We start from the raw sequence: 72,089 nt of genomic DNA on the forward strand, positions 1-72,089 counted from the left end.
AGAATAAAACCAGAAAATTAACCTTTTTAAAATTAACAAACTCAACTACAATATCAAATAGCTCTAACAACTTGAATTTCAATGATTTTAGATTTCTTCCTTTTTTTTTTTTTCAAAAAACAACAATGAAGTAAGATTTTTGATGCTACTAATAGGTATCAATTTGTTCTTCCACTTAAAATTTAAACAACTTTTTTGAAAATTACACAATTATAGTTTTTAGTGCAATTTTGGAACTTTGATGCTTGATGTAACTTTTTTTTTATGCAAGAAAGAATTGGGACAACCAACAAGAACAAAGCAAACAAGAATAACAATATAAATGATCAAAGAAAAAAAAAACTTAGAATGACAAGAAGAAAACAAACAATTTTTTTTTTCTATGGACGACAAGGATGAAAGGAAGAAAAATATGAAGCAATTCTTACCTAATGCAAAAATTACAGAACTAAATGATCAAACAAACAAAAACTATAAATGTAAGATAGATCAAACCTGTACTCAGAAAACCATGCTCTGATACCAAATTGATACGAATTTAGGTCAACTCTTTTCTAAACTCGTAACAAATAAATTATGAATCATTCTAAGACAAGTTTTGATGAAAACCTCAACTCTTCATCAGCTTATGACTAAGAACTTTGGTATAATGATGATGCCGTAATAAGGAATTGATGACCTATTGATAAGTTTAGGACTTGAATACCATAAGCAAAGCTTGATAAGTTTAATAGTTCTTAGAGAACCAAGAGAGTAATTCACAATTCTGCTGAAAATTCTTAAAACTATTTTATTTAACTAAGGTATGCATATTTATAGACAAAGTACAAATTCCAGTTTCCTAAAACAAAAAGTGACTTTAAACCTTTTTCCTAATCATAATTTGACTAATCAAACTTCCTTTAATTGAAATTAGGAAAGTGATTTAATTTAAACCTAATTTCCTAATCTTAATTTGACTAATTAACCTTCCTTTAATTGAAATTAGGAAATGTGATTTAATTACATGATTAAGGTAAATTAGGAAACTAATTTGACATTAGTCCAAATATCAAATAAACACAAAAATAATTAAGATTCCTAATTACAATTTGAAAACTAATTAATAACTTGGACACTAAGAAAAGTCAATTCAGCCTTAAAGCTTATCAATCAACATAAATGTCACATAGGATGCCATGTGACATTGTCACATCATCCTGTGGTTACCATGTCACTATGCCACTTCAGCAATATGCCACATCATCGTGCTAAGTCAGTAAAGGCTTTTCTTCATGAATTTGGCAATGTAATTCTAGATATTGGGCATTCCTTAATTCACCTTCTATAGCAAATTTTCCCTGAGAGCTAAACATCTCCTGAATTAAACCATTTAGTGTTTCTTTGGATCTTTTATCTTGAGTTTATGTTAGTGGTCCTATCTTCAATTGTATAGGATCTTAATTTCAGCTTGTTGTGCTTCTAGGTAGGTCTTCATTATACATGGTATACTAATCTTAGGTAGAAATCATTTTCACATGGTAAGAAATGGACAAAAGCTTCATGAGAAATTTATCTTATGGAGCATGAAGTTTCAATGCCTAATTTATCAAGGCTTTATCAAAAAGAAGGGGAGTCAATAGGTATTATTTCAATATTCTTGAACTAGAGTTTGTAAGATTGACATAAGATGGAGCTAAGGAAGAAGGCTAAACGAATTGAGCTTTGCGATTTATTTGAGCTAGCTAGCTTTTTAAGCCGTTCATTATGAAGACATAGTCAAGGAATAACATTAAAAGAAGATTTCATCCTATGGTAGTTATTATGGAGATCCTAATGTTGATATATAGGGTCGATGTTGACAATCAATATGGTGGAACAATTGAGATTTACTTGGCCCAAGTTATGGTTTCAGGACCATATACTTGCAGGGTCTTATTAAGATCGTTGAAAGCTCAAGTTCCTTAATTGACATATGATGCAAGGAATAATAGGTATGAACTAGAAAAGATTTACTCGTTTGACATTTCCAAGACTGATCAAATATTTAATCTTTTGTTTGAAGATAAAGTGGTTTGATTATCCAATGATCATGTTATTCCTACGAATGAGGAGATGAAGAATAAATTATATTACAAATGGTATAATATATGGACTCACTCTACATTAGTTGTTTTGTATTTCGATTCAAGGAATGATAGATAAAGGACCATTAAGGTACCTTGAAAATAAGTAGGATGACTAAGTAGAGCTAAATTTTATAGCCACTGAGCCTAGGCCATAAGGGGAGCAATGGTCTAAAGAAAAAAAAAAAAAACTCATTTAAGGTGGACGACCATATGAAATAGAGAAAATTGTTTTTGGCTAACCAAGCTATTTTCAATGGATTTGAGCTGAGCTTTATGATAATACATGTTTGGCCGGCGTAGGTGGTAATGTTGATCTTGGGTTGTGGGTTGACTATTTGTCATTTTGGATAGCCAACTTGCACAAGGTTAAAGTATGATCGAAGTTATGGTGCAATAATTTGTCTAGGGCTATTCATTTTAAAACAACTTAACGGCATTATTTATTTTTCTTAGATAAAATAATAAAATAAGGTGCATTATTTATACCATTATTTTCAGCCAAATGATGAAAATGAGTAATTTGGGTTCTAAGCCTAAAAGTGGATTATAGTGATAACGATTTTGGAAACGATATTCAAAGGGTGACAATTTTTGTTAAGCCAAAGAATGTTCAGCTAAGACTTTTATATTGATGGCCAAAGTTTATTTTATGGTCGAAATTCATTAATGGAGATATGGAGATCTGGACGAATAATTTTTATTAGGACACGAAAAATGTTGACATTAATATTTTTAACTTTGTAATGGTAGAATATTGAGCCTAAATGCAACATTTTTGGCTTTTTGAGATTAACATTATAGGATCAACCCTTAGAAATAAAAAATTTTGTGATCAATCTTTTGAGATCATCATATTTGATAACAACATTTTTGACTTATAGAATGTTGAGCCTAACAGTTTGTTTTTCTTGAGTTGAGATCAACATTTTGAGATAAAATGTTGATCCTAGATTTTAAAATATTTTTGGCCTAGAGTTTTGTTGAATGAACGGAAAACTTGTTTTATTTTTGTTTTAGGATAAATATCATAGATAAAAATATTACTTGTAAGAGCCTTATATGAAGTGGAAGTCTAATTATATTTGGTCTTTTATGGAAAGATATTATAGGTTCATAATTTTTGGATACAAGAATTCTAGTTCTATTGGGATTAAAGATCATCAAAGGCTATATAAAGGAATTAGATATTAGATTTCAACTACCTCTCTTGCTACACAAATACTCTCTTGATAGGAATTAATATTCAAGCATTCAGGTTTCATGAGTTTCCATATTTTCTAGATTTTCTTTTAGATTTCGATTTGTTTCTATTTTTTCATCATTACTTATTTGAATTTGGCTTGTAAAAGTCTTTTAATCTTAGTGCAATAAAAGCATATATTGGAAATTAGTTCTCTATTTTTTAGTACAATTGTTTGACTAGAAGTTATATTTGTATATTATTTTTACTTTTTTCCTTTAAACTTGTAATGTGAAGGTGACACACTCTTAAGCACTTAGGGACATTAACTAAATAATCAATATATCTTATTTCATAATTTATTCTTAACCTTTGAGTATTGTGGCTGGTGTTATAGCCTCGGGTGTAATGATTACTAGTATGATGGCCACTGGTGTTACGGCCATGATGGGCATGATTAATGCTATGGACATTATATATGTTGTAATGAGCATCGGTATTATGAGTGTGAATTGCCTATTGAGCATGAATGACCTTGTGATCGACATTAATAGTAAGCTATCAGATGGGCATGATTAGTGTGATAATGATAGTGAGCATGAATATGGTTGATACGTGACTTGATCCTAAACCCTTATTAAATTAGCCCAGATCAAAATTAAGTTCATATTCTAATGGCCACCTTGACCCCTAATCAACCTGTGAATAGAAATCTTGGTATATGTTGAAGATGCCACAATAGATTATGTATTGTCCTATTGATAAGTCAAACTAAAATGCTTGTTCTATATTCAGTGTTTTAGGTGTTCTAAGAGAACAAAAAGAAATCTTTCTCACAATAGTTTTTCTAGATGAATAATGTAGTGCCTTTTATTGAGAAAATAAGCCTTTAAATAGGCTAAAACAAAAATCAAAAACCCTAAAAACAATAAGTAAAATTGGCCAATATTGTTAAAATAATGATGTGGCCGAATTCCACAAGTCTTTCCTAATCTAATTTGTATTAATTAATTCCTTACTTTTGAAAGAGAAATTAATTAATTTACAATCAAAAAATATTAAAATTAAACCTTCCTAAATAAATTTTTCCAGCTAAAAAATAAAAAAACTATTTCCTAAAACAAAAGTCAAATTTCAGATTTGAAAAGTATTTAAATAGTTTTTCCAGTAAGCTGTCCTTGTCCTATCTCCATCTAATTTAGGCTCTAAATCTCATCCAATATGCCTAGTAGGATTAGAACTAGTTCTTACTCATTGTCATTGATTGGAGTAGTCAAAACTTGCTTGGAATGCAAATAAACTCCTTCCCAGCATGAAACAAGCAAAACCCGGCCAATATAGAAGCTTGGACGCTAATGACATGCTTGGGTGCTCTTGCTTCTACCTTGGTATGATTTTATGACCTTCTGTTAAGCTCAATCACATTTATAAACTCATAAACTTGCCCCTTGCTGCTTGGAGTCTTCAAATGCACCAAAATAGCTTTCCGGATCCATTTCTGCCTTTAAAACTTGAATGCTCAGCACGGGCTTAGAATCTTCTAGTATAATTTTGCCTTCTTGAGATTTAATTACTCTTTGTATGAAACCAACAAGATTTTCCTTCAATCTCTTAGCTTGAGCTCTAGTAATTGGCCTGATCTTCAGTTGTACAGGATCAACACCCTAGCAAGTAGTTGGTTGTACTAGTACAGGTGGGTTCTCATCATTCCCTTCCTTTTGAGAGTGATTTGTCCTCAAATCGGAATCCTCACCTGCAGAAAAATGAGACAAATTAGAAACATTAAAAGTAGCACTCACATTGTAGTCACCTGGTAAATCAAGCTTGTAGGTGTTCTCATTGACCCTCTCCAAAACTAGAAAAGGTCCATCTCTTTGAGGCATAAGCTTTAACTTGTGTTGTTCAGGAAACTTCTCTTTTCTTAAGTGCAACCAAACCTAGTCATTTGGTTCAAACACCATCTTAATTCAGCCTTGATTAGCATCTTTAGCATACTGCTCAGTCCTCCTTTCAATATTTGCTCTAGTTTTCTTATGAATGTGCTTGACAAACTTAGCTTTTTGTTTACCATCTAGATTAGGACGTTCACTTAAAGATAAATGTGTTAAATATAATGGAGTTAAAGGATTAAAACCATAAACAATTTTAAATGGTGAATATTTAGTAGCATAATATATGGTTTTATTATAAACAAACTCAACACGAGGCAAACATTCTTCCCAAGTTCTCGAATTTCTACTAATTAATACTCTTAACAATACAGACAAAGTTCTATTTACTACTTTAGTTTGACCATCAGTCTGTGGATGACAAATAGTGAAAAATAAAAGTTTTGTGCCTAGCTTAGCCCACAATGTCTTCCAAAAGTAACTTAAAAACTTAGCATCCTTATATGAAATAATGGTCCTAGGCATGCCATGTAGTCTGATCACTGTATATGATGCATCATCAGTTTTATTACATGCTATGAAGTATGCCATCTTAGAAAACCTATCAAAAAAAAAAAAAAAAAAAGAATCTTTGCCCATCCTTGACCTAGGTAATACCAATACAAAATCCATAGATAAATCTATCTAAGGATGAAAAGTAATAGGTACCAGCATATACAAACCATGTGGTTTCAACTTAGATTTTAATTTTCTACACATGAGACACTTCTCACACATCCTCTTTACATCCCTCCTCATATTTGGCCAATCGAAATGTTCTTATAATATGGAAAAAATTTTTGCTACACCAAAGTGTCCCATTAAACCCCCATCTTAACCTTCCCTAACAAGTAATTATCTAATGTCACAACAAGGCATGCAAAGTTGACTTTTCCGAAATAGGTATCCATCAAATATATAGAATTTATTATAACCATGTTTAGCACAATTTCTATATATCTTACCAAAGTCACTATCATGCTCATAAATTTCCTTTAATTGTTCAAAACCAAGCAATGTAGCATCTAAGGTTGAAAACAACATATACCTTTGGGATAAATCATCGATTACCATATTTTCTTTACCTTTCTTATAGTGGATGACATAGGAAAAAGGCTTAATGAATTCAATCCACTTCCCATGCCATTGATAAGCTTTCCTTGGCATTTGATATGCTTCAAAGATTCATGATCTGTATGGATCACAAATTCCTTCGGCATCAAGTAATGTTGCCATGTCTCCAAAGCTCGAACTAAAGCATACATCTATTTGTCATAGGTTGGATAATTCAATGCTGCCCTATTCAATTTCTCACTAAAGGATGCTATAGCTCTTCCTTCTTGCATCAACACAGCTCCAATACCTATACCTGAGGCATCACATTCAATTTCAAAAGTTTTAGAAAAATTTAGTAAAACCAATAAAGGAGCATTAGTTAATTTTTCTTTCAACAAGTAAAAAGACTTCTCTTGTGCTTCTTCCCATTGGACCCTCACACTCTTCTTGACTATTTCGGTCAATGGTGCTGTAATAATACTAAAACCTTTGACAAATTCTCTTGTAGAAGCTAGCCAAACCATGAAAACTTCTTAAGTACAATCTTTGTTTCCTAAGTGCCTCTAAAACTAATTTAAGATGTTCTACATATTCATCTAAAATCCTACAATATACAAGAATATTATCAAAATAAACAACCAAAAATTTCCCAATGAATGGATGCATGACATGGTTCATTAGTCTCAGGAAAGTGCTAGGTGCATTAGTTAATCCAAACGGCATTACTAACCACTCATACAAACCATATTCTGTCTTAAACACAGTCTTCCACTTATCTCCCTCTTTCATTCTTATTTGATGATACCCACTCTATCAATTTTTGAAAACATGCATGCACCATATAATTCATCAAGTATATCATCTAATTTAGGAATAGGATGTCTATACTTGATAGTGATGTTATTAATAGCCCTAAAACCTACGCACATTCTCCAAGATCCATCTTTCTTAGGTACTAACAACACATTTACAGCACATGGACTCATGCTTTCTCTAATGTAACCTTTGTCTAGCAATTCATTTACATGTCATTGAAGCTCCTTTGTCTCCTCGAGAATACTTATATATGCAAGTCTATTAGGAATTGCGGATCCAGGGATAAAATCTATTTGGTGTTTAATCCCTCGAATAGGTGGCAAACCACTAGGAATATCCTCCGAAAAAATATCATTAAACTCTTACAAAAGAGAAAAAATAGAGCTCGGCAATATAGGCTCTTCACGGTTAGCTAGATGATTTAAAAATGCATCTTTATACATCATGACCAGCATATGTTTTTTATTTAAAAATGCCTTTTTAACCTGACCTTAACTAAGATAAAAGTTGTTTTTTTTTTCTTCTCTTCCTTTTTCTTCTCACTCTCAGGTTTTGAAAGCTTACTTGAGTGATGCAGCTCAGTTTTTTTCTCTTGTTTGCTTGTTAAAGCTATTGGTGGCATGATGGTTTTCTCCCTTTGCCATTTAGCCTCCCTCCTTTGTCGCATTGGCATTTGATCTCTAAACAGCTCCCTTGGTGTCAACAGCTCAAGCTTAATTTTCTTACCTTTAAATCGAAACACAATGGAATTTTCTCAGTCATAGTGTATGGTATTCTTGTTAATTTGCCATGATCTTCCCAATAAAATATGTCATGCATGCATAGGTACAACACCACACAAAACCGCATCCACATAGTTATCAATACTAAACTTTATCTTGGTTTATTTATTTACCTTCATCTCTCCACTATCATTAAGCCATTGAAGTCTATATGGTTTTGGATGTTTGATTGTTGTTATACTTAATTTCTCCACCACAATAGTGCTAATAACATTGGTACAAATTCTACTATCTATAATCATATTACAAATATTACCTTAAATATCACATTGAGTATGGAAGATGTTTTCTCTTTGCGCCTGTTCTTCATCTTTATACACGGCCAAGACTCTATGTGCCACCAAACTTAACTGGCCTTTAAAGCCTTTTGAGTTATAGGTTTATCATGTTCTTCATCTTTGGATTCTCTTTCATCCTGCTCAATTTTGGCTTTAGATGCTTCACTATCATATTCCAACTCTCCATTATCCTTTAGCACCATAATTCTTCTATTTGGATATTGATTGGCAATATGTCCATGGCCCTGACATTTAAAATACACAATATCACGAGCTCTCAATGGTTTAGAATTAGATTTACCACTCGGTTTTGGTGCTTATGTAGATTTGGTCTAGGTATCTATTGCTTCAACTTTAGTCTTAGCTTGAATGCGGTATTACTTCTCCAACTAGTTGAATTTGACCTTCAGCTGCTTGAAGCTCTTTTAAGCTATGTGTCACCACCCCTCCTTTTAAGTTGGTTATCAATTTTGATGGCAAAATGCAACATCTCTTCCGATTCCACATACTACTATAATTCCACTTGGTTGGCAATCTCTCAGTTTAGTCCTTTAAGAAACCTAGCCATTGTTGCCTCACGGTCTTCATTGAAGCTCAGCCTCATCATGAGCATCTCTATCTTCTTGTAATAGTCCACTACCTATCTATTTCCTTGAGATAAAGATTGTAATCTCTAACGCAACATACAGTGATAATGGCTTGGTACAAACCTCTTCCTCATGGCTCTTTTCATTTGCCTCCAGATGATTATTGACTCATCACCAACTTTCCTTCGGGTAGTTTGTTCATTGTTCCACCATTTTAATGCATAGTTTCCAATTTCTAAGGCTACCAGCTTAACTTTTTTTGCCTCTGAATAATTATGACAATCAAAGATCATCTCCATATGTTCTTCCCATTCTAATTAAGCCTCTAGATCACTCTTTTCCAAAAATGGTGGTATACTAACCTTGATATTTCCTAAATGATCATCTTCTTCTTGGTGTTATCTACCATGGTTTTACCTTCCTTGAAGTGCAAACATGTCTTTGTACTCCTCAAAATTGTCTCCAAAGTCCCCTTCTCTAATTTCTTTCCAAATCTATCCATAGCCTCCTCTATCTCGACCATGTCCTCCTTGTCGTTCCATCCTAGGGTTTGATATTATTTTTTGGTTCTCAAACCTACTGATCCTTTGATCAAATTGATCAAATCGAGCATTCATCCTTTGTAATTGCTTCAACACCACCTGCATGTCAGTAAGTTCGACTGAACTCCCTGATGCTGTAGATTCTCCCTTGAATCCCACGGAATCCTATCCAAGTTCTCTTATAGAATCACCTCCTCTTCTTATTCTTGAATCTATCATGTTAGTGAAATAATGCAGGAAATCTCACCAAGTTCACTCCCTCATGTGTATCACTCAAACAAGGTCTCGTTCACTCGTATTTTCATACTAGTTTCAGCTTTGGACCTTCTTTTAGGTTCATAATCTCTTATGTTTTTTTACTCAGAGACTATCTCAAAGTTCTAATAAAACACACTTAAAACCAGCAGCTAGATTACAAGTATGTCCTAATTAAACGCATCAATAAAGCAGAAGCAAGAAGCAAGCAAATTCTGAGTGAATTATAAAATCTACTCTCGGTTTTACTATCCAAAAATGAAGAAAATAACAAAGGCAATTTTCAAATTTAGCAAGGTAATAAGCCAGAATATTAGAGACCAAAATTCAAGGATCAATTTAGAAAAGGATTCAATTAATTGACAAGAACACAATTTCGAACAAAATATGAGATAGTCGTTGGTTGTAGTTTTTGTAATTTAGGTCTTTATATCAAATCCTTCAACCAATTATAATCCAATCAATTTACCTAATCAAAATTAAAACCAGCAAGGAAAATAATAATAAACCAAATCAATAAGAACTAACATGAAAACCAACCAACAAACTAGAAAGCGAACATAAATTTGGCTAAGCAAAAGGAAACCCTAATTTGGCTATGAATTTTTTTTTTTTTTCATGCAGAAAATGTATGGGCAGAAAACAACCTTAACCTAATGCTAAAGTTGTAGAATAACACAAAAATAAAATAAAGCAAATAAGATAGATCAAACCTAAATAGAATTCGGCTCTGATACCAAATGATATGAACTTAGGTTGACTTGCTCCTAAATTCGTATTAAATTAGCCCGGATCAAAATTAAGTTCAGATTCTACTAGCCACCTTGACCTGTACTCAACTTGTGAATAGAAATCTTGATATATGTCAAAGACACCATAATAGGTTAGGGATTGTCCTATTGATAAGTCAAACTAAAATGCTCGTTCTCTATTCGGTATTTTAGGTGTTTCAAGAGAATAAAGAGAAATCTTTCTCACAATAATTTTTCTGGATGAATAAGGTAGTGTCATTTATTAAGAAAATAAGCCTTTAAATAGGCTAAAGTAACAAAAATCAAAAACTTTAAAAACAATAAGTAAAACCGGCCAATATAGCTAAAACCATGATGTGGTCGAATTTCATAAGTCTTTTCTAATCTAATTTATATTAATTAATTCCTTAATTTTGAAAGAGGAATTAATTAATTTACAATCAAAAAAATATTAACATTCAACCTTCCTAAATAAATTTGTTCAGCAAATAATTAAATAAAAAAATAAAAGACTACTTCCTAAAATAAAAGTCAAATTTTAGATTTGGAAAGTAGTTGACTAGATTTTCCAATAAGCTATCCTTGTCCAATCTTCAACTAATTTAGACTCCAAATCTGATCTAATATACGTTGTAAAATGCCTAGTATGATTAGAACTGGTTCCCACATGTTGCCATTGATAGTCTTGGATTGCAAGTAAGCTCCTTTCCAACGCCAAACAAGCAAAACTCGGCCAATGTAGAGGCCTGGATGCTAATGAAATGCTTGGGCGCCCTTACTTCTACCTTGGAATGATTTTATGACCTCTTGTTAAGCTCAATCATGTTCGTAAGCTCACAAACTCGTCCTTTACTACCCAGAGTCTTCAAATGCACTAAAACAACTTTCTAGGTCCATTTATGCCTTTAAAACCTGAATGTTTAGCACGGGCTTAGGATCTTCTAGTATAACTATGCCGTCTTGAGATTTAATTACTCCTTTTATGAAACTAACAAGATTTTCCTTAAACCTTTTAGTTTAAGCTCTAGTAATTGGTCTGGTCTTCAATTGTACAGGATCAGCACCCCAGCAAGTAGTTGGTTGTAGGGGTATAGGCGGGTTCTCATCAATGGGCGTCAAATGATAAGTAATAATTAGATGTCTTTAAAAAAAGGTAATAATTAGATGTATTTAATTTCATATTATAGGGATTTTTTTGACTTAAATATGAATATTGATATTTGGTGAAGCTACCTTTTGAAAGAAAATTTAAGTTTCTATCTTCATGCTCATTGAGTGTTTTTTTTTCTTTTTTTCTTTTTTGTTTTTCTTGAATTACCATTAAAAATATATATATTTTTTCTTTTAAAAGATTCTTCAAAAAATTAAAATATGTGGTTAAACACTCTTGCTCATTTATTCTAAAGATTTTTTCCTACTTTTGTATTAAATAAAACGAAAACTTAAACGGTTAACATAAAATGAAAACTTAATGATTGACAAGTTTTTTACTTTTTATGTTTTTAATAATTTTTGGATGAAGGCTGAAAAATAAATTGGGAATAGCTAAGTATGGGAGAAAAATGTGGTACTTAAGTAATTTATTTAATTTTTCCTATATTAGCTAGGTCAATTTTAATTTTATATTTTGAGAGAATATGGAAAAATATGTTTTTTTTTCTTTTTCCAGTGGGGGTATTCAATTAGGAGTTTAATGAATTTAAAAGAAATTAATATCTTTAATGGAATTTATGGATTTTCTTAGAATTTTATATACGCCACATGGACTTTATTAGAATCCTATATGAAATTTAATGGAGTTTATGGGACTTATATTATAGGCTTTAATAGATCTTGATAGAATTATGATGATTGTTTTCTTCATATAACTTATTTTAATATTTTGGTGAAAAATATAATTTATTTGAATAGAACAACTCTACAATAAGCATAGTTTTTTTAATTTTTATTTATTTATTTTTATCGTACCATAACCATTGTTGAACATTTATATTGTCATGCAAATTAACAAATATTAACAAATAGGCAAACAACATACACATGAATGTCAAATTTGAATAATATCATCCTTGAAATATTAAAAAAAAAAATTATAAATAGAAATAAAAAAAAAAAACACTAACAATATGAATTATAATATATTAAAATAAAATTAGATAAATATATTAAATAATCTTGTACCATCTCTATTATTTATTATTATACCCAAAATTTTATTAAAAAAATCATTGTTTATTACTTTGATTTCTTACGTTTTAGGCATCTATCTACATATTTGAGGCTATTGTATTTCTCCATTCATTAGTATTCTCTCATCGTTGCTCATGACTTTCAAACAACTCTTCAACATTATTCTCTTCGATTTCTTGTATTAATAATAATGATTGAGATTTTTCATTTGGCTCTATAGGAAACTCATCAGAAAGATATTCCTTGGAAAGAAAACTATGCAATCCCACACAAGCTAAAACTAGCTTTGATTGTGCCTTAAATGGAAATGGAGGTGTAGGCTTAAAAGCTATGAATATAGAATATACTAAATATCCTCTTAATTACATTTTTTAAAGGAGAATGATGGAGATTAAACAATTCAGATGCAGTTTTAGGGTGACAACTTGAATAAGAAAAATCTTACAAATGGTATCGAACCCTTCATAATGGAGCTAAAAATTGTAACAATTTGGAAATCCATAACCCATTAGAAAATATTTACCTAAATATATAAGGTATTAATAATTAATTCATAAATATTATTTTTGCAAAAGTTAGTATGAATTAAAACATATATAATAAAAAGATATACACTTTGCAGCACTTTAAGTCCATTCCTCCTTTATAAAGCATTATTTAACAATTTGGAATCATGAGCCAAACCTTCCCATCCACTAAGCACGTATATGAGCTCCAAATCAAAGTTAAAAGCGGTTATACATTTTGCCAAAAATTTCCATCGTGATTACGATAGCTACTTACAGCACGACCCTTTACTGTTGTTGGTATATGTGTGCCATCAATAGCTCCAATACAATCCTAAGATAAATAATAAATTTTCTAATTAACATAAAGCATAAGGTGTTAAAATGATAATTATAACACTAATAATAACAAAACTATAATTATAATAATTACTATTACTAAAAAAGTAAATATGTAAAATATCCATTACTTATCTTGAAGTAAAGGTAAAATCTTGTATGTTCTGTTATTTTACTTGACACTGTAGGTTTTGATTTAATCGTCATATTTGGTACTATTGTGTTCAAAGCCCTCAAAATTTTATTGAAGTTTTGCTTATTGTAAAATGTGATCAATTAAACTTTCCACGAGTCATATGATAGCTAGAATTTTAACGTATGATAAGTAAAAAGGTTATAAGAATTTCTTCAATGCAAATGAGTCTTGTATCTAGCAAATGTGTGTTTTCTCTAATAATTTTACATAACTTAAAAAACACTTTAGGATACGTATCGTTTAGTTGTCAAAAATGTTGAGGATCTTCTTTCAATTCTTTATGAATATAATTATATTCCTTAGTAGTGACTGATCATTGAACCAGTGGATGTTCAATATATTCATCACATATGCTAATCATTAGTGAATTTACTATCTCAAGCATTGCTTGATTTGTCAACAATAGTGATTTAATGGTTTCATAAAATTCTTCATATTCTTGTGTATCTCTTTCTCTCACTTCTTCTTGTTCCATTTTCTCTATTTATCTAAAACATAACATCAACTATTAGTGGAAAATATAAAATGCAATAAAAAAATAATAATACCATGAAGGAAAAAAAATAAAACTCTCTAATGAAAAATTCAATTCAGTACAAATTGAACAATTTAAACAATAAACAATCTGAGCAAAGGAAAAAATTGACTTAAACAAACTAGTGAGAAAAAATATACCAAAACTAATATCCTATTTCATAAAATAGTCAATCATGTCCAAATAGCCAAACATATATTTAACACTCATTCCATATTAATCCATTTTTTGAATCAATGCCACTGCTTTATAGCAACCATGATTATCTAAATTTGAAGTCTCTTTGACAGCATTTTAAATATCATTCTTCGTCTCTTTTTCACTAATTTTCATTTTCCTTTTCTACATTAGGCTATACATTCCCCAATTTCAATGGCAATTTTTCCAATTGAATCCAAACAATAAGAAAGTTTTTTCTAAAAGATCAACTCGAGTAGTGTTTTGATCAAATGAACAAGTATTCCCTTCATATTCGCTTCTAGTTTGTTTTCTTTGAATAGTATTTTCTCATGAGAACTTCTAAATTTGGATCGAGTTTTGACATTGATGATTCATTATGTCCAAGTGTTTAATATGATGGATCAAGTTGAGTTTACATATATGCCTTGTTATTCTTATCATAAACATAACAATCTATCCTAACATGTGTAATTTCTTCTTGCCCATAAATTCTTGCAACGGTATCATATCCTAATCCAATAGATTTTTTTTTTTCCAATGGCAGTTCCATTTCCAATAGCAATTTTTAAATCCTCAAATTCAATAAAAGTGTCTGTGCTAAGGTGTTTGTGGTTTGGATGAGACTAACAAATATAAAATAAAATAAAAAAACATATAATATTTTGTTAACATAAATAACTACAAAAAATATATAAGATATAATATAAAATAAATTCTTATGAAAATTTATAATCTCAACTTAAAGTAATTATTCTATATTTTATCTGTGGCAGTGAATCTTCGTATGGCTGCATCCCACTCAAAACCATAGTTGAAACACATGACTTGAGAAAGTGTTTGATAATGCGGTTCTAGACCATTTCATGAAACTCTAATACTGAGTATAATTTTTCTTACACCCAAGTCCTTCATTAAGTTTAGGAAGCACCTTGCCTTCCACAAGTTTGCTGAATACACTATTATTGTCACACAATCCATAATTACCAGTATAAACTATTAGTTCCAATAACATATTACTCTCTTGCAAGGTCCATGTATTATATACAGTTTTATTGTTTAGTTGTGAATTGTGATATCCCGTTACAAAGTACATTGAAATTTTTTTCACGTTAACCGAGGTTGACTGGTTTGACTGCCGTTAACCGAGAAGGGGTAAATTTTGACTTTTTGTTCCGAGTGGAATTTTGCATTTACCGTGGTACTGTAGCGAAGTACATGCCATCCCGAGTTTGTAAACTAGTAGCATGTCGAAATCGGAGCCACCATTTGAAAGTTATAAGTAAAATAAGTTGAGTTCCAGACTATCCGAGGGTGCCAAGTTTGACTTTTTATTTATGTAGAATTTTGATTTGACTCTTGTATGGTTCTAAAGGACTCATCGATACGAGTTCATGGATTAGCAGCACGCCTAATTTGGACATTTGATTGAAACGTTATGGACCTACAAAATTTCTCGAATATCGTAATATTTTATTAGTATTTTAAACGTGTGTAAACCATGTGCATAGTGTGTGCCATGTGTCACTCTCTCAGTAGTGAATAGTATCACCCACGGGTGGCTTTTATTTGGCCAAAATGCATGAGCCAAGAGAGAGAGGAGAGAGAGAAAGAGAGAGAGAGAGAGAAGAGAAACCATCACCTGCCACCGCCATTTCAACTCTTTTCCAGCCACCCCTTTCTATAGATGCTTGACCACCTTATAGCCCAACCCATTTCCCATTGAACCCTAGAAAGATCACGGCCAGCCGACCACCAACGAGCTCGGATCGAGGCTTTTTCCTGCGGCGGCACCAATTTCTTCAAACAAAGATTTCTCTCAAATCCGACCTTCGTTTACCTCACTGCCAATCCTAATACGTCACCCGTCCTCCGATCTATCACCCCATCAACAATCACGGCCAGTTGCCACTGGATGCGCCACCGGCGGTAATGGTTTCCGGTGACCATGGCAGCTCATCGGGAACCAATTTTCGGCAGGTTCCCAGTCACACCGCCCACCTTCTTCCACTAATTCCGACCCCCTGAACCCAAATCTGAGGTCGATTTCTTCCAACTCGCACTGGTTTGTGAGATCCAAGGATCCAAAACTTCAGACTTTTCCGGTGAGATTCCGGCCACCTTGGGTCCGATCTTCGGGAAGTGAGACCTAATATGTGATCCTCGTTCCTTAAGCTTCATTTTGGTATATTATTTGCAAATTTTAATTACCGTTGTGTTAGCTTCCCTGGGTACTGTGTGTTAATTATCCGAATAAAATATTAGTTTAACTGGTCTTTCATAATATTGATATTTTAGGAGCACATGAGGGTCGTGGGACTGATCCTGTGGAGGATCTCGATTGATGCGCGTGCTCAAGGTGAGTGACCTACCTTCAAAAATTATTTTGGGTTGATAAATTGTATATATCATTTGTGTTGATCATATATAATTGAAAATTTCATATTATGTGTTAAATATTTATCTAAATTCTATTTGGAATTTTTATGTTATAATGGGTGAAATAATTAGATGTGATTTGGAAATTATAATTTTTGATATTTAATTAATTACGGATTTAATTTATTTAAATTATTGTGGGAGTAAATTGTGGATTAATTATATTTGATAGAATTTTTATATGTGGAACTATGCATCGTGAGTTTTATTGTGATTTTAATTTAATTTTATTGAAATTGATTTCTTTGAGAAATTGAGGATATATATATTCTTGGAATTATTATACTTAAAAATATTTTATTTAAATACTTGATTATTGATGGAGTTTCAATCACTGGATTTAAGTGATTAATCTTTACGGATAATTAAAAGAGAAATGTGAAAATATTATGGGTTGAAAGGTGATGTGAAGCAACGAATTGAAAAGGGAAATTATGTGATTTCAATTTTTAAAAATATATTGATTTTATGATTTTTAGACGCACTCATACAGTACTAGTGTTCTTTACTGTATTTATATGGATATGATTAGTATGCATGATTAGGCCATTGGACTTGAGGGCTGGCAGGATATAATGCACAATGAGCACTAGCTGCCCCCTCCATGGCCAGATGACTGTTGATAGCATTGGCCCGGTGGGATACCACGGTGATCGGATACAGGTTCTCTCTTACCCTCCCCTTTAGATGGTGCTTTGGGACGCTGAACACCGTCGGACATCACTGGTATATAGTATGGTGCGTCAGGATATTTTGACATGATTTCTTAAACAAAAATATGTTTTAAAATCATATTTTTAAAATAGAATGGATTTAATTATGGGCTTATTATTTAATTAATTGGTGTCTCTCATTATTTTATTTATTGCATGTTAATTGCATTTTATTTATTAATTAGTGTTTCTTGATTATTTCATTGAGTTAATTCTTGGTTAATTAAATTGATTTGTGCTAGATGCTTCTAGTATGAATTTTTAGCATTTATTTATTTATTTATTGTGACCTTGTGTATCTCATGGTATTCTATCATAAATTCTATTAATTGTTATGCAATTATTCCCAAGGTAAAATTTAATTTCGCAATATTTCATTTATTTATTTATGGACTTCTCTTATTTTGGAATATACGAATTATAGGGTTTTGCGAAATGTTTTGAATGGGGAACATTTCATACTGAGTGGATTGTGAGTGTTTTGAGTACAAATATTATTTTCAAATATTGTTATTATTATTGTACATTAGAACTGGGTCACTTACTAAGATGGCTAACATCTCATATTGTTAAATTTCGTTCCCCTAGGCTCATGTTGTAGGCGTTGATTGATCAGGATAAGTTCGACGACGAGATCGTTCCCAAGAGGCCGTGAAGTCTTCATTCCTCATTTTGCTATCTTGTAATATTTCTTTCTATCTCGTATTGTAATAACTCTCATACTTAGAATTCTTTTAATGCTCTATATACTACATTGGACATATTATATAAATTAATTATGCATTAATTTCCTGCTATTTGTTTGAAATGCTGCAAACTGTGGATATAAATTGTAGTAAGGTGGAAGGAATAAGGAGGTGTGTTTAGGAGTATGTTTTTTGTGTAGAAAATTTTGTGGTAAATCCAACCCTTAGGGGAGATGCTGCTGGATTTTCCATTGGGGTTCTTGTAAGGTTTCCCTAGGATCAGGGCTTATCTAGGGCTCCAGTAAGGAATCTTGGTCAGGTCCTGATAGATTGGTATCAGAGCATAGGTTCTTGTATTCCTAAGGGACTGTACATTGCTGTGCACCCCATCCGTAAATTTGCTATGATGTGTAGGCGGGGCACACGTTTTACCCGAGAGGGCTCGGCTAAGAGTTCCGAAAGCAGATTGAGCTTTAGAAATCTCGTATCTCAGTTGACTCGAGCCTTAGGAAGCTCAAGTGGTAGTAACTATACCGTGGACCAAGCCCGAAGATTGGGAGCTGTGAGCTTTGATGGAACCCAAGGTCCAGCCGTAGCCATGAATTGGTTGTCCAACATGAAAAAGATCTTAGAAGAAGGGATGTAATGCTTTGACGAGGATATGGTTAAGATCTCTGACTTCATGTTCAAGGGTGGGCAAGGAAGTGGTGGAAGGTGGAGAAGACATGTAGAAGACATACATGGGACCAGTGTAAGAATGCTTTCACCATAGAGTACTAGCCTTTTGCTTATTGTGAGGCCCAGATATGAGAGTTTGAGGAGCTACGTCAGGGGAGTATAACTGTCTCAGAGTATGAGCGGAGGTTTTGGGAGTTGTTAGAATTTTGCATGCATTTAATCTCGGATGATAATGCAAAAAAGATAAGATTTATAGATGGATTGACTAAGAACATAGCCCTAACTCTTGCCAGATCAGTGCATCCCACTTACCAGTCTGCTCGAGATGCTGAGCTTGAGTTGAAGAGCAGGTCGAGATGCATAGGTCGAGATGTAGGTCTTTCGAGGGTTCCTATGTGGGGGCACCTAGTCAGGGAGCATAAAAAAAGGGTCATAGTTCAGGCTCCTCAGGTAGTGGAAAACAGAGCCCGCGAGGTACCTTTCCGCGGAGAGGTCACCGAGCACCCCAGCTCGCTTGTCACTCTATTAGCGGTGGTGTGAATTCTTATCAGCAGTCCGATCTTGGTCCAAAGCCACATTGTAAACTCTGCAGTAGACCACATTATGGACCTTGCCAGTGGAGTGGCACATGTTTTCAATGTGGCAAGGCGGGCCACATGAAGAGAGATTGCCCTTATGGCGATACTGGAGTGTTAAGGGTGAGCCCACTAGCACAACAGGCTAGGATCTACGGGTCAAAGTTCTCGAGGAAGTCAAGCGGTAGGAGGTTCCTCGAGGTCAGCCCAACAGCCTGCCGGGTTGAGCAGAGGTAGAGGCTAGAGGCCCCAACAAACAGGCCAGGGTCGAGTGTTTGCGATGATACAGCAAGAAGCCCTCGCTACCACAAAAGTGGTTACAGGTACGCTAAACATTTTTGATAATGATGCACTTGTACTTATAGACCTGGGAGCAACACATTCCTTCATCTCCAAAGAGTTCATCACTAGAAATTGCATAACTCCCATTCCTTTAAGTTGCTTACTAGGAATTGCCACTCCTGCAGGAGCTCGCCATTATGGCCTAGTCAAATAGTTAAGGGTTGCATTTTCTGTATCGAAGATCAAGTAATAGAAGCAGACCTAATCTTATTGGACCTAATCTTAGGCATGGATTGGTTGGCAAGGAACTATACCTCCGTGGATTGTTATAATAAGGAAGTGACGTTCAAAAGATTAGAACTGCCTGAGGTAGTGTTTCGTGGAGAAGTTGGGAGACCTTTACCAAGATTGATTTCGGCCCTCATCGTTAAAAAGCTACTAAATAAAGGTTATCAAGGTTACTTATCCCATGTGGTGGATACCTAGATGAGTGAGGTTAGCTTGGAAGATGTGGCTGTCGTGAGTGACTTTCCAGATGTGTTTCTCGATGAGTTACCAGGGTTGCTACCGGAGAGGGAAGTTGACTTCTATATTGAATTGGTTCCGAGCACTGCACCTATTTCATTACAATCGTATCGCATGCCTTCAGTGGAGTTAAGAGAATTAAAGATACAATTGCAAGATTTGGTGGATAAGGGATTTATTAGACCAAGTGTATCACCGTGGGGAGCCCCTGTGTTGTTTGTAAAGAAGAAGGATGGCAGCCTGAGGTTGTGTATCGACTACCGACAACTCAATAAGGTGATCATTCCTAATCGCTATCCACTGCCAAGTATAGATGACCTTTTCAATCAACTTCAAGCCTCCAAGGTATTTTCTAAGATTGACTTAAGGTTTGGCTATCACCAATTAAGGATCAGGAAATCAAATATTTCTAAGACTGCCTTCAGGACGAGATACGGGCACTATGAATTCTTAGTGATGTCATTCGAGCTTACCAATGCCCCAACAGCTTTCATGGATTTGATGAATCGGGTGTTTCGTTCGTACTTGGACCGTTTCATCATCGTGTTCATAGATGACATTTTGATCTATTCTAGGAGCCAAGAGGAGCATGTGAAGCATTTGAAGAGAGTGCTCCAAACTCTAAAACAGCATCGACTTTATGCTAAATTTGACAAGTGTGAGTTTTGGTTAAATCAAGTGGGTTTCTTGGACACATTGTGTCGGCCGAGGGTATTTATGTGGATCCTGAGAAGGTGAAGGCAGTGTTGAATTAGGAGCGCCCTACTACTGTGAGGGAAGTACAAAGTTTTCTTGGCTTACTGGGATACTACTGTCGTTTTATAGAATGGTTTTCGAGAATTGGCAAATCACTTCACAACTTCATTCAAAAGAATATTGAATTTAGATGGACAGATAGGAGTGAGCAGAGTTTTTAGGAATTGAAGTAAAGGTTAACATCTACACCTATCTTAACTTTACCTAATGGGAATGAGGGTTATGAAGTCTATTCGATGCATCCCATCAAGGTTTGGGTTGCCTTCTAATGCAGAATCAAAGGGTGGTAGTGTATGCCTCATGGCAATTGAAGCAGCACGAGCAAAACTACCCTACACATGACTTAGAGTTAGCGGTGGTAGTCTTTGCTCTAAAGAAGTGGAGGCATTACGTGTATGGGGCCACGTGCCAAATTTACACCGGCCACAAGAGCCTCAAGTATATTTTCACTCAGAAGGAATTAAATATGAGGCAAAGGAGATGGATGGAGTTGTTGAAGGATTATGAATATGTGATTGATTATCACCTGAGCAAGGCAAATGTAATAATGGATGCTTTGAGTAGGAAGGCTACCAGATCCCTTGCCTACATCCAAGCCATCCAACTACTTCTTATGGTGGAGTTGAAGAAAATGGGGGTGTTAATGCATATGCATCCTTCCAGAGTCCGTATGGCTAGTTTTCAAGTGCAACTAGTATTAGTGGATCGTATATTGGAGACTCAAATGGAAGACCCTAAGTTGAGAACAATTAAGAGCAAGGTATAAAAAGGTTTTGACCCGGAGTTTTCCATAAGGAGGGATGGAGCCCTCGTGTATAAAGGAAGACTTTGCATTCCTGATATTCCAGAACTCAAATGGGAGATCCTAGAGGAGGCCCACAATTTGATATATGCAATGCACCCTGGGAGTACCAAGATGGGTTGGACACTCATTAAGTACTATTGGTGGATTGGTATGAAAAGGAAAGTAGCATATTTCGTATCAAAATGCTTAATTTGTCAACAAGTGAAGGCAGAAAGACAGAAGCTTGTAGGGCTACTCCAACCCTTACCTATTTCCGTATGGAAGTGGGAAAAACTCAATATGGATTTTGTGTTCAAGCTTCCCCCTACACCTAGGAGATACGATGGCATTTGGGTGATCATTGATCGTCTTACCAAGTTGGCACACTTTTTATCAGTGCGAGAGCGTTTCTCACCCAAGAAATTGGCCCAGTTGTTTGTACAATGTATTGTGAGTCTTCATGGAGTATCGATTGCCATCGTATCTGATCCATGTTTTACTTCACGATTATGATGGAAGTTGGCAAATGCGTTAGGATAAGGCTTAATTACAGTACCACTTTCCATCCGCAAACGGATGGGCAAGCGGAGCGTACTATTCAGACCTTAGAAGATATGCTAAGATCTTGCGTTATGCAATTTTGTGGAAGTTGGGATGAACAACTACCGCTGATAGAATTTGTTTATAATAATAACCACCAAGTGAGGATCGAGATCTCCCCGTATGAGGCTTTATAAGGGAGGCAATGTCGGACACCATTGTGCTGGAGTGAAGTAGGAGAAGAAAGACTCCTTGCGGTGAATAATGCAATTGGGTCTGAATATTTACGGATGACCTTAGATAAGGTGAGGATCCTAGAATGGTTGAAGGCTACCCAAGATAGACAGAAAAGGTATGCCGATATGCATAGGAAGGATTTGGAATTTGAAGTTGGAGATTGGGTATTCTTAAAGTTGTGGCCATGGAAAGGAGTAGTACGCCTTGGTCGATGAGGTAGGTTAAGTCCTCGTTATGTTGGGCCTTATGAGATTACAGAGAGGATTGGCCCCTGTGGCATATAGATTAGTATTACCTGAAGAGTTAGCATGGGTGCACAACGTGTTTCATGTTTCAATGCTACGGATATACATCGCCAACCCATCGCATTTGTTCGAGATGCTAGACATTGAATTGAGGGAAGACCTATCCTACGTAGAGCAACCAGTTCAGATCCTAGATCGTGAAGAGCGAGTATTTCGCAATAAGACCATCCCCTTAGTAAAGGTCTTATGACGAAATCATCTAGTTGAGGAAGCGACATGGGAACTCGAGGCGCAGATGTGTGACCAGTACCCCTATCTGTGTCAGTGACATGTGAAATTTTGAGGATGAAATATTTTGTAAAGGGAAAATGATGTAATATCCCGTTCCAAAGTACACCGAAAGTTTTTTCACGTTAACCGAGGTTGGCCTAGTTTAACTGCCGTTGACCAAGAAGGGGTAAATTTTGACTTTTTGTTCTGGGTGGAATTTTGCATTTACTGTGGTACCATAGCGAAGTACATGTCATCTCGAGTTCGTAGACTAGTAGTACGTCAAAATTAGAGCCATTGTTTGAAAGTTATGAGTAAAATAAGTTGCGGTACGAACTGTCCGAGGGTGCTAAGTTTGACTTTTTATTTATATTGAATTTTGATTTGACTCTTGTATGGTTGTAAAGGACTTGTTGATACGAATTCATGATTAGCAGCATATCTAATTTGGACATTTGGTTGAAAAGTTATTGACCTGCAAAGTTTTCCCAATGCCTTAATATTTTATTAATATTTTAAACATGTGTAAAACGTGTGCATAGTGTGTGCCTCGTGTCACTCTCTCAGCCTGTCCCATGAGTGAACAGCATCACCCATGGGTCGCTTTTATTTGGCCAAAACCCATGAGCCAAGAGAGAGAGGAGAGAGAGAAACGGAGAGAGAAAGAGATGAGAGAAACCACCATCGCCCACTGCTGTTTCAACCCTTTTCCGGCCACCCCTTTCTACACGCACCTGAACACCTTGTAGCCCAATCCATTTCCAGTCGAGCCCTAGAAAGATCATGGCCAGCTGACTATCGACGCGTCCCGAATGAGGTTTTTCCTGTGGCGGTGCCGATTTCTTCAAACCGAGATTTCTCTCCAATCCGACCTCTGTTTACCTCACCGCTATCCCAATGGGTCACCCGTCCTCCGATCTATCAACCCATCAACAATCACGGCCAGTAGCCATCGGACGTACCACCAACGGTAACAGTTTCTGGTGACCATAGCGGCTCATCGAGGAACCAATTTCCGGTAGGTTCCCAGTCACAACGACCACCTTCTTCCACTAATTCCGACCCCTTGAGGTTGGTTTCTTCCAACTCACAGTGGAATGTGAGATCCGAGGATCCAAAGCCCGAGACCTTTCCGGTAAGATTTCGGTCACCTTGAGTCTGATCTCCGGGAGGTGAGACCTAATCCGTGATCCTCGTTCCCTAAGCTTTATTTTGGTATATTATTCACAAATTTTAGTTATCGTTGTGTTAGCTTCCCTGGGTACCGTAACGTATGTTAATTATCCGAATAAAATATTAGTTTAATTGGTCTTTCATAATATTGATATTTTAGGAGCACGTGTGGGTCGTGGGACTGATCCTGTGGAGGATCTCGATTGATGCGCGTGCTCAAGGTGAGTGACCCACCTTCAAAAATTATTTTGGGTTGATAAATTGTATATACCATTTGTGTTGATTATATATAATTGAAAATTTCATATTATGTGTTAAATATTTATCTAAATTCTATTTGGAATTTTTAGGTCATTATGGGTGAAATAATTAGATGTGATTTGGAAATTATAAGTTTTGATATTTAATTAATTACAGATTTAATTTATTTAAATTATTGTGGGAGTAAATTGTGGATTAATTATGTTTGATAGAATGTTTTTATGTGGAATTATGCATTGTGAGTTTTATTGTGATTTTAATTTAATTTTATTGAAATTGATTTCTTTGAGAAATTGAGGATATATATATTATTGGAATTATTGATGGAGTTTCAATTAGTAGGTTTAAGTGATTAATCTTTACGGATAATTAAAAGAGAAATGTGAGAATATTATGGGTCCAAAGGTGATGTGAACCAACGGATTGGAAAAGGAAATTATGATATTTCGATTTTTAAAAATATATTGATTTTATGATTTTTAGACGCACTCATACAGTACAGAACAGTACCGATGTTCTGTACTGTATTTATATGAATATGATTAGAGTGCATGATTAAGCCATTGGACTTGAGGGCTGGCAGAGTATAATGCACAGTGAGCATCAACGGCCCCCTCCATGGCCAAGTGATTGTTGATAGCATCAGTCCGGTGGGACACCACGATGACCGGATACAGGTTCTCTCTTACCCTCCCTGTCAGACTATGCTTTGAGACGCTGGGTACCGTTGGACATCACTGGTATATAGTATGGTGCGTTAGAATATTTTGACATGATTTCTTAAATGGAAATATGTTTTAAAATCATATTTTTAGAATTTAATGGATTTAATTGTGGTCTTATTATTTAATTAATTGGTGTCTCTCATTATTTTATTTATTGCATGTTAATTGCATTTTATTTATTAATTAGTATTTCTTGATTGTTTCATTAATTTAATTCTTGGTTAATTAAATTGATTTGTGCTAGATGCTTCTAATATGAATTTTTAGCATTTATTTATTTATTTATTGTGACCTTATGTATCTAATGGTATTCTATTATAAATTCTATTAATTGTTATGCAATTATTTCCAAGGTAAAATTTAATTTCTCAATATTTCATTTATTTATTTATGGACTTCTCTTATTTTAGGATATACGAATTATAGGGTTTTGCGAAATGTTTTGAATGGGGAACATTTCCTACTGAGTGGATTGTGAGTGTCTTGAGTATAAATATTATTTTCAAATATTGCTATTATTATTGTACATTAGAACTGGATCACTCACTGAGATGGCTAACATCTCATATTTCTAAATTTCGTTCTCCTACGCTTAGGTTGTATGCGTTGATCGATCAGGGCAAGTTCGACGGCGTGATTGTTCCCAAGAGTCCACAAAGTCTTCGTTTCCTCATTTTGCTATCTTGTAATATTTCTTTCTATCTCGTATTGTAATAACTCTCATTCTTAGAATTCTTTTAATGCTTTGTATACTACGTTGGATATATTGTATAAATTAATTATGCATTGATTTCCTGCTATTTGTTTGAAGTGCTGCGAATTGTAGATATAAATTGTAGTAAGGTAGAAGGAACAAGGGGATGTGTTTAGGAGTGTGTTTTGTGTGTAGGAAATTTTGTGGTAAGTCAAACCCTTAGGGAAGATGCTACCGGATTTTCCATAGGAGATCCAGTACGGTTTTCCTGGGATCAGGACTTGTCTATGGTTTCGATAAAGAATCTTGGTCGGATCCTGACATGAATCTTCCATTGTAACAATGAGTGTCTACTAATTAGTATCAACATAGTAGCATTTTATAAAATATTAAAGCATATGTTAATATGTAATTTCTTTTATATGTTGTACATGTATATATATAAATATATATAGATATAATTTAAAGTTACACATATATATTTTTATGTATGACTTAAGGTACACATATATATATTTTTATATATTGACAGTAAAGAGTAAAATATATATGTATAAAAGAAAAAGGGACTTGGTGACCTTGAGGCTTATGTGCACAAAGCTCAACCTTGCAAAAGCTATCTTTTTTATATATTTTTTTTTTATTTTTTAAATCTAGTCTGTATTAGTTATCTGCTACCTGCAAATTAAAAACAACCATTATGTGAAAGGAACATGAAAGATATATACAAAACAAATATCTCTAAAGATGGTGAAGCACAAACATTAGGCCACAAATGCATTTTCCAATATATACAATTCAAATTTTCAACCAATTTTTACAAAACGTATAACACTAGCTTAATAAATTGATGAACAAATTCTAAATACCCCTTTATGTTTTCTTCTATAAGCTCTACTATATATTTAAAATAAGAATTTCAAACTTTACTCTTCTATATGTTTCTAAACTCAAATTAAAATTTATTTTTCAGATAGTAGTTTTCCATGATATAAAAAATCAAAACTTTCATTTAACCTCTCTACTATGTATGTGGGTGTGTGTGTGTGTGTGCATATATGTGTATATATATACATATACAATCCGTCTATGGTGCGGACGGTCCTCATGCGAATCACAGTATTGGTGACTGTTTTTCATAGTATTAGTGACAATTTTCTAAAAAACCATCGTTCGTACTATGAAAAACCGTCATTAATACTGCGGTCTTCATGCGGACCGTCCTTACCATAGAATTTCCGTATACATATATATATATATATATATATATATATATGAGATCAAAAAGAGACTCTGAGATTGAAAAGCTAGGCCAAAATATTCACAAAAGGTGGAGAATCAAAATCCTCCTACCATTTCCCTTCTACATTTTAGAAACAAGAAAAATAATCATAACAAATTAGATATGCAGATTTAAGCATTAATTTATTTACTTTACTTGGAAGAGGAAAAAATATTTATTTGTCATCATTAATAAACATTCATTATCCATTGATTCTACATATTTTAAATAGATTATCACCATCTATTAAGGTTTCACACACACACACACACACACACACACACATATATAAATATATATATATATATATATTATAAATTAAGCCTATAATAAACAATTAATTAAAAAAAACACAAACACACACAAAAAATAGCATCGGAAAACACAACATAACTAACACTTTTCAATTTCCTGTGAAAAAAAAAAAAGAAAGAAAGAAAGTAGCATTTATCAATATTATACTGGATTATACACATACGCAATTCACAAAGCTCATGTTAATTTTTTTTTTTACTAAGTTAACAAACTAACAATAGTACTACTACACTAATTAGCAATCAATAGGTCCAATGGAAAAAGAAAAGGCACAAAGCTTATGTAATTGATAAAGTTGTTCACGTTGCATTTTAGCTCTAGTTTTACCCCATACATATGCCTTTTTGTTTTTTTTTTTTAAATCCCTTCATTCTCTTTGTCATTATTGTTTTTATTATCACTATAACTAGGCTTTTAAACAACTTTAGTATGGGAGATCTTGATGGGTTAAACAAGTATGAAATATATATTTAACATAATTATTTCTTCAATCGATGACCTTTTCTTGAAATATTGGAAGACTGTTCAAAAGGCAAACACAACAAGGGTTTTTTATATATAAAAAATTAGACACAAAACTTTTTTGTTTGTATATGAACTATGGTACATGGATGTTCTACAGAATATGAAGTATATGAGATAGATGGTATATTATTTTTAGCTTACTCCTAATCCTACAATGATTATAAACAGGAAGAAAAAATTGAGTAAAATCAGTTACTCAAATTATTTGGCAAAACAATTTGTTATAGAAACCGATATTTTGCTAGAAATACCATGATTTCATTTGTGTATATGTCCAAACATTGGAAAATAGAAAAAATACATACATGAGATTGACCTTTTTCTTTGGGATGGAATCTGATGAAATCTGTGGAGTGCAAGCTGGATTTGTGAAGGCTTTGAGTATTTATATCTAACATCCCAAAAATCCAATCAAATCCATAATTTTATAAAGTCTTTCTATGTTAATGACATTTTGAATATCAATAGACTTTTAAAAAGTCATAAATGAATACCATCAAATTTATATAGATTGCATAAAATTCTGAGTTGAATACTCCAATACTTTAATAAATTCCATAGAAATCTTAATTGAATATCTTTTGAATTTTAAAATCTTTTTAAATCCATCAAACTCATACTTCAATACACCCCCTAAATATCAAAGGATTTTACTTTGAGTGAATTTTTGGCATTAAATTTATTGTCATCGAAGATCTCTAAACTATATTCTTAAGAGAGGGAAGGTCAGTTTTAAACAGGAAAAGTAAGTACTTCGCTTAGCGGTTATGTATTTTGGTTGTTCAAATCGATAGGTTAGGATTTTGTTTTTGTGTTTGTGCAATAAAAAAAAAAAAAAAAAACTTTTAGTTATTCATTCATTACTAGTACCAACATATTACAAACGTACTATTAAGTCTAGAAAAGGTTAGAGAGGGGCTTGAATAGGCTTTTTAGATATTTTAGACTTCTTTTTTATAATTAAAAAATAAAGAACCTGTAAGAGCCTAGACCTAGTTCATATCATCTCCATATCCCCAAACTACAAATTCAGTTTTATAATTCAATAGTTGAGAACTTGATCCTCCTACAAAGAGGAAATATAAATGCAATAAAGTAATCAATGAGGATTGAGACAAGGATTCAATCCTTACACAATCAAAAAATAAAAATGTTGAAAATTACAGATGAGGACTCAATCATCTTTTGTTTTATTTTTCTTAAGACTTGTGGAAGGATCCTTGTAAAACTTCATGCCTAGATGATGAAGGAATCAACGCCAGCACCAATTTGAATAAGCAAATCTACGCAGACTTAGTGTTTTGCTATATTTGTTTGAAGTCTTAACAGAAGCATTCAATAGGCTATGTGCCATATCTTGAAGGTTCAGGAAGGTTAATGTGCTGAAGAACTGAAGTCCAAAAGTTCATGTCATAATTCATTTATTTACCCATTCAAAACCTAAACTTTAATTGGCGTCTAAAGCTCATCGGTATATTTCTTGGTAGCTAAAAAATTAGGATTTATCATATTTATTTGTATTTATTATTGATTATTATTAAGCATTCCTAATTTGTAGAAGTTGTAGATGTTATTAGGTATTATTTAATTTTTATTATAAAAGGATTGTATTTCAAGTCAAAGGTATCCATCCAGCCACCATCCATCTCTCGCCTCCTCCATCTATTTTTTCACGCCACCAAGCAACTACCATCACCATTCCATCATTGAAGTAGTTTGTTTGATGCTTGCGATTTTCAGAAAAAGAAGGATATTGAAGCAAGATAAGAAAGAGAGTGCAGCAGAGTCTTCATACATTTTTGTGTTTGTCTAATCTCTTCAAATTCTACCTCTTTGTATTCCTGATTCTACCTAGTATTTTGAATTTTGTTTACAAGCATAGCTTTTAAATGTTCAATTTAATTGGTATTCTTTTTATTTTATTTGATTGGTTTTTTAATGATATTTGTTTTTTTCATTTTGATTCTTGATATTTTAGTTGGATCTAAATAAAAAAGCGAACTAATTCAAACCAACTTCTCATGGGTTCGATACTTGGTTCCCCATCATAACCATTTTAAATTTACTTATCTACTTGAGAACGGAAATATTACATCAGTGCATATTATGGATTTCCACTTCTAATCATGTTTTGGCACCTACTTTATAGATATCAGATGGACTTGAATAGGATTTGCTTATTGGGAACTTCTACTTTTCCATATTTCTAATCCTTTGCCTTTTGTTGTGGCTAATAAAAGTTTTTTTTTTTTTTTTTTTTTTTTTTTGGGGTGAATCTGATAGAAGATTTGTTGGTTCTAGCGAAAGGCAAGTGAAATGACTGATATCAGAATCTGGTAAAATACCCTTATGTTGGTTTTTGCAGAATTGGATTTATTTATCTTTTTTTAATTTTACCAAACACCTAAACTACCTTTGATTGTTTGGTAAACAATTTGAAGGCCCCAAAAACAATTCCAAATAGGATTTCAATGGGTTTAAGAATTAACTTGAGGGTATTCTAGTCTCTAAAGTTACGATGGATATGAGATGGGTTTAAGAATTATGCTTGAGGATATTCTAGTCTCTAAAGTTATGATGGGTATAAGATTAAAAATAAAAATAAAAAATTATGGGAAAGAGTATATGTCAATTGGGGCCCCCTAATTTAGGCGATTTACCAAATTGCGCCTTTGAAATTATACGTTCTATGTTTATTGGGCATAAGAAAATGATAAAATATACCCAACAAGAGTTATCATCTGAAGAAGTTGTGGTAGTCATTTTTCTTATGTACATAGACCTTGGGCAATTATTCTATAAAAGAGAGCAAGTATATTGTCGTTTTAGTGCTTAAATTTCATCCTAGCATTAATCTCTTCAGGTAAAAATGGGGCAGGGTATGATGACCAAAAAGAAAGGAGGGCAAATTATAAGAACAAAAGCCTATTTAAAACCATCTTTTGAAAGAAAAGAACGATTGGTTCTTGAATGGTTTTTCTATCAAAGTTTTGTTTTAACTAGTCATTTTTGTCGTGAACTTATTTCTCTTTAAACCAAAACCACTAAGCTAGTGAGTTCATACTCCACAGCCAGCCTTCCAAATGATCACTTATTTTGGAAGCTTGCCAATGTCCCAACTCCAAAGTAATTTTTTTTTTCTTTTTTTATTTTTAGGCTAAAAACTTCAAAGTTAAAATAATAATAATAAATTGAATGCCATGTTTCTTATTTCTTGTACCCTAGGCAAGTGCAGTATATTGTCACAAACGACGAAACCTGTGGTTTGGCCTTATTCTCTTGTAAAGTCCAGGAAGGACCAAAAATATATGCACACACACACACACACACATATATATACATATATATATATATATATACATACTCCCTTATGAAGTTCAGGAGGGACTAAGGATATATGCATATTTATATGTACATAGAGCTTGCCTATGGTCCCAACGCATATTCTTTAAAAGATGTATCCAATGCATACCAATAAAGCAATCCTTAAAAGTAAGGATATATGTGGGGCATTCACTGAGTAGTGGGCGTCTTCGGTTACCATAATAAAATTGTATATATATATATATATATATATATATTTAAATTCAAAAATTGAGTATCTTAAAAATGTTTAGTCAGATAGTTCCTTGAGGACTACAACTCTAAATGGTTCAAGCAAAAGAACTCTCCCTCCGTTTCACTAGGTATAAAGAGATGTGTTATGTATTAAATAACCATCTATTCCAAAATCCATAAGTTATAGAAAACGGATCCAACATTGTATACTAAATTCATTTTCCAATGATATGCACAAGTGGGTGTAGAAACTAGGGTAGTAGAGTTTGTAACTTCACTAGTGAAGAAAAAGAAATGAAATTATGCCAATTTTGTAAGGTCCCATGTTTTGCATCCATTGCATCTTATTGGGGTTGGGAAAATGGAGAGCAGGTAGGATTGGCCTGTTGGAGAAATAAAATATTATGTATGAAGTTAGCTGTATGAAATACAAGTGGCTTGCTGCTTAGAGAAGCATCCACTTTAAATGGTTATGACTGGTTGGTTTCTATGTGAGAAAACTCCAAATTTGCTTTTGTGTTTTGATTTGTATAAATACATGCCTAGCTTGCCTTGAATCCTCAAAAAGAACCTTGTACAGAAACCCATAGATTCCTAAGTAAGTGAGAACTATGAAGGTAGGAATTGAGGCTGGTGAGGTTTCAAAGGCTTCAGTAACAAGAGAGAGGGTGATCAACAAAGGGGTATCTGTAATTGACTTCATTCTGAGAATAGTTGCATGCTTTGGGACTTTGGGAAGCGCCATAGCCATGGGAACAGCTCGTCAAACTTTCCCGTTTTCCACACGGTTCATCCGATTCAAAGCCGTGTATAGTGATCTTCCCATGTTTTCGTGAGTAACTAATTAATCAATCATTTTTCTGGAGTATTTTGAATTGGTATAAAAATAGATGCAACCTGTGTTGACATCAAAATATGTATCTATTGTGTCAAACAGGTTCTTTGTGATTGCCAATGCTGTTGTTTGTGGCTATTTGGCTCTTTCTCTCCCTTTCTCTATTCTCCACATCATCACGAGAGCAGCAGTAAAGAGTAGGATCGTCTTGGCCACGTTTGACACGGTATAAAATCTTTGAATTCATGGCTTATAAGTAACATTAAAACCCTGATAAAATAGGAAACATTGCGGATGCAAAAAATCAGCTTTTTTAATAGATCGATTTTTGTGTCCAAATCTGGAAGACAGCTCGAGTTTCAAAAGTCTCGCATTCAATTAATATTCATCTTGAGTTTAATAAGGTCAAGCACAATTATTGAATTCCAGGAAAAGCACTTAAACTTATTATATATATATATATATATATATATATATATGGCTAATTAATGACTCATTATTCAAATCTGTGAAGGCGATGATGGCCCTTCTAACTGCTGGAGCTTCAGCAGCAGCAGCCATAGCTTCTTTGGCACACAATGGAAACCCAAGCACTAACTGGTTTGCAATTTGCCGACAATACCGCAACTTCTGTGAGCGTGTTTCTGGGTCTCTGATTGGTTCATTTGTTGGTATTACCATATTTATGTTGCTAATCATCCTAGCACTAGTTGCAATTTCTCGACGCTAACATGTTACAAAACTAAATGCACCATACTATGTGTGCAAATTTGGAAAAACGTATGCATTTATATACAAAATATTTTCTGCTAGGTATCATTGCCCAGTTTATGTTGCGTGTCTGGTGCCTGATAGCATGTAGTTTGTGGCGTATATTACATTAATTAAATGTAATTAAACACCAGACACTCAGCATAAGCTGAGGGACGACCCGAGTAGATAAATATTACAATATATATATATATATATATATATATATATATTTGTGTGTGTGTGTGTTTGTATGTGGACATATTGTGCATGAGTTTACCAAGTCTGGTCTTGGAGATCAGGCTGTGATATGTAATTTGAGGCGTTGTAATTGTTCTTCCTCCTAATGTAAACTCTGTACTCTTCAAGAAGTAGATCCTTCCATGCTTTCAATTTTGCAAAATATCTATACTTTCTCCATCTCTCGATGGACTTAATTTACATGGCAAAAAATCTTAAATCATCTTCTATTGACTAAATTGGTTACCAATTGATCACCATAAGTCAAATAAATATATAAGAAAGTTGCAAATACATGCAAACAATATTTTAGTAGCTAATTAAGCCAGTAAAGCCACAAGATCGTCAATTGATTTCAATGTCTTCTCGTAGTATACATATGACTCGTATACTTTTGGCGTTCGAACGTAGTAATCAAACTACACAAACAAACATTGTCCATCTCGTTAGAAGCCAATTAATCTCATAAAAAACAAAAAGATCAAAATACCCTTTTTTTCTATTAAAAATAACAAAACAAAGAAAGTATTAACAAGAACGTTTGCATATTAAAATCGATTACAGAAGAGTACTCTAATACTACTAGAATGGTGTGTACTATACAAATTTATTATTACATCAAATAATACAAAATCATTTGATCATTAACTTTTTTTTTTTTAATATTTCATTTTTGTAATCTTAGTGAAATTATTTATTTAAATTTTAACTCTGTAAATTTAAATAAGAATAGCCTTAAAAATAGCAAATTTGGTAATTAATTGCTTTCTCACTCCAATCACTATAACTATATGTTTTATCAACTACCCATAATAAAGCACATATAAATCGTAAAAGAATCTTCGAATAATACCCATTACTCAAATTATTAAAGAACAATATTGAAACATACCTCAGCCATGTTATCCACCAACTCATTAGCTACTTTAGCATAATCCTGCCGGCGAGCTTCCGGCAACGTGGTCATTGCATTCTTCAAATCCTGAGAAAGATAGGCCGATTTCAGGCGAATGTAGAAGATGACATACCTCCAGGACATGCTCTCCAACATGTCCCTAATGCTGTGAAGCCCTTCAGCTGTTTGCTTGATCCTAGCCACCGCATCTTCGGGAGATAAACCCGGCTCGAAAAAACGTTCCCTTATGAACGACCTTGTTCCCCAGTTCTGTGCCAATGCATCTGGGGTCTTCGTGATTACCTGATATTGCAACCCAGTTAGCGCCACCGATGAAGCTACGAATGTCGTTACTATTTTCCGACGACTACATGTCGTATTCTCTTCATTTTGGAACGAGGCTCGGATGGATGGGAGTGCTCTGGCTCTGCAGCAGTGTTGAGGGCAGAGCAGAGTGGTGATTTGGGTGAGGAAGTTGGTCATTGCTTTGGGGTTGTTTGGAAAGTCAGAGAAAAATATGGGGTGGTTTAGGAATGGTTCGTTGGGGATTTTTGGGCAGGCTCTCCGAGCTGACCGTTCTGCCCGTTAATCCAAGAAGAGCCTCACCTTTTTGCAACATGGCATTCTTTTTTTTATCAAGTTAATGTATTGGGCTCTTACAGGGTAAAGCCCAGTAGAAGTAGTTGACTAAGTTGGCCCACACAGCCAGCGGTCTCCTACCCATTTCTATTACATGGGCTAAAACTTCTGCCAATGAAATCCCAACAACTATAACAGAATTAAAAATCAATGGAATAAACGCAATGGCTGGGCCCACATGCAATTTGCCTGGCTTGGAAGTTGTTCCGTTGCGTCGTCAACGTTGATGCTGGTGGCTGATACCTTACGCCAAAGTGGAAAACATGGACTCTTTCTTCGGCTTCGACCTCTGTCTATTAAACTTCTTTCAATTTCTTCGTCTCCTCCTGCTGGGTGTTGATTCTCATCCCCCTTTTCTTCTTATCCAATCACAAAAGTAAAACCCAGTTTTCTGCCGAGAAAATCTGTGCAAGTGTGATAATTTTTTCTTGGATTCTGGAAATGGGAAAGATCGGGTTGTTTGATCTGGAGAAGCACTTTGCTTTCTATGGAGCTTACCACAGCAATCCAATCAACATTGCCATACACATGTTGTTCGTTTGGCCAATCTTCTTCACCGCTCTTCTTCTCGCCTACTTCACCCCCTCTCTGTTTAATCTTCCTCACATCGACTTTTCCCTTTTCGGAAACCATTTTGATCTCATTTTGAATATTGGGTTCCTTGCTACAGTGATATATTCCGTGTTTTATATCTGTTTGGATGCGAAAGCTGGCTCGTTAGCTGCTCTGTTTTGCGTGATTTGTTGGGTTACCAGTAGCTTTCTTGCTCGGAAACTTGGATTTTCCATCGCTTGGAAGGTACGATTTTGGATTTCGATGAGCCTTCTTGGTAAATTTGTAATTAGTTTTGTCTGCTCATGGAAATAAATAGAATGGAGATTTTCTTTTCCCCAAAATTGTAGGCTGCTTGTTTACCCACTAATAAATTGCATCTTTGCTTTATTTCATTACTTCTTTTGCTTTTTTATGAAATTGGTCACCTTATGTTTCTATAGTTTTCTATAGTTCTGGTTTTTGGTGGTTGCTGTATTCGATGGATTTTTGTGACACTAATCTATATAGCAGTATAGCACTTTCCAAAGGGTAAAGAATGATTTGTTTTTTTTTTGTTTTGTTTTGTTTTTTTTTTTTTTTTTTTTTTTGTTTTTTGAGTTGTGTTTGGTAGGAGTGATTAATGAAATGATAGATATTGCAGGAAGGAAGATGAGGAGTAAATATGTTGTTTGGTAGTATAGTTGGAGGAAAGATAGAGAATACTTGAGGAATAAGTAATCATTATTGGTCCACCAAATTTGGAAAAATCTACATAAGAAATTAGATTATATTTTTATTACTTTATGTTTTTATTACTTCTTTTGTTTTAATTAAAATTAATGAGATGGGAATTTAAACTTTTTACTTGGTTCTTTCAATACCAAAGAAGATAGATGATGTTTCCTACTGATATACTAAATAACAAGAGGGATAATTTTTTTTGTTCTTCCACCTTTTCATTTATCTTATTCTTATCCTTATTTCCTATGTTTCTTTCATTTCTAAACATAGGGTAAATCTTGCTTAAATAAAATAATTTAGGACTTGATACTATTTTGATCTTATTCATTCCTTTAAACTTTTTTAACTTCTTTGGCTTGTTGATTGTCGTCAATTATATTTGAGTTTCAGTTCTTATCTCTTTTTAACCGCAACAAAGTACATTGTTTTTAGGTTGTTCTGGTGGCTCAGATAGTATGTTGGACTGGACAGTTTATTGGCCATGGGGTCTTTGAGGTAATTAATTATACTATATGTAACTTGATACATGGGTTCTTTGCATTTAAAGTACTAACATTCAATACATTCTCACAGAAAAGGGCGCCAGCTTTACTGGACAACCTTGTTCAGGCCTTTATAATGGCTCCATTCTTTGTGCTGTTGGAGGTAGTTTTTTAAGAATAAAGTTTAGATTGATGAAATTTTTAATGTTTTTTGTTGTGAATTTACTTTTACTTTTCTATTTTTGGCTGCTTCAGGCTCTGCAGGATTTCTTTGGTTATGAGCCACGCCCGGGATTTCATGCAGCAGTGCAAGCGAAGATTGATAGTGAAATTAATGAATGGAAGGAAAAGAAGCAGAAATTGATTTCTTAGTTTCTTATCGGGTCTAACATAATTTTCACCGTGGCGCTAGGTAAAAAAACAACAAAAACCAAGGTATTACATTTGGTATAAAGCTTTTTTTTTTTTTTTTTTCTCGGGTGATGAAATAGATATGAAGCTTCTGTGTAATATATAACTAGTGAATTTAGAAGCCTCAGCTTAGGTGTCCCTTGTGAATTAGGGAAAATTCCACGTATAGCCCATTAATGGAAAACGTTTTTCTAAGATTTTCCAATTCAAACAAATGCAACTTTTTGGATGATTGTGGAAATGGAAATGGTCTGGTGATAACATTTTTTTCTATACTAGTTCTGATATAAAAGTCAAATATGACAGTTTTTTCTTCCTTGGATTTTCAAAGGCATATATGTCAATTTAGATTATTGAAAAGAAGCTGATGGTCACATAGTCAATCTAGTTTGATGTTTTGATCGTAACACAGATCACTTACACTTTTTTAATACTTTTAATATAACACCAGTTGGCTAGAAGTATGTTTTTGCCCTAAAGAACAGAAGGCCCACAAACCAGTAGAAGAAAAAACTTTTGGACGGTAATGTTATGGTAGGCGTCCTAAGAACGTCTGGATATGGTAACCTTCAATCCATTCGCCATTGACAGAATCGTCATCATGCGGTATTCTACCACATGACCAGGCACCAAAGCAAATTTGTAAAATCTACACAAAAGGGCCATTGTCATTTTCATTTGAAGGTATGCAGAGTCTTTCCCCAGGCATATCCTAGGCCCAGCCTGCAAAAATCACAATTATGGTCAACAGTTGAGTAACTTATAGACTACAATAATGGTTTAAAACTTGTTGCAAAACTGATCCACTTGTACTCTTATTTTTAGTTGCATGATAAACAAACCTGAAATGCTGTGAACTTGAATGGCGATGCATTTTGGAAGAAACCATCTTTAAGCCATCTCTCAGGCTTAAATGAAGTTGCATCAGAGCCCCAGTTGTACTCCATTCTACCCATTGAGTACGGAACATAAGTCACCATTCCTCCTGCTTTAAGTTTTGTTCCGTCTGGTAAGACATCGTCCTCCAAGATGCCCTTCGGGTCCTACAGTATTATTTATTCATCAAAATGGATCCATAGTAAAAAAAAAAAAAAAAAAAAAAAAAAATTACCTGATTTCTGTGAATCTAGAGCTTAGATTAATGTATATCATACAACCTGTGAAACCACCCTTCTCAGCACTAGAAGCAGACCTTTCTCAAAAAGGTATGCATGATGAAAGTTATAAGGATTGTCTTTAACCTTTGAATTAATGCAATTGCATACCTGAGGGACCGCAGGGTACAAACGCAGTGTCTCTGTGATAACTGCATGCAAGTAATGAAGTCTTCCCAATGAATCATAACTCAAAAGCCGTGCAAATTGTCTTGCTCTTTGGTTGAATGATTCAGGATCCTCTGTGTCATACTGAAGTAATGAAACCTTCTCTTCTCTTGCTCGATCTTCTTCCAAAGCTTTTAGCTCTGAATATAGCTTCTCAGCTACCTGAGAATTGGACATTATCATGTAAATGGCCCATGAAAGAGTTGTCGCCGTGGTATCACGGCCGGCTATTACAAAGTTGAGGACATCTCTGAGACTTTTGTCTGTTAAATTGTTTTCTGGATCTTCACCTAACTCGATGAACCGTGACAGTATATCATGCTTCATCTGGCCAAGAATCATGTCATTTTCGGGTGATGATTTGTGCATTCACTTATGAAGTTATGCTACAAAGACGAAATTTTTTTATGTTACCTTATCATTCTCAGAACTCTCTCGTCCTTCTTTTATCTCCGATTTCCTTCTTCGAATAACAGAATAAGTAAAATCATCAAGTGTCTTAATGCTTTTGTCAAGCAAAGCTTCTGAACCCACATTTAGAAATCTCTTTATTTTCCAGAGGGGATCGATAAAACGAAATGTAACAATGATGTTTGCTGTGTCAAAAGCTCGAGCAAATTGATTGTCTGGTAGATTGGGTGCTAAGGTTCCAATTTCTACACCAAATCCGACCTTACATATGGAGTCCAAAGTCATCCTCATTAGAAGTTCCTGGAAAGTCATAAAAAATGTTATACTTCCATTACAGCAATTTGACGCTCAAAGTTATTTATGGTAAGCCAAATTAAAAGACTTTATACACCTGCATATCAACTTCCTGACCCTGGAAAGACGCTTGACTCAAAATAGCATGCAATTTCTGGCTATACTCTCTAAAAACAACTGTGCTGAAATCTCTCAAATTCTTGGATGCAAACTCAAAACTCGCCGTCTTCCTCTGTTTCCTCCAAATTTCCCCGTCCGCATTAAAAATCCCATCTCCGAGCAGAACTTCCATGTATGAATGATACACTTCACCCTTAAAAGCAAACATATAAAATCTCAAATTTAGGAGGAAAGTTATGAGTCCGGAAATGCTAGGCAGACAAATCGGATGAACGAGAAAAACGATACCCTAATGCAACATTTTGTTAGGCCTAGAAAAATATTTACCTTTGGGTAATTTGCAAAGTTGGTCTTGAGAACATGTTCTACATTAGCAGGATCAGCAGTGTAAGTATAAGTTGTAAATGGCATTGGGATGACAACAGTCTTCGACTCGGAAAGGTAATTCACAAGCCAATCATGCATTCGATCATAGTTTATAAACTGTTCGATTGCTGCTCCAACTAGTGGCCAAGTTTTTGGACCATTTTTGTTTCTTTGGTTCCATCTGTGGATGAGGATCCATGTCAGAACCATGCAAGTAACCATCAGAATTCCCATGCATCCATTTTCACATGAAAATGCCCATAAAAGATTATTATCTTCTTCATCTTCCATGTCTTATGATTTAAAAAAAATAAAAAAAGGAAGAAAATGGAATTTGCCTTTGAGAAAGTTAAACCTGGTTAGATTGTTTATATAATATGGTGAAATGTATTAGTGCTCAGATTGACATGTTAATTAGGAGTGAATTAGTTATACATCTTGTTAACGATCTTTACATGTCACAAACAAAAAGAGAATAAGAAAAGAAAGTAGTTCATGTCTTTTGTGCTCTAAACCTAATTAGCCCCTCACAAGTTTGTTGTAATTTTCAAATGGTAACCACTATGGAATTTCGCAAGTACACTGTACAGATAAGACAAAAACAAAAGGGACAAAAAAGAAAAAGTAAAAAAAATCCAGAGAGGACCAACCCCTAGACTTTATGTTGATATTATACATGTGCTCGCCGTGGTGTTTGGTGTTGACTCTAGTTTTAACTCATACCAACAAAAACATATATAATTTATAATATGTTTTTAAATAGAAGATTTCAATATAACCATAGTGAACAAAAGCATAATAGAAGATTTCAAAAATAATTTATAATAATTAATTATATTTAATATAACCAATAAAAAATTAAAAAAATTTATATTTTTAAATAGTTATTTTATTTGGTATTGATTAATATTTTAATAAAATTATAAATAAATAAATGAAATAATTTTTTATTATTAATGGTTTCGAAAGAAAATGAAGATGATATATGGCACTGACTATTCTACTTTTATATATTATATAGATTTATATATGAATGAAAATGGTATATACATACAACAACACTGATATATTACATATACACCATGAAAAATTTATATATAGAAAAATAATATGGTAAAATATTTATAAAGAAAAATTGTGCATGACAATATCCACCATTAGATCTACATGATTTGATATTATATACATATACATATAAATATATATATATATATATATACATATTTATATAATTTTGTTAGCTTGAATGCAATGTTATTTACATAGATAAAATTTACATATATATTTTATGAATTATATGTAATTAAACATAGATATATTACAATGTAGTTGTCCATGTCCACCGTAGCATAACTGTATTATATATACCATCATTTCTTTATTAGAATTTTAATAGTTCTATTATCTTTTTAAGATTAGCTTTTAAATTTATTATGAACTTTTATATTATTTCAAAAATTAAAAATATTAGATTTATACCAATCTAGTAAACTTTGATTGTAAGAACAAGAGAAATATTAATACACTTAAATTTAAGCTTTTGAAATAATTGAAAAACTGATAAAGAAAGATCTTATGGTAAAGCTTCATATTAATCTGACATAAACATTTTTTTTTTTTTTATATGATGGTTGATCTTATGAGTTCGATTAACACATGTGTATAGCGTACTTTTATCCTAATCCTGGACTTTAAGATAATGTCCAAGAATCAAACCCTAATAAAGATGCCAGTAAACGCTTATAAGCTGATTTTGGACTAATCAGGGATTAGACTCATTGGATAAACATTTGTTAAAGAATTTTTTTGTCCAAGGGTAAAATTATTATTATTATTTTTTGTCTGACTAGCTGGGATGACGATAAATTATTTTAGAGTATGAATTTTATACATATATTATATCAGAAAGGATAACATTATTTTTAATATCCATAAAAACAAAAAAAAAAATCAATAAATAAATAAATACTCCTTACAACTCATCCGATCAAGAAGGTGCTAAAAACTTTGTAGTACTCCATGTCATGATGATGCTAAACAGACATAAATAAATATCCAATAGGGATCTTCTGATATGTCATCATCATCCCAACGATTTCAGCAACCCATGCATACTTTTTTCTTTGTTTTTTTTTTCAGTTTTAAACACGTCATCCCCAACTTAGCTTTCCACAAGGGTTTTTTGACCATCTTCCTCTCAAATCCCCCGCAGTCATCTTTTCGGATAAGCAAGGACAACTGGCCAAACACCATATAGGAATATTCTGGTGGTGCCAACCAGCTATTTTTGAGAATTTCTAAAAATTAAAAGACAAAAAAAAACAAAAAACAGAAACAGAAACAAAATGAAATCTTTTATTGTTGTTCATCCTTTTTTTCTTTGAAAGTCAAAGGACCGGCTTCTCTGAATAATTACAACATAACCATAATTAAAGAATTCTTATCTGAAAAATCCTATTCGGAAAATTGCAATGGGAAGCAGCTCCAAAGATAATTTGGTCTTCAATTTCATCTCAACCAGAAAATTAAAGCAGTTTCTTATATGGTAAATAAAAATTGGTATATGGGGTTTTCTGATTGAGAAATAACTGATCAAATCCATTTCATAATCTGTCTAAGATTTAAATCTTTCTTACAAACAATTTTACAATTTCTGAGTAGATTGAAATTCCTTCTATTTATCATGTCCAAACCAAAGCCTAAAGTTTTTGACCTTTTTTTTTTTTTTTTTTTAACGGTGCAAGCCTTGCATGTCATTATACACCGGATTCATAAACATGGGTTGGTTTAAAATGCTACTCTGGTTCACTTGGAACTTTCCTGAGTCTGTGTTTTGGTATGCTATTTCACCTAACGGAGGTTTATGAACATGGTCAGTACCAGAACTGGCATAGTTGTTCTGGAAATCAAAGGTTGAGTTGTATGAATTGTCATTCAAAAGCTGGGAAATTGGACCCAAATATTCCAATTCCAACAGATGAGCAATAGAACAAGTCCTTGGAAATTTCGAACTATGGTCCTCATTAGCATCATTAGGAGCTGTTATTTCAAATTGGGGACTTGAAATTTCCACTTTTTGTTCCAAAAGTTTGCCCATTTGCTTCTTTTTGTAGATCCTGCAGAGAACCCAATCATCCAACTGAAAAAACATGAACAAAACCAATACTCAATTAGGAAAAAAGACACTCAGACCCAGTTCCTCTTAACAATTAACAATGAGGCACAAAAGGCTTACCCTCATGGACCCAACATGTTTGTTAATTTGCCTGCGTGAATCGCTTAAACGATATTCATGCATAATCCAATCAGTTTTAAGCCCCTTTGGTGGCCTTCCTTTGTAAAACACAAGAGATTTCTTCACCCCCACATATTTAGACCCGCTGTAGATTGCCTTGTCCGTCCCTGTCGCTTTCCAATAACCTGACACAGTTGCTCGATTTGGTCTAACCCCATTTGGGTACTTTCTCTCTCGGGGGCTAAAGAAATACCATTCATTTTCTCCAGATTCTGCTTTCTCTGCATTAAACATAAAAACACAAACACAATTAACATAAGCGTTCACTAAAAATGTTCATCAAACGAATTCTAATTGCTATTTTTCCAATACCAACCAGGCAACTCCCAAGGATCAAATTTGTAAATATCAACTTCTGGGATTATAGAAACTGGGCATGGCCTGGAAGTGGCTTGGTTTTTGAGGTAATACACAATCAGTTCCTCATCTGTTGGGTGGAATCTAAAACCTGGAGGAAGTTCAGAACCGCGTTTGGTTTCCATTTCTAACCGTAAACAAATTCAAATACAAAGAAGACAAAAGAATGGCACAATATTGGCCTCAAAAACACAAAGAATAAGTTTCCTATCTCCTAGAGGTAAGAGGGGGTGTTTAGAAAGAGATGTTTTAGAAAACTGGTGTTTGAAATGTTTGAAAGAAGAGGGCTGGTCCTTTTATTTGCGTTGGCTTTTGTCGTTTTGTAGCACTGCCTGGTTTTGATTGGTTATTCCTTTGACTTCCAGTACCTCGTCCCACCTATGATCCTGTTAAACACATACTCGCACAAGCAACCAAATTCCTTTTCTTTTTTTCTTTTTTTTTTTTTTTTTCTCTTTTCTGGATTATGCTCTCGGTTCTTTGCACTTGCTATCATAAACTTTATCCCATTTGGACTATTCAATGGGCTTATTATTTAGATGCTAGTGTAATTTTCACAGCCTTTCAAAAAACTTTAGTCATGCCTTTCACACAATAAATACACTTTCATTTTACATTATTGGTGGACTAGCCCATATATATTCCAAAGAGTTAAAACATTTTTTGTTTTTGGTGAATTCAATTTTTTCTGTTTTAGTAAATATTGAAACATTTGACCGTATCCATGTAGCACATACTCATTTTTGTTTGAATTTTAGAAAGCAATTTCAACCCATTTTTCCATTAATAATTTTAAATAGATGCAGTGCCAAAAAAACATAAATTGGTATATATATATATATATATATATTAAAAAATCACCACGTGCCTTTTAATTTTATTAATACATTGAAAAGGTAATACAATATTAACAGTTGAAAACTTTGAATTTGCAACTATTATTAAATTGAATAAAAATGGCAACAAGAAACAATAAATACTACTTGGGTTTTTTTTTCTTGGTTATTGTCTTCCAATATGAATGGATTAAAATCAAAGTTAATTAGGAGGGCGAGTAGCGTAGATTTTTCATAGTCAAGAAGGTGGCGTTTGTTGGAAACCTCGGATAAATAAAGGAAGAGAAGAACTCCAGGGGACGAACCAGTCTATAAAAGTAGCTATCAACACCACTTAGCAATTCGACGCGTGTCCTTTCCAAAAGGGGTAGAGTAGGATAAGCATTAGGCGAAAATGTTGGCGGGATAGTGAGAGGCTTTACTTTTGGTACTTATCTGACCACGTCGTTGATGGGACCCACAATTATGGGGGAGTAGATCAGCCCCTTAAAATTTTCAAACAACAACGTTTTTAAGCAAATAGTATTGTTATTATTATTATTATATTTCACCTGGTAAGGCTTGGTCCTTTGGATGGATATCAAATTCAACACGTGGCATGCTTTACTTGTGCTCATCCTCTAGGAATTTCAATCAGATAAAAAGAATATCCCATGAATCCTATAAGCCTTTTTTTTTTTTTTTTTTTTTTTTTTCTAACTTGTGCAGTTGTAGTAGGTGGCTTGTCTTTTTATGAGCCGTTTTTTGTTTTTATTTTTATTTTTATTGTTATTTTCTAGGGTATCTTAATTTCAAAGTTTTTAATATGTTTCAAATGTATCTTTTTTTTTCTTAACGATTATTTGTTACTTGATTGACGGAATAAAAATGATTAAAAAATTATCTGGAACTTGTATTGGAGTTTTGACTTTGCCAATTAATAACAGCTAATGAAATAAATAAATAAATTATAAATTGCATGAATGGTAATAACAACTATTAGTATGAGATAATGACCTTATTATATCACTTTTTTTCTATTTAAGAAATTATATATATTTTCTTTTTTTTATCTGCATTTAAGAGAAATCTTCTTACACCCAAAGCGTGGATCAAATAGAAGAAAGCCATTGACCCATCACATCTGTATGTAGGAATTGCATATTTGATTCCTAGCAAATCTTATTTGAATTTTGATGTGGATCACATATATGTATATCATTTTGGAAGAAGGTGATAGAGACTATAGACTGGACAGTTTGCAGACTCCTATAGAATTAGTGAGACATACGTTTCTAATAGCCTATCGATTCCTAAAGCCTAGATCGATGATACTCATCAGAAAATCTTTTTTTCATTTACACCCCTCCCCTCCCCCCCTCCAAAAAAAAAAAAAAACAAAGAGAGAGAAATCTTCTTTATTTATAAAAAAATAGTTAAAAGGGGGGAAAAAAAAAAGAAAAAAAAAGGAGAGAGTATTCCATTTGTTTTTCCATAATTGGTCTCTTTGATTAACTACTAAACTACATTGATGTTCATTAAGCAACTTGCCATCTATGGCAAATTACTTTTATTAAAAAAATAATAAATTAGAGAGGAAAGCACCAATCCTTTGATCTAAAATCTAAAGGATATCACCATGGCCATATTTTTTTAATTTTTGGAAGAAACACCAGTGATCATATTTTATATATATATATATATATATATATAAAGGTTAAAATTCTTTAAATATCAAAATAGTTGTTTACATCAGCGTATAAGGCAAACTATAAACATTTTCTTTTTATGAACAACCAAACTTGAATATGGTTCCAATTATGAAGGGCACATAAGTGATACTCGAATTGTGCAATTTAAAAAAACAAAAAAAAAAAAAAGCATTGGCACACAGACGATATCATATATCATTTATAGCATAAAACAAATATATCTGTTTTTGAAAGGTGATAGATATATAGGTATTCGTAAAACGTTTCTAATTTCGAAAATGTTTTTGAATAATATATCATTTTGCGATGTATATGCTTTGATAAAAAATGTAAATAGATTAAGTTTATTTAAAATCTGATTAAATCTTATTACTTAATTCTAAATTATGTTTTTAATTTTTTTAACATATGAAATATAAAAATTATATTAATGATTACATTTTGTAACAAAATAATGTTACTATGCTTGTAAATAAATCCACTTTAACATATATAGGTTGACATCCAATTACTACATGTAAGACACGTGACTGAAGAAAAGATCTTATATATTTTTGTATACTGAGAACTGAAGTATATATATATATTACAAAATAGAGACTTCCACGTAAGCCCCATATACTTATCTAATAAACCTCACTTTATCACTAAGGCTAGCATATCTAGAATACAGTTGGTAAAGCTCATACGAATCCTAAACCAGATCATATCAACCAACTAATGGAATACATAATAATGATCAAAAGATATAGCTCATAACACCTAAGAACTCATTGCTGCATCATCACCAGATTAAGCTGTGTTGTCATCCCCCCTCAAGCAGTTTGTGGGTGGCACCACATTAAACTTGGAATGAAGATGCTGGAATCGGGTAGTTTGTAAACTCTTGGTAAGGATGTCGGCAATATAATCTGTTGTTGGAATGTAGTGTACTTCAAGGATGTTTTGGACAGCTTTATCACGAACAATGTAAACATCAATCTCCATGTGCTTCATTCGTTAATGAAATAGCGGATTTGCAGCAAGAGAGCCAGTGCCCATATTGTTACACCAAAGAAGAGGCACTGGAGTTGGAGTGATTTTTAAATCCATAAGAACCTATGGTAACCAAGAAATTTCAGCAGCTCCATGTGGTAAGGCCTTGTAATCCGATTCAATACTAGAACGAGTCTCTGGTTGTTACCTGTGATAAGAATATCATCGACGAAGATGAGAATCTAAATAATGCCGAGAGAATTATGAAGGATGAAAAGAGAGGAATCCATCTTTAAGTTGTAAAATCCCCACATACTTAAGGTCCATTTTAATTTGTCGTACCAAGCCCGTGGAACTTGGTGAAGACCATAAAGTGACCAATGTAATTTGTAAACAACTTGTGGTTGCTTCATAAACACCTCTTCAGTCAGGGTTCCATTTAGGAAGGTATTGTTTACTTCTATCTGTCTCACATCCCAGTTCTTGGAAACAGCAATTGATAGCATAACACGAACAGTAGAGGGTTTTATAACGGGACTAAAAGAATCATGGAAGTCCAACCCCAGCTTTTGGTGGAAGCCTTTGACATCTAGACGAGCCTTATGTCTTAAGATGGAGCCATTAGGATTTCTTTTCACTTTGAACACCCATTTGTTCCCAACAAGTCTTTGACCAAGTTGAGGAGATACCAGAGTCCAAGTTTTGTTAGGTTGTAAAGCAGTGAACTCAGCATCTGTGGCCATTTTCCATTGAGGACAGAGGATAGTAGAAGCCGTTGATGGCGATTCAACAAGAGGAGAGGTAGGCTGGATGGTGTTGAGATATAACTTAGGTTTGAATATTCCTACTTTACCCCTGGTTATAATTGGGTGCGTGGGTTGAATTGGATGTACTAGCGGTAATGGTTGTGGAGATGCATCAACGTCATGTAAAAGAACTGATAAGGAGCTATCTGATGGACGTGCATGCAGCGGTGTGGCCAAAGGGGACTATGGGGAGCGGTTGTGAAGAATTCGCAAGGTGCGCTGGACAGAATCAGTTGGAGGTAGAGTCACGGAAGTAATGGAATATTCTGGTGTAATTAGCAGCGGTGATAAGGATGATGATGTAGTAGGTGTATTGGGTGGAGAAGGTAACCTATGAGTAGGAGTAGTTTTGGTAGAACACAGCCACTTTGTTATTTGCGTTAGACAGAGGAGAAGTGGAATGACCTAGGGATGCTAAGCAGGGCTCAGATCGAACGGGGACCCACCATTTTGATGCCTACAAGAGAGAATTAGACGAAAAAAGTATATGGGAGTTAGACGTAATTTTATCATGCATGTGGGGTCCAACTGGTATGGCAAAAGGATAACATTCTTCGTTAAAGATAACATTAGGAGATTTATATATTTTACCAGTGATGAGACTTAAACACCTATATCCTTTATGTGAAGAACTGTAACCAATGAAAACACACATTTCAGAATGGAAGCTAAATATTTTTAATCTATAAGGTCTAAGAAAAGGAAAACATTCACAACTAAAACATTTTAAAATAGAAAAATCAAAATTGTTGTTAAATAGTTTTTGGAATGGAGATTGAAAATTTAGAACTTTGGTAGGAAGCCTGTTAATTAAGAAAGTTGCAGTGGAACAGGCATTCCACTAGTGCTGAAAGGGTATGGAATTTTGTGCTAGAAAAGTGAGAGCAGTTTCAGTAATATGGCGATGTTTTCTTTCAACTTTGCTATTTTGATTATGAGTATAAGGACATGGATGTTGAAAGATTATTCCAAAATCATTTAAGATTGATTTGAGAGGTTTGTATTCACCACACCAATCAGCGTGAAAAATTTTAACTTTTTATTTGTTAAATTTTCAACCATTTTTTTAAAATGCAAAAAAAATCATTGTTACTTCAGATTTAGCTTTCATAGGGTAAATCCAAGAAAATCTACTAAAATTATCCTGAAAAAGTAGATAATATTCATACCCCTCTGGTGTTTCAACAGGAAACTGGTCCACACACATCAGAAAAAATAAGATCTAAAGGTTCACAACTAGTATTAGAAGATGGTGGAGCATATAGACGTTTATTTTTGCCTAATTGACAAGCAATACAAAAAGATTTACAAGAGGAATTAACAAAAAAAGGAATTGTTGCACTATGATGCAACTTTATTCAGGATAAAAGAACTTCGATGTCCTAGTTTATAATGCCATAATTTATGAAATGGAACTATAGAACTAAAACATTGAAATTTTTCTGAAAGATTATTTAAAGAAGATAAAAGATTCCTAGGTGCAGCAGAAGACTTGGTGGATATGTTCATGTGATAGAGTCCATCCTTAAGCAATTCTCTGAGAATAATCCTCTTCGTATCCTTTTCCTTCACAAAAACAAAACGATCAATAAATTCCACAAACACATTATTACCACAAGTTAATCTGGAAATGCTTAAAAGATTTTTTTTTTTTTTTTAATTTTGGGAACATGAAGCATATTGTTTAATTTCATTGATCGGAACTATTATTCAAAAAAGAAGAGCCAGTATGAATTATTGGTAAACCTTGGCCATTATTGACAATAAGTTTGTCACCTCCAAAATATTCACTCTTTCCAGAGATGTTAGAGGGATCAAAGGTAATGTGGTTGGTTGTTCCACTATCTAGCAGCCACTCTAGATTGGCAGACACAACAGGAGAAGCATAAAAAACATTGGTGTTGTTCTGACCTGTGTAATTCTCATCAAACCGATACCAACAACATTCAACATATGACCAGGTAATTTACAAATTTGATAAAAAAAACTTGACTATTAGTGGTACTTGTATTTCATCCATGGCCTCTGCCACACCCTCTGTTGGAGAAGGACCCTCGTGCTTGCTGTTGCCAGTAATGTGTAAGGTGCGATTATGGTTAGAAAAGCGTCCTGAGTTGTAGCGTTGGCCAGAATCATATTTGGTGGACTGTTTGCTGACATTATGAGCAGACACAATATCAGGTGGAATGGCCCGCTGGATTCGTACCTCTTGAGTTAACAAAAGAGATTGAACTTCCTCAAGGGTCATGGCTGTGTCGCTAGAATTTACTTGAGCAACCACCACATTGAACTTCCTCAGGGGTCATGGCTGTGCGGCTGGAATTTACTTGATCAACCACCACATCATAATCTAAAGGCAACCTAGCAAGAAGTTGCATTATGAAATCTTCATCTGATATGGGAAATCTTGCCATCGTTAAAGAGTCAGCAATATTTTTTAATTTAGAAAAATAAGAGGTAATTGACAGAGTCTCTTTTTTGGTGGATTGAAATTGAATCTTGAGTTGCATAATTTTGGCCTTTGATTGACTTCCAAAAAGACTTTCGATTGAGCACCAAAGCTGATGGGCAATCACTGGATTAGATGCCTTGGTGATTTGTGCATGGATTTCGGGTGATATAGAGGATAAAATCCATCCAACAAGTGCCTGGTCTAGACAACTTCACTGATTATAAATAGGTTTCGACACCATCACTTGTAACACCTCACTATCATGAGCACAGTACGGGGTGGTGGTTGAAGGCTTCCATGAACAAAGGCTTCCATATTACATCCGATGATGGCTAGCAAGATTGGGGATCTCCAGATAATATAATTATGTTGTCTAATGTAAAAGGAAACGGGTAATCTGGAAGAATAATATCTGAAAAAGATGGAATAACTGAGGCAGGAACAACAGCAGAGGTTGTGGTGGAAGAACTGGCCATTTGGATTGAAAAAAAACTCGTTTGAGTATACTTACTGCTTTGATACTATATAAAGACATATGTCTGAAGAAAAGATCTTATATATTTTTGTATACTGAGAACTAAAGTATATATATATTATAGAATAGAGACTTGCATGTGAGCCCCATATACTTATTTGATAAACCTCACTTTATCACTAATGCTAGCATATCTAGAATACAGTTGGTAAAGCTTATACGAATCCTAAACCAGATCATATCAACCAACTAATGGAATACATAATAATTATCAAAAGATTTAGCTCATAACACCTAAGAACCCGTTGTTGCATCAGCACTAGATTAAGTTGTGTTGTCACTACGAAATATATATATATATATATTTATATATATGGGAATATGCTACGATGCAGACCAAAGATTTTGACGACGATTTTTAAAAAAATTATTGTTAATACTCAGTTTTGCATATGAGTATTAACGACGGTATTTTCAAAAAATATCGTCAATATCCATGGTTCCCATGCAGACCGTCCGCACTATAGATGCTTTCTCTCTCTATATATATATATGTATGTATATATACACTAGCGTCTAGTTGGCTACCTATAGAAGCGAAATTATGTGTGGGCCTAAAGGAGCTAACCTTATTTCCTCTTTTAAAATCATATATACTAAAACAGATTTCCACGTAAAGCTGATTTAAAGATAGGTATTTGCCACCCAGTTAGGAAATATCAAATAGATTTTCATATAATCAGTTGTTACTATAAAAGTTTAATTCAAAGCTTCGCTGTATTTACCTTCCATAGAATAAATATAAATTGTCTTTAATATATAATAAACTCACTAACTCAAACAATAATTTCATATATATATATATAATTGATTTCATATATATAATATATATATAAATAAGTTAAAGACCAAAGGTAAATAGAATTTTATATTTAAGTTTTACATACTTTATGTTTTTCACTAGAGTTTCTAATCTATTTATTAGTTCTCATTTACATATAAAATTTTGATTTTGACTTAATTTACTTTTCTATTTCGTAATAGATATCTTTATACGTGTTTCTTAATTAAACCTAATAATTATTAGTCTAAAAATTAAATTTACTATGAGCAATTTTCTTCAATAATCACATGAAATAATTCTTCAAAGATTGTGTATTTTATATATTATTTTTTATCCTTTTCTTTATCATAGTTTTGCTTGGTGTGCATATATATATATATATATGTATGATTTTTTTTTTTTGGTCATTTCCGTCATATTAAATTGTTACTCATAATATAAAAAGAAAGTTTCAATTTGAAATATTTTATATTATATTGTATTAAAATATTAGTAAAACTATATATTTTAAAATTTTTACATTAGTGTGCCCCTCCCCCAGCAGAGCATTCTGGTTCCATCCCTGGCTGCCTAGCTTGTGTTATGATATCAAATGACGATGTGGATAAGGGTTTTTCATATTTTTTTTTTTTTCACTAACTCACACCCATTTAAAACACTACCATTTTATTTTATTTTTCTTTTCTTTTATTTTTTTACCTCACTTTAAATTTAGCCTCCTTCACTAGTTTATCCAACCAAAAAAAAAAAAAAAAAAAAAATCTTCCTGCCTTGGTGCTTCCTTTCATTGCTAGCATCCTTCCTACAACTCGTTATCGGTATCTCATTTACTACCTATCACCGAAAATGAATTTATCTAAGAAATGCTAGGTCTTTGATATAATATTCAACGAATTCACCCTTATAACAATATGGACCATTGAAAGCTAGTTTTAAAAATTATACACACAACAAACATGTGTTAAAAATTGTACAATTTATCAAATATATATATATATATATATATGATGGCCAAAGACAACTATAAGTATAAGAGAAAATTATTAAAAAACATAAAATTATAGAAGAGAATTAACGATGATAAATTGGTTATCATTATTGATTTCTTAGTGGTGACAAACATCGGATACAACCAATGGATGGCTTTTTATTATTATTATTATTATTATTAGATAAAACTAGTGGATGGCTTAAAGAAATGCTTTTTGGCACAAAAAAGAGAAGGCTTTATTTTGAATCATAAGGTTCATCTACCTTAAATAAAGGAAAAGACCCAGGTAAAAACGATCTGACTTTTTTAAAATCACGTCTTAAATCTTAAGCTTTGAATTTTTGCCATTGAGCTAGGCTTTACCATATTTTCAATCCAAATGATAGAATTAAAGATCGGGATTTAAAAAAAAAAAAAAATCAGATTGTCCTAATTTAAGATTAATAGCTTAAATAAATATAGAAAGATAAATCAAATAAATAATTAAAATTTGGTTTGCCCTAACTCCCAAAGTCAATTCCACATAAACAGTTAAATATTGTTTGATTTTCCAAATTTATCCGTGTTTTCTTATAAGAAATAGAGCATGTACATTGCAAATGCCATTTAATAGCAAAAAATAAAGAGATTAAAGATATGTCATATAGTTCATATCATATAAGATAAAGAGCTTTGGTGGCGAATTCAAAGTTTAAGGAATGAAATGCTAACATGGATAAATTTCAATGAACAATGGCGTTTAAAAAAAAAAAAACTTTTAATTAATGTTATTATACATTATTTTATTTAATTGTCTATAATAGTAAATGTTCATAGAAAATAAAAATAAAAATAATAATAATGATGAATAAATTTTAATGTTGGAGAATTCTATAAAAGTTCATTTTTTGCTTAAAAGATACTATCTACTATGAAAAATATGCTCTTAAAAATAAAATACTCTTAAAATGCTATTGTTGGAAACTAAAACCTTATATATTGCAAAATTATAGTTATGAAGCGAGTAAGAAATTAGAATGAACATAAATATTAAAGAAAATTACTCATCAAATACAAATAGATTCCACAAAAATTGTAATTATGGAGCATGTAAGGAATTAGAATGAACATAAACATTAAAGAAAATTATTCAAAAAATCTAAATAGCTCCACAAAATACAAATTAAACAAAACTTACTGTTGAGTTCAAATATAAATAAGTTATTACTATGGACTGATTTTGTTGGTGAAATTAACATTTAATTACTTTTTGGCCTAGTTAGGAGTATAAATAGTTAGAATATAGGGTGAAAAATATGCTCTTGAAAATAAAATACTCTTAAAATGCTATTGTTGGAAAATAAAACCTTATATATTGCAAAATTGTAGTTATGGAGCAAGTAAGAGATTATAATGAACATAAATATTAAAGAAAATTACTCATCAAATACAAATAGATTCCACAAAAATTGTAAATATGGAGCAAGTAAGAAATTAGAATGAACACAACATTAAAGAAAATTATTCAAAAAATCTAAATAGCTCCACAAAATACAAATTAAACAAAACTTACTGTTGAGTTCAAATATAAGTAAGTTATTACTATGGACTGATTTTGTTGGTGAAATTAACATTTAATTCTTTTTTGGTCTAGTTAGGAGTATAAATAGTTAGAATATAGGGTGAAAAATATGCTCTTGAAAATAAAATACTCTTAAAATGCTATTGTTGGAAAATAAAACCTTATATATTGCAAAATTGTAGTTATGGAGCAAGTAAGAGATTAGAATGAACATAAATATTAAAGAAAATTACTCATCAAATACAAATAGATTCCACAAAAATTGTAAATATGGAGCAAGTAAGAAATTAGAATGAACACAAACATTAAAGAAAATTATTCAAAAAATCTAAATAGCTCCACAAAATACAAATTAAACAAAACTTGCTGTTGAGTTAAAATATAAATAATTTATTACTATGGGCTGATTTCGTTGATGAAATTATCCTTTAATTCCTTTTTGGCCTAGTTAGGGGTATAAATAGTTAGAATATGGGGTGCAATTTGATAGTTACTCACATATATAAGGAAGGGAATAAAATTGTTAATGCTATGGCAACTAGGAGCCATTCTTATCTTCCAAAAGGGCCAAGATATATGCTACTAGCTAATGTTTTAAGAATCATGGCTTCCCAAATTGTTCCTATTAATTTTGTTTTATGAGGTTTAGCTTTTCCATTTATTATTATTTTAAAAAAACTACTATTCTAGTTGAGTTTTTAGCTATCGGAACTTTTTTGTTTTGATAAATATACTTGCATAAAAGCATAAAAGGAACAGCCCCAAACATTTACAAAGAAAAGGAAGATAGAGCTTTCTCATTCTCCTAAAAATTATGAATGACAAGAGGAATATCCTCCTAAACAGGAGGATAAAAATAAAATTTTCTACATTTTTAAGAGCAGTAATTTGATTGTGTTAGCCTCTATGCATTTCCAACGAATAGACTAGGAACTATCAAAAAATCAAGATCTTAAGAGAAGAGATCATTCATTGTCTCATTCATGGTCTCCTACACTCAGGATCCTAAGAGTTAACGATCTAATTCATAACACATTGAGCATCACTCATCCAATCCAACCATCTTCATTGTTTCTACAAAACTGACTTGGTTGTCCACTCCAAAGATTTTATATCTGCTCATTTAGGAGAGAAGCCACCAAATCTATTGGTGCCATCATCTAGACATCCCCTATTGTATCTTACTACCATTGTACGAACATACCTTTCATTATTCCAAGCTGCATTCATGTTTATGGCAATCCTCCCCAACTCATAAGGCTTCAACCTTGTGATCCTTCTCACCTCTGGACTTCCTGTAACCACAAAAGAATCGGAAACTTCTTCCACCCCTTTCTCTGAAGATAAACCACATGGGCTATATTTATTTTCTCTTTGTATAGCTTTTCATTTCTTATATGCCAAATAGCCATTAACAAAGAAATTAACAACAAAGGACTAGCCATTAACAAAGAAATTAACAACAAAGGACCTTCAATCGAACTATCTCTTATTTGAGACCAATTAAACACCTTTCAACTGGCTCCAAACCATTATTGCAGCTCAAAGTGTCAAATTTTAATTCATATTTATTGGCACAAAAAATGGCTCTTGACACAGGGCATTATGTGAAAAGATGGATAATTGATTCCTCAAAATTTCCATACAATAGTTTCTTAAAATCCCCACACAAAGGTCACATGAGATCTTCTTTCCTGATTCTTGAATAAGCTTGAAGCTTTGTTTGAAGAACCTTTGCTTTCCATAGAAATATTTTCAAATGCTCATGTCCATTGGAATTACAAACTTTCCTACTATGCTAAACACTATCATCCTTGTCTCCTAGCAAAGAATGACAACTTCTAATAGAGGATTTGCTATTCTTTCTTTACATCCGAAGTAACTTATCAAAAGTTTTCACAGTTGGTCTTTCCACTATCAAAATCTCCTATAGTATATCCGAGGTATGCAGGTCCTTTAGCTTTGTCTTATTCCACCCTAAAGAATTAAAATTTATCAAATTAGCCACTCTATTGGTGCTTGTCAAGTTCATCCCCTTTTTCTATTGTGGGAATGGTCTGCTTAGTGAGAGAAGCATACTAAAGAAGTTACTTAGGTACATGAGATAAATATCGTAATTGCATTAACAACCAAAGTTGCTTCTCTTTCTAAGTAATTGCAGAATAACTAATTCATAGCAAATTCTATTAAAACATTTTCTATGATTTATGAATTTTACAATGGAGCTCATCTAAATGCTAAATGCCAGGTGGTTAACCCTATTGCAATGGCACTCATGGAGTAAGCTTAATTTGTGGGGAACTACAACAGGTAGCAGAATAATCCATAGTTTTAATCTAGAATGGCGCAACCATTCAAACTTTTCATGAAAGATAATTAGAATGTGATGTAGCCTAAACCTATTTATTGACCACCACAAAAAAATTTGAACCTTAAAAAGTAATGACTCAATTAGCCAACTCCTAAAGCCAATTTATGACAGAAACAAAGATTAACTTCGCAAAACTAATTAGTTGAGATTAGAAATTTAGGATGGCTAGTTTACTTTCTAAGATGCAATAAGGAAATCTACCTAGTACTCAGAGATAAATCCTAGAGAAGGATAAGGTAACGAGCATTACAATGCACTTGGGAAAGAGTTAGATGCTCTTAAGAAGACAAAAAGATTAGCAGATGGAAACAAACAAGCTTCTCTAACATAGGTACCCATGAAGGAAAAGCTGAAGACCATGTGAAAGTCTAAACTTAACCCCCTCAAGAACCAACACCAAGAATCGATTTTCCTTAACAACAGAAGAAGGTTAAGTTGGATAAGTAATATATTAAATTCCTGGAAGTTTTCAAAAAGTTTTACATTAACATTCAATTTGTGATGCTCTTAAAAAAAAAAATGCTTAATTATGAGAAATTCATTAAGGATGTCATTTCAAATAGGAGGGAGCTAGGTGAATATGAGAAACTTGCATTTACTGAAAAGTGCAGTGCCATCTTGTAGAAAAAGTAGCCTAAAAAATTAAAAGATCCAAGGAGTTTCATCATTTGTTCTATTGGCAATGAAATTTTGAAAAGACATTATGTGATTTAAATGCAAGTATTAATTTAATTCTTCTTTCTATTTTCAAGAAACTTGGATTAAATGAAGTGAGACCTACAAGGTGTCGCTATAATTAGGTGATTATTCTATCAAGCACCCTAAAGGTTTGATTCAAGATGTTCTTGTTAAAGTTGATAAGTTTATTTTTCCTGCATACCCGAAAGCAGTGTCTAACCATGTGGTCAATTAATAGATCTTTTGGAGGCTAGTTTGGTGCAAGATGACTTATCGAATGTAGAGGATACATAGGTTAATGGGTATACTCTGTGGGTGGATTCTTTTAAACCAAAAAGAATGAAGCATTGGGTTAAATTCCTTCATGATCGATGCCATCTATTAAGAAGCCACATACTTTTGAACTTAAACAATTACCCGATCATTTTATTTTTACCTAACTTTGTGAATCATCTACGTTACTAGTAATTATCTAAGGAATAAAAAATATTAACAATATTAAAGAAACACAAGTTGGCAATTGGGTGGGTATTGGTGGATATTAAGGGAATTCGTCTTTCTATATGCATGCATCGAATCTTGTTGGAAGACAACATCAAACCATCAGCAGAACCATAAAGAGGCTGAATCTAACAATGAATCGGTTCAAAAAGAACTTTTAAAATGGTTGGATTAGGAAGTATTGTATCCTATTTCGGATAGCTCATGGTTAGCCCATCCAAGTGATGTCTAAGACAAGAGGAATGATGGTGATGAAGAATGAGAACAATGAATTGATTGCAACAAGAATCGTTATTGAATGACATATTTGCATTGACTATTGAAAATTGAATAAGCCATCTAGAAAGATCGCTTTCCACTATTTGCATTGACTGAAATATTGGATAGACTGGTGGGGCATGAATATTTTTGTTTTCTAGATGGTTATTTCAAGTATAATTAAATAGCCATAGCATCGAAATAGTAAGAATATGCCTCATTCACTTGTCACAGTGGTATTTTTGTAACAAGAGCACTCTCGGGGACCTTCTAGACACTCAAAAAAGTCCTGACTAAGGAAACCCTATTGAATCGGTACCAAAAGTTCAATGGGATCTCCCCATATATTAGATATAATCTAACAATACAGATAAATAACATAGATATATTTTTTTTATTTTATAGAATTCTCATAAAATCATCGATCAAAGATAATAATGTAGTAATTGTACATATCAGGTTAATCGATGTAAGCAATATAAAAGGTACAAATGAAAAATACAAAATATTAAAAGTGCTCAATATAAAATATACATCAAAGTTCATTAAAAGAAATAATAGTTACTATTATTAGAGTCAAATGAAAAGAACGATACATCAGCAACGAAAAACTATACAAACAACGAATATGCCTAAAATTGGTGGATATAACCTGTCAACTAAAGCCTAGGGGAAAAGTTTAAAAACAAAAACATTAGACAAGCTTAGTGAGTGGAATAAAATAATAATATAAAAATAGTCATTAAACTTCAATACTTTTCATCAAGAACTCACTCTCACTCTTTTGAACAGTTTCCTTTCTAAAAGCTTTTTTCACAAAACCTAACTTATATACTAAATCAATATCACAAAAATGAGCATTTCATAATTATGAAATTGAAAATATTAATAACCAACTGAGATATAAATTTAATACTAAACAATAAACAATATAATCATAATATAAAAGTAATAATGAAAACATAGTAAAAATAGCAATATATATATATATATACTAGAATATCATACTATATATCTTACAATATACCTTGCGCTCACAACAAGAAATTTTGCATTTAATGCAGTACAAATTGGTGACTAAATCTCTTAAATTTTATCACTAAATCATTTCAGTTGCCAAATTTGGGTGTTCACTAAATGTCCTTCACCATTGTGATATATTATTGGGCTTAAAAAGTGGTCATTAATATTCAAAGCCTTTAGTGAGGAGATTTTTTATTCAACACAAATGAGCACTTATTAGTGATGAAATTATCGCAACTAAAAGTTGAAGATTATATTACTAAAACAATATATGTGGTGACTAAAAAGTCAAAATTTTGGGGTCACTTAACAACAACTAATGATGAGTTTTTGATGACTAAAATGTGATCACTAAAACCTAAATCTATTGCTGAACCTAAATCTATTTGTGACCAGGATTCCATCACTGATAAATAAGTACCATTATTAATACAAATACTTGGTCACTAAGAATTAAAAGTCTTCACTAATTTTAATAAATCATTGTGATGGGTAAAAAATGATCATAAAAATTGAAAGCACTAGTTATCATTTCTTTACCAATTTCTTTTACTAGTTTGTGGTCACCGATATGAATCATATTGTTACATGAAATTATTACCTAAATATAATAGATCTCACATTTAAGTAATAAGATTGAAGTAATATAACATAAACCATATCACAATTTCCAATTTCAAAAAATATATATAGATCATCCATTTGATTATTTCATATGTTGCTTTCAACATATCCACTTGTTGCTTTTAACATTCATTTATGAACATCTGTTATTATACATGCACATAACCAACAAAATATTAGTGTCTATCAAAAAATACTACTTGAAATGGTATCACATGTACACCTACATCAAAATATATCTACTTATTGTTTTCAGCACATATTCTAAATTTCTATTACCATATATGCATAAAACCATATACAAAATATAGTTGCTTATCATAAAAAACAGCTAGGATTTTCCAAAATAGATATTGAACAACAATCTACAAAATATAATTATCTTTAACGTTTAGTAAAGATAATGTATACACATTAGTGAAATCTTAGCTAGCTATTGTAACACAAGTAATTGATAGTTTTTACGCAACATAGCTTAAAAGTTAAAACTTACATGTGCAGTATGCCCAAAGGATAATTCATGTGAAGATGGGCTGGTTTGACGAAATTTTTTCCTCAACTCATTAATTATTACCTCAATGCATTAGTTTTATTCTTATATTTTAAACTCATGTAAGAGCACTTCATTTGACGTTCTACCTCTCTAGCTCTTTTAATTGAATTGACCAGGTTTTGATTTATAATATCAAGTTGCAAAGGAAGAATTTTAACCTCAAAAGATGCACTTCTGCATTTTTGACTCCTTAATCCTAAAGCACATCAACATCCAGATTAGAAAGGACTAAGAACAGATTCATAGTATGCTCTTCTATCAGTTGAACACCAATTTCATTTGTAGGTTGTTTGTTTTTAAGCTTTATCAAGGCCTTTTATAGGAAACAAAGTTTAGATATTACAGAAGTATTATAATATAATACAATTTAAAGTACAATTAATCTACATAAAAAAACTTATATATCTCCTTTGGATTCTCATTAATCCATTTTTTTTCTTCTAATTATTATGGGTAAGATTATAAATCTTAATCAGCCAAGTTAATCATCATTTTCACTTCATCTTTTGGAATTTCACTCCAATCTTTGACTTGTAATAAGGCAAAATTTCTTTACAATACACCTAAAATCAGTGATGTATAGCTGATTATTTTTTCCATTAGTTCATATAATATGTGCTTCAACTTTTTCACCAGTTTGTCTTGTTTTTGCCAAATCAAGACCTCTACTCTTTCCGCATATTCTCTTATGTATCTTATCTACTATACGAAATAATAAAACAATATATGTATTTCTACAATTTTTGTATATTCAATTATATAAAGATTAATTTTTAAGAGCTAAAACATAATCCTGCTATATATATATATATATATATTTTTTTTTTTCGTCATAACCAAACACTTGATAACTTATGCAAGCTTAAGATGAGATAGAGTATAATTATACTATAACATATAGCAACTTAACCATATGTTAAATGTCATTACTAAGGCAAAATCCACTATCATATAGTTACAATTAAAAGCTAAGCATTCAATTTTTTTTTTTTTTACTTTAATTGGAATATTATTATAAATGGAATTTTATCTTTTAAAAACTACTAAATTAATACATTTCCATATAAAAAGAATAAAAAAGAAAAAACCATCTATATTGAATCAAAATTGACTATTAACATGTAATGACATGCCAAATATGAATCACATGAATACTTTATATATGATAAATTAGGTTAATGACGATCTCCTGATAATTACATAAGATAAATTATTTTACATGAATACTTTACATATGAATATCAATTTTTAGCACATAAAAATAAAAGAAAGTCACTTATAAATATAAGTTAACAAATATAATAAATAAGTAATTTACGCAAAGGGTTATAAAGAATGTAAGCACATAGCACCATTGCTTTCCCCTTTTTAATTATGATTTTCATTAAAGAACTCTAATTATTCAATATTAGGAGCAACCACTGATGCTTTTTCTTTTCTTTTTTTCATTTTTTTCCTGATTTGGTAGACTTTATAAGTGCTACAAGCGCAATCTATTTAGTTGAAGCAATATAGATAATGTGTTATTCTTGAGATGGAGGTCAAAATGAAGTTACAAATGTTGAATTTTTTTGCAGTCTACTCTTGAAAAAATTATCTTAAGGTAGATAGGACAAGTGATGGAGATGTAAATGTATATTTTATAGCATGCATGAAATTTGATTTATTCATCATAGGAAAAGATCTCATAATGTGATAGATTGGAGAAAAACATTGAAGTGGCAATGGGGGTGGTGGAGGAAATACCTCCTAATTTTTGCTTTTAGGGAGATGATCGTAAAGTCTATGCATGAGTAAAGGCAATTGAATTTGCCATCTTTGAAGTGATTGCCAATCATTGAAACAGTATATATACATATACATATAAATGGGTTCATAATTAAAAAGTAAGAAAGAAACAAACTTATAAATTCAATTGAAGAAGAATGAAAAATAGAAAAAATGTAATGTCAAATATAAACTTATTTCACATAAACTGAATGAAATAGCTAGTTTGCATGTAAATATTTATCACATTCAACTAACATATAATTTAACATAGGTCATCTATTACATTTCAATGTCAACATTAATTCTAAAACAAAAACTGCAAATAATCCATGTGGCTTTTGTTATCTTTTTGCATCTAAATGTTTTAAGATGAGGGAAAAATAAAAATAAATAGAGAAAAAAAATACTATAACATGACATTATCATCATTTCTGTTATTTGAAGAAATATAGTTTTCATGAAGGATTCCATTAAGTCATCATCTTTGTCGTCACTATCCTCATTAACCAAGGTTTCTATATCTTGATGCACTGTAGTTGTATTAATAATGATCATATCCATATCATCTCTATGTAATAACATCTCCTCGTCATTAGCTTCAATATCATTAGTGATGTCGTTAGACTCTTCTTGTTGATATGGATCATCATTATCTCTTTTTTTTTTTCTTGTACATCACAGTTCCATTGTAGCTTTGAGTTCAATGCAACTCGCCAATTAGTTTTTAATTTTGTGTTAATTAAATAAAATACTTGTTGTGCTTGACAAGCTAGAATAAATGGATCACTCTTGTACCATCTCCTAATGATATTAATGCTTGTAAACTTATGATGAATATGAAGATTCCACCAATCACATTTGAAAACAATAACTCAATTTTGGCCAAGATAATATATCTCCATAATATCTTTTAACTTACCATAAAACTCAACACTTTTGCTCCTATGCTATTGAATGTGGAATATAATACTATTGTTAATACATCCTGTGTAGTGTATTACACTTTTATCAGGCCTAGTAGCTAATTTTATCAAATCAATAGAAATTTGATTTGTTCCTTTCTCTTTCAATTGTTGAATCTAATACATGTTATAGGAAATTAGTTAACTATCCTAGTGTACACCATTGATAATTTCACAAATCTTGATGAAACTAGTATGTATATATATGTATAAGCACACACACATGTATCTAACACTCATATGAGTTTGGAACCATTTATAGAATTTATTTTCTTGTTCCCTTTCTACATTTCTAATATTAAATCTTTGAAGTTGTACCTTATGTTCCCTACATAAATCATAGAGTATGTTAAAAAAAATTTAATAGAAACATTATTTATATAAAACTAAATAATTAGACAAGCATAATATACAGGTGTACTTTTTCATAATTATTAAGCACATACCACTGAAGCTTTGCCCAATCATTTTGATTAAGTTTATTATGAATTCCTACCCCTAAGAGCCTAACATATTGATTGAAGATATAGAAACCTATTTGACTATTAACCTTGATCTCATTATAGTTTTGCTTAAGATAATTAAATCTTGTCTCAGTATTACAAAAATACATGAAACAAAAGGTGAGACATTCATTATTTGAATAAACTTCAGATATTGAGCCTTATTATTAGGTTTTATTTCTAATATATGCTTTTAATGTATGCATTTTCCTGTTAACAATATAAATAATAGGTTAAATGCAACACCATATGAGCAAAATATTAACAAAAGGTATAAAAAAAAATTTTATTGATAAATTACCTTTCAAATGAACGTATCCATCTTATTGACATGCTCCAACAAATATTGCCTTATGAGTTAAATGAACTACAAAGTGAACCATGATATTAAAAAATGATGGTAGAAAAATCTTTTCCAACGTGCATGGTACTAGAGAAATATGCAAGCCAAGTTTACACATTCAAATTAAATGTCTTAGATGTCAACTCTTTAAAAAAAGACATAATTCAACAATTTTTTTATGAACATCCTTATGTAAAATCCACGTATGTCACAAGAAGAATTTATTGTAAAACAACATGACAATAATGCCACAAGAATAATTTATTGTAAAACAACATGACAATCATAGCTTTTCATTCTAGATATTCGATAATCTTTAACATTCACACATAAGACTTTTTTGAATGCCATCTCATCTGATAATTTTACCAAACTCAAGAACTCTCAAAAGTTTCTTTTTCTTCCTTTACAAAGAATGAATAACATGCCTGGGGCTACAATGTTTTACCATTTTCATTGAAAGGATGCAATTCACATCTTTTCTTCATTTCTTCTATATCAAGATGGGCCTTATACGTATCCTTTGTTTTTTCCTCAATGTTCATCAACATTCTCAATACATTATCAAAAACATTCTTCTTTGCATGCATCACATCAATGTTATGCCTTCCCTTTAGTATTTTCCAATAGGACAATTGAAAAGAATTACTTTGTTTGGTCCAAATTAAATAATTATCAGAACATTTTCTCTTACGAAAATCTTTTAGATCTTTACCAAAATCAACTTGTTCAATATGGAGTAACTATTTAAACACATCATCCCTTGATAATAACTTTGGTCTTAATTTATGCTCAACTTTACCATCAAGATACTTACTTTTTCTTATTTATGTCCTTCTAGTAGAAAATGACGATGTTCCACATAAACATTTTTTTTTTCATGTTTCAATTATATAGAAGATGTATTCTTGTTGCATGTAGGACAAGCCAATTTTTTCTTTATAGTCCAACCTAACAAGTTCTCGTAGGTAGAGAAGTTATTAATTATCCATAGTAATACTATATGGAGATGAAAGGATTGTCCAGATGCAGTGTCATATGCAATAATACCAACATCTCATAGCTTTTTTAATTCATCATCTAATGCTCATAAAAATATATCAATGTTTTTTCTTGAAACTTTTGATCTAGGAATTAGTAATGACATGCAAAAAATGGATCTTTCACACATTTCTATGGTAGGAGATTATATGGGATAACAAAAATTGGCCATATACTATAAGAAGCACTCATGTTCTTGAAAGGATTGGAACCATCACTTGCTATCCCAAGCTTAACATTTCATGAGTCAGATGTAATTGTTTTATACATGTTATCAAAGTTTTTTCACACTTCACCATCAGTAGTGTGTCTCAATACTCCATCATCCCAACATTTATCTTTATACAATCTCATATCTATTGCAGTCTTTGATATGAATAATCATTGCAACCTTGTGATCAAAGGAAAAAATATTTTTTAGGAATTTTTTTTCTCTTGTCTTGATGAGAAACATATCTAAAGGCATGGCATTTAGGACATTCTAATTCATCTTCATACTCCTCCTAAAAAAGTGTATAGCCATTAACACATGCATGAATCTTCTCATAACTAAGACCTAACACTTTCTTAACTTTATCAGCTTCATAATATGAGTTTGGCAATGAAACACTAATAGGACATGCCTCATTTACTAATTGCAGTAACATTGTAAACGAATTGTTACTTCAATAATTGAGTATCTTTACGTGAAGCGACTTAACAAGAAATTACAGCTTAAAGAACTTTTCATAGTTAGGATATAACTTTTGCTTTCCATCCCTCGTTACTTGAATCTATTTTCTTCGTTACTAGAAATATAATTTGCATTACTATCATCATTCACAAATCCATCTTCAGTTTCAAAATTACTTGTAGTTATGCCAAACCAAATGTCATTCAAGATTTCATTTACATCATCAGCATCATTGTTTTCTTCAACAAATTCATGATTTTCATTATTAGTGTCACTTTCTCATTCTTCGTGATATATTTATCTAGTGTACCCCTTAACCATTCCATATGCATATAAATAATCTTCTATTTGTTCTATAGATTTGTAATAATAGTTGTTAAACTTACTACATGGACAAGAAATCAAACTAACTTTTGGATTCAAATGTAAGGTTGCAAATTGAATAAACTCTTTAACCACATTGATATACTCTGTCCTCCTAATGTTTAGTTGAATATAACTCCTATCTATGCCTAAAATGTAGCTAATAATAAATATATTTTCAGTATGTCAAAAAGAGTTTCATATGGCTATGGAACAAATAAAATTTATTGTAAATTCCAATAACCATAATGTAACTTGTCAAAAGACATAAAGACCAAAACTTATTATCTTCAACATTTTTATTAGTATCCACTACTTCTATAAGTCAACTGTTTAACATAAAATCTAGCAAAAATACTTATTAGAAATCAACAACAAATTAGAGAAGAATGCAAACTTCAATTGAATCAAAGTTTTATAACTATTTAAGCAGAATTCAACGGTCAAATTAAATTTTATAATTATTTAAGCAAAACTCATAACTCATCAATTTTTAATTAGACAAGAACGTATACTTCAATTGATTCAAATTTTCATAATTGTTTAAAGAAAAATTCAACAACCAAAATAACTAACAAAGGAGAGAAAATGCCCTGTTAACTGCTTTTGTTTATTTATTTTAATTTCAATTTTTATTAATATACATTGCTAAATTACAATAAATCAAGTATGCAAGAAGACGATAAAAGAAATCATACAAATAAAAATACATATTAGCTTTACTCGTCTTCCAGTTTTTCACATATGAATTTTTGTAGAATAAACAAAAATATTAGAAACCTACACACAAAATACCAATATAATCTCCAAATAAAGTCACCAAGAATGCATAAATTGTGCAGAATATTAAATAGATATAAAAAAACACAAATAAAACTTTGAAATGCAAACTTAAAGTAAGTTACAAAATAAAAATCTTACCTTTATCGAAAGATTTTAGTCTGGATTTACATGCTTTAAACTTAGGAGAAGTATCCCCAAAAACTCAAAAAGAAATAATAGCCTACAAAACAAAGTGATTGCAATTAAAATAAAAAAAGGAAGTATTAAGAAAAATCATGAATTTAGATTTCAACTTTATAAGATTAAGAAGATTTTGGTCTAAGTTTTATTAGATGCATATTTTAAAGAAAAAAAATGACAAATATTTGGCAGCTTTGATTGTCTAAATACCTTAATTTGTTACACTGTTGATATCTTTGATGTTTAAGAATTCTTACAAATACTTTTACTAAAAGAGAATTTCTTTTTTTCTTAATTCTAGTTGGCAAACGTATAGGAAAGATAATTATTTTATAACTCCTGTGTGTAGTGAATATCATATATTATGAATATAAATAATAAAAAAGGATCTAAAATATTTTTTTAAATAATATCCAACTTAATACCAATTAAAATGATAGATTAGCCAGGTGAAGAAACTATTCATTTGACCATTCCAAATGCTTTATATGTCAATGAATCACTGTGTATTATTAAAATATACTATCTACTCAAGTTTTATGAAAAGTAAAATAAACTTCATTTATACATGGTGCAACTAATTAAAACATATCCAATAATGCAGAATATTAAACATACATAAAATTCACAGCTAAAACTTTGAAATGAAAACTTAAAATAGGTCATAAAGTAAGAATCTTACTTTTACTCAAAGATAGATCTATATTTAAATGTTTCAAACTAAAACAAAATCCCTAAAAACCTTTACAAAAAATAATTTGCAAAACAATGTGATTGAAATAAAAAAAAAATGAAGTATTAAGAAAAATAATTAGACTTCAACTTTACAAGCTTGAGAAGATTATTTTATAAGATTAATACGCACATTTTGGGGGAAAAAATGATGACCACTATTTGGCATCTTTAAATGTCCACACACTTTATTTCATTTTATATTTGATATCTTTTACGTCTAAAAATCATTTTCTAATACTTTTACTAAAAGAGAATTACCTAATATTAGTTGGCAAAGTTACTAGAAAGATAATTATTTTGTAACTTCTCTATAGTGATAATCATGTATTATCAATTACCAATAATAGGAAATAATCTAAAATATTTTTTGAACAACATCCAAACATAGCACCAATTAAGGGGGTAAATTGGTTAGATAAAGAACTAGTTCATTCCACCATTCCAGATGCCTCGTGTTTCAATCAATCTTTATATATTATTTTAAATATCTATCTACTAATGATGTAGGATGGGTGAGGAAGGAAAGAAAACTGAAAAATAAAAGATAGGCTCTAGCATCACACTAGAACAATTTTAAGAATCACTCCACAAATCCTTAGGTGTCATACCTAAGTTTGTTTTACATCACACAAAACTAGATAAATATGTAACACCCCGTCCCGAACCATGTCGGAATTTTTGCACGTTGACCGAGGTTGACTGTTGACCGTTGACCGAAGGGGTCAAAAGTTGACTTTTTGACCCAATTGGAATTCTAGGTTGACTGAGGTACCGTTACGAAGTACACGTTGGCACGAGTTCGTAGACTAGTAGCACGTTGAAAACGGAGCTACGGTTTGAAAGTTATGAGCAAAACAAGTTGAGGTCCAAACTGTCCAAGGGGTGTCGAAGTTGACCTTTTATTCATGCAAGGTTGAGCTTTGACTCATGCATGGTTGTGAAGTGCTCATCGATACGAGTCCATAGACTAGCGGCACGTCTGATTTGGACATGTGGTTTGAAAGTTATGGACCTGTAGAGATTTTTTTAAATACTGTATTATTTTAATATTATTTTTTAAACGTGTAACGATGTGCCACGTGTGACTTAATGAAGGTGACCATGTGTCACCATGTTGAGAAGCCACATGTCAACCATGTGTAATATCATATTATTTTATTATTATTTTAAATAATAATATTATTATTTAATTATTTAATTATTTTTTATTTTATTTTCTTTTTCTTTTTCTTTTTCCTTTTCTTTTCTTTTCCCCCGCGTGGGAAAAAAAAGGGGACCCAGCCCCGTTTCTGTTCTTTTTCTTCTTCTTTTCTTCTTCCTTTCCCTTCCTTCCTCCCTCTCGGCCTCATCGTATTTTTCAAATTCCGGCCACCCATAGTCCACACGCGCCGGCCAGTGATGAGCGGAGGGAGGAGGCGAGCTCGGCCGCCAATTTTCACGGTCACCGACCGCCGGACGCGCCCCGATCTGGCCGGAGAAGTCGCCGGCCGGAAAATTTTCTCTCTCCTCTTTTCTTGTGTTTTTCGGCCAGCCCAGTCCAAATTAAACCTCCTCTCCTCCTATTTTGGGTCCTCTGAGTTCAAATATCGCCTCCAATCTCAAAAATTCGAAGCGGTTTGCGAGATACGAGGAATTGAAAATCGGCCGAAGCTTTCCGGTCAAATTCCGGCCACCTCCGGCAGAATTGGGGTCGATGGAGACCGGGTTTGTAATCCTCGTCGCTCAAGCTTCGATTCGGTATATTATTCGACTATTTTGGATAACGTTTGTGTTTGACCCCCCGGGTACCGGATATTATTTACCCGATTAAAATATTAATTTATTTGACTGTGTGTGGATTTTGTTCTAGGAGCACGGGTGAGTCATGAAATTGATCCCATGGTGGATCTTAGGTTAATTGCGTGCTCCAGGTGAGTGACCCACCTTTAATAAATATTTTGGGGTAATTAATTATATTTAATTGCTGTTAAATTGGTATCTGAAATTATGCTCATGTGGTGGAATTTAAATATAGTCGGGAAAAAAATATTATTTTATATATATTTTTACCCATTGATACTAAACTGAAATTTTGGGTTACTAAGAATTTCCCGAGTATTATTTTATTGTGGTTTAATTTATTTATTGTGCATGAGCAAAGTATATTTCAGTAATAATCGTACGTGGTTTTAAGTGTTATTTTTCTGGCATAATTGGGTTAAATATTTTATGAAAATATTTGTTTAAGTTGGTGGTTTAATTTTATAAATTATGCCCGTAGTATTTCAATTGTTGAATCTCGTATTACGAGAAAATGTATGGTTTTATTTGTTATCGATATTTCCGTACCGTTTGTTAAATAAAAATATGTGGGATGGTAATTGAGAAATTTTGGTATATTTCCCATGGTGATTTTGGAAAACGGTACAGTTGGTTTAATAATTATTTTAGACGCATTCATACAGTATTGGTGTTCTGGTATATGTATATGTGGTTCAGCGCGCAAGTATTATTATTTCACCCGTGAGTTGCCATTGGACCGTGGGCAGGCAAGTTTGTTATTGGCCACAGCCGCCCCCCTCCTTGGCCGGGATGATGGTTCAGCAGCGGTACTGTCGGGATGCCGAAGTGCCGTTTGCAAGTTTCTCTCTTTAATCCCCCCGCCAGTCAGTGCTCAGGACGCTGGGTATCGGAGGGCATCACCGGTATATGGTGTGATGCGTCAAGTGTAATTTTCATATAAAATTTCAAACCCCAAAGGGTACAAAATTATTTATTATAATTTATTACAGTTTATTTATATTTGGGGTATTTATTTATTTATTTGGTCCCTTGGTTTTCGGGAAGTACGAATATCGGGTTTTGTGAAAATGTTTTAAAAGGGGAACATTTCCAATGGAGTGAAGAGTGAGGGTTTTGAGAGAAATTGTTACCTCAATTGTTTATTTATTTATCTATTTAATTGTTCGGTATTGATTAATTAAATCCCTTTATTTGGTATATTATTAATATTAAAGGTGTACAATAGATAGCGTCACTCACTGAGATGATTAGCATCTCACGTTTTTAAATTCCGTTCCCCTAGGTCCAGGTTGGAGACGTTGATTGTCCGGGGCGAGCCCAACGTCTCAGTTCGTTGCCGAAAGTTCAAGAAGTATTTCTTCCCTTTTTCCTCTCTATCTTGTATTGCTTCTTATCTGTCATGGTATTAATTCCACATTTATTGTATAATGCTCTGTATACTGTATTGGACGTGTAGTTATTATTTGCGCACTGAATTGCTGTTATTTTTAAAGTGCTGAAATTTGTAGAATCAATTTGTAGTATTGTGGGAGGAATAAGGGGATGAATTTTAGAAGTGTGTTTTCAGTGCAGGTAGTTTTTGGTAAGTCCTACCCTTAGGGGAGGTGCTGCCGGATTTTCCGTTGGAAAGTTCGGTGGTATTTCCCTGGGATCAGCGCCTGTCTAGGGTTCCGAGGAGGAATTCTGGACGGGTTCTGACAAATAACTCTCAAAAAATAATTTGTATTATTAATCAACTTCTCTAAAAAATTTACAAAAACCCTATTTATAATAAAATCGTCTAACAATATTAGGAAACTAAAATAATAAGAAACCTAGTTAAATAAGATCACCAAATAATAAAATATCCTAAAAAACTTAAGAAAACTAGAATAATAAAATACTCTAATTAAAATAGGAAACCAAACTAAACTAAAACTATTAGGATCCTTGAAGGTCCCAAATAAGCCCATCTTGTCCTAAATCATGCCAAATTAAAGTTTGGGCTTTAGAATCTAGTTTTCCCTTTCTTTAATAAGTTTTAAGAGGTTGTTTCCATCTTGCATCAATTCCCCTTGGCTTAGGAAAACCTGGCTAATTGATGGCATGAAATTGATCATAGAGGTCTTGATTGAGTTTTTGAAGGTCCCAAATTAGCCCATCTTGTCCTAAATCATGCCAAATTAAATTTTGGGCGTTAGAATCTAGTTTTCCCCTTCTTTGATAAGTTTTAAGAGGTTGTTTCCATCTTGCATCAATTCCCCCTAGCTTAGGAAAACCCGGCTAGTTGATGGCATGAAGTTGATCATAGAGGTCTTGATTAAGTTTTTGAAATTCTTGGTTAATGATCCACATGCAATTTGAAAGTGGTCGGTTCTTCTTCCACTTGACAAGATATCATTGATATCCTCCATCTCTTTTTGATACTATTCGATGATTAATAATATCTTCAATTTCCTCTTTTAGTTGAAATGTGGGTGGAAGACTTGCTGCTTTGCTACCACTTGTTGTATCATTTTCATGTCCATCATATGAACTTAGATCCTTAAAATTGAAGACATTACTTATATCCATATCCTTTGGTAGATTAAGAACATAGGCATTATAGCTGAATTTCTTTAGAATTTTGTATGGATCAACATTCTTTGAATGTACTTTTTATAGGTACCTCTAGGAAAATGTTCAGGCTTTATACGTGAAGGTTTGGGCAAGGTTCAAATAAAGAGAACAAAGTTTATAATTTGATGTAAATTGATTTTGGGTGATGTTGTACTCGGCTTCTTTTGATTAAGCTGCGGGAAATTTTTCCAGCAAAGCCAGTTTGGTTTCTCTTTTAGTTTTAATAAAGAAACTAAGGTATTTTTCTTCCAAAATCAACACACTCTTTCATTGAAATATTGTACATATTTAAAGCATACAAAAATGGCGTGAAAGCACACCATGGCTGGTCATATAGACCAACGTTTTACAAGTACTCCATGGTGAAGCAAAACATATGTGTAAAGTCATTTTATCACATACTCCTTAGTTTGTTCACAAGTGTTGCTGTCTCATTGAGTGCTTCATGTTGAATTAGTCTTCATGCATGATGATACATGTCCTTACATGCATTGGAAGAGAGAGAGGCCGAATGGTTGAACTCCATGTCACCAAG

At 32.5% G+C, this 72,089-nt stretch overlaps 5 protein-coding genes across 7 annotated transcripts; 2 read left to right on the plus strand and 3 right to left on the minus strand.

The window, feature by feature from the left end:
* Positions 1-29,551: 29,551 nt before the first annotated feature.
* Positions 29,552-33,639, plus strand: LOC107428951 (casparian strip membrane protein 1). Of its 2 annotated transcripts, XM_016039555.4 has the most exons (5): positions 29,552-29,735; positions 30,216-30,268; positions 32,071-32,322; positions 32,428-32,551; positions 32,840-33,639. In XM_016039555.4, the coding sequence occupies exons 3-5, from the start codon at positions 32,102-32,104 to the stop codon at positions 33,053-33,055; spliced, it is 561 nt and encodes a 186-aa protein (XP_015895041.2). In that variant the 5' UTR covers positions 29,552-29,735; positions 30,216-30,268; positions 32,071-32,101; the 3' UTR covers positions 33,056-33,639. The 2 variants fall into 2 exon arrangements, with proteins under 2 accessions (XP_015895041.2, XP_060669340.1); XM_060813357.1 differs by lacking the exons at positions 29,552-29,735; positions 30,216-30,268 and having other exon boundaries at positions 31,530-32,322.
* On the minus strand, positions 33,439-34,839 carry LOC107428949 (photosynthetic NDH subunit of lumenal location 2, chloroplastic). The gene is made up of 2 exons (XM_016039554.4): positions 34,208-34,839; positions 33,439-33,734 (listed from the first exon to the last, which is right to left on the minus strand). The coding sequence occupies exons 1-2, from the start codon at positions 34,691-34,693 to the stop codon at positions 33,636-33,638; spliced, it is 585 nt and encodes a 194-aa protein (XP_015895040.3). The 5' UTR covers positions 34,694-34,839; the 3' UTR covers positions 33,439-33,635.
* A 185-nt stretch (positions 34,840-35,024) lies between these two features.
* LOC107428948 (2-hydroxy-palmitic acid dioxygenase mpo1) lies at positions 35,025-37,333 on the plus strand. The gene is made up of 4 exons (XM_016039553.4): positions 35,025-35,647; positions 36,557-36,619; positions 36,698-36,769; positions 36,862-37,333. Exons 1-4 carry the CDS (start codon positions 35,291-35,293, stop codon positions 36,976-36,978), a joined length of 609 nt encoding a protein of 202 aa, XP_015895039.2. The 5' UTR covers positions 35,025-35,290; the 3' UTR covers positions 36,979-37,333.
* A 133-nt stretch (positions 37,334-37,466) lies between these two features.
* Positions 37,467-40,230, minus strand: LOC107428952 (cytochrome P450 704B1). 2 transcript variants are annotated; one of them, XM_025078078.3, is made up of 6 exons: positions 39,492-40,230; positions 39,142-39,357; positions 38,754-39,050; positions 38,283-38,501; positions 37,860-38,060; positions 37,467-37,740 (listed from the first exon to the last, which is right to left on the minus strand). In XM_025078078.3, exons 1-6 carry the CDS (start codon positions 39,819-39,821, stop codon positions 37,561-37,563), a joined length of 1,443 nt encoding a protein of 480 aa, XP_024933846.2. In that variant the 5' UTR covers positions 39,822-40,230; the 3' UTR covers positions 37,467-37,560. The 2 variants fall into 2 exon arrangements, with proteins under 2 accessions (XP_024933846.2, XP_015895042.2); XM_016039556.4 differs by having other exon boundaries at positions 38,283-38,666; positions 39,492-40,228.
* Positions 40,231-41,867: 1,637 nt separating this feature from the next.
* LOC107428947 (NAC transcription factor 29) lies at positions 41,868-43,454 on the minus strand. Its single transcript, XM_016039551.4, has 3 exons — positions 43,142-43,454; positions 42,766-43,046; positions 41,868-42,669 (listed from the first exon to the last, which is right to left on the minus strand). The coding sequence occupies exons 1-3, from the start codon at positions 43,305-43,307 to the stop codon at positions 42,262-42,264; spliced, it is 855 nt and encodes a 284-aa protein (XP_015895037.1). The 5' UTR covers positions 43,308-43,454; the 3' UTR covers positions 41,868-42,261.
* Positions 43,455-72,089: the final 28,635 nt, after the last annotated feature.

This window comes from Ziziphus jujuba, chromosome 12, assembly GCF_031755915.1.
Source record: "Ziziphus jujuba cultivar Dongzao chromosome 12, ASM3175591v1".
NCBI lineage: Eukaryota > Viridiplantae > Streptophyta > Magnoliopsida > Rosales > Rhamnaceae > Ziziphus > Ziziphus jujuba.

What these genes read in the sequence shown, in the direction of transcription:
- LOC107428949 (XM_016039554.4), bottom strand. Translation starts at nt 34,693, where the DNA reads ATGACCAACTTCCTCACCCAAATCACCACTCTGCTCTGCCCTCAACAC. An exon ending in TGGTGGATAACATGGCTGAG is followed by an intron (nt 33,735 to 34,207) that starts GTATGTTTCAAT and finishes TTGTTTGTGTAG; the next exon opens with TTTGATTACTACGTTCGAAC.
- LOC107428952 (XM_016039556.4), bottom strand. Translation starts at nt 39,821, where the DNA reads ATGGAAGATGAAGAAGATAATAATCTTTTATGGGCATTTTCATGTGAA. An exon ending in ACTTTGCAAATTACCCAAAG is followed by an intron (nt 39,358 to 39,491) that starts GTAAATATTTTT and finishes TTTGCTTTTAAG; the next exon opens with GGTGAAGTGTATCATTCATA. An exon ending in TCAAGTTCACAGCATTTCAG is followed by an intron (nt 37,741 to 37,859) that starts GTTTGTTTATCA and finishes TGATTTTTGCAG; the next exon opens with GCTGGGCCTAGGATATGCCT.
- LOC107428947 (XM_016039551.4), bottom strand. Translation starts at nt 43,307, where the DNA reads ATGGAAACCAAACGCGGTTCTGAACTTCCTCCAGGTTTTAGATTCCAC. An exon ending in TGATCCTTGGGAGTTGCCTG is followed by an intron (nt 43,047 to 43,141) that starts GTTGGTATTGGA and finishes TGTTTAATGCAG; the next exon opens with AGAAAGCAGAATCTGGAGAA. An exon ending in AACATGTTGGGTCCATGAGG is followed by an intron (nt 42,670 to 42,765) that starts GTAAGCCTTTTG and finishes ATGTTTTTTCAG; the next exon opens with TTGGATGATTGGGTTCTCTG.
- LOC107428948 (XM_016039553.4), top strand. Translation starts at nt 35,291, where the DNA reads ATGGGAAAGATCGGGTTGTTTGATCTGGAGAAGCACTTTGCTTTCTAT. An exon ending in TTGGCCATGGGGTCTTTGAG is followed by an intron (nt 36,620 to 36,697) that starts GTAATTAATTAT and finishes ACATTCTCACAG; the next exon opens with AAAAGGGCGCCAGCTTTACT. An exon ending in CATTCTTTGTGCTGTTGGAG is followed by an intron (nt 36,770 to 36,861) that starts GTAGTTTTTTAA and finishes TGGCTGCTTCAG; the next exon opens with GCTCTGCAGGATTTCTTTGG.
- LOC107428951 (XM_016039555.4), top strand. Translation starts at nt 32,102, where the DNA reads ATGAAGGTAGGAATTGAGGCTGGTGAGGTTTCAAAGGCTTCAGTAACA. An exon ending in AGTGATCTTCCCATGTTTTC is followed by an intron (nt 32,323 to 32,427) that starts GTGAGTAACTAA and finishes TGTGTCAAACAG; the next exon opens with GTTCTTTGTGATTGCCAATG. An exon ending in TCTTGGCCACGTTTGACACG is followed by an intron (nt 32,552 to 32,839) that starts GTATAAAATCTT and finishes AAATCTGTGAAG; the next exon opens with GCGATGATGGCCCTTCTAAC.